This window comes from Vitis vinifera, chromosome 6 (genome assembly GCF_030704535.1).
Source record: "Vitis vinifera cultivar Pinot Noir 40024 chromosome 6, ASM3070453v1".
In the NCBI taxonomy this organism is placed as follows: domain Eukaryota; kingdom Viridiplantae; phylum Streptophyta; class Magnoliopsida; order Vitales; family Vitaceae; genus Vitis; species Vitis vinifera.
Window position 1 is genome coordinate 17,343,519 of NC_081810.1, and position 72,089 is coordinate 17,415,607.

At 32.0% G+C, this 72,089-nt stretch overlaps 3 protein-coding genes across 5 annotated transcripts; 2 read left to right on the forward strand and 1 right to left on the reverse strand.

Moving 5' to 3' along the window:
- Positions 1 to 6,521: 6,521 nt before the first annotated feature.
- On the forward strand, positions 6,522 to 28,935 carry LOC100242766 (stomatal closure-related actin-binding protein 1). Of its 3 annotated transcripts, XM_059737589.1 has the most exons (15): positions 6,539 to 6,799; positions 6,940 to 7,111; positions 7,188 to 7,257; positions 7,574 to 7,877; positions 8,448 to 8,576; positions 11,033 to 11,125; positions 15,994 to 16,134; positions 16,922 to 16,990; positions 17,636 to 17,719; positions 23,647 to 23,833; positions 24,787 to 24,903; positions 25,034 to 25,092; positions 27,461 to 27,595; positions 28,298 to 28,447; positions 28,569 to 28,935. In XM_059737589.1, exons 4-15 carry the CDS (start codon positions 7,596 to 7,598, stop codon positions 28,611 to 28,613), a joined length of 1,491 nt encoding a protein of 496 aa, XP_059593572.1. In that variant the 5' UTR covers positions 6,539 to 6,799; positions 6,940 to 7,111; positions 7,188 to 7,257; positions 7,574 to 7,595; the 3' UTR covers positions 28,614 to 28,935. The 3 variants fall into 3 exon arrangements, with proteins under 3 accessions (XP_002269709.1, XP_059593572.1, XP_010651584.1); XM_010653282.3 differs by lacking the exon at positions 6,940 to 7,111; XM_002269673.4 differs by lacking the exons at positions 6,940 to 7,111; positions 7,188 to 7,257 and having other exon boundaries at positions 6,522 to 6,799.
- An 18,719-nt stretch (positions 28,936 to 47,654) lies between these two features.
- On the forward strand, positions 47,655 to 49,656 carry LOC100266786 (molybdopterin synthase catalytic subunit). The gene is made up of 2 exons (XM_002268588.4): positions 47,655 to 47,849; positions 48,661 to 49,656. The coding sequence occupies exon 2, from the start codon at positions 48,758 to 48,760 to the stop codon at positions 49,463 to 49,465; it is 708 nt and encodes a 235-aa protein (XP_002268624.1). The 5' UTR covers positions 47,655 to 47,849; positions 48,661 to 48,757; the 3' UTR covers positions 49,466 to 49,656.
- A 16,215-nt stretch (positions 49,657 to 65,871) lies between these two features.
- On the reverse strand, positions 65,872 to 68,218 carry LOC100254743 (G2/mitotic-specific cyclin S13-7). The gene is made up of 8 exons (XM_059737257.1): positions 68,096 to 68,218; positions 67,588 to 67,720; positions 67,314 to 67,497; positions 67,074 to 67,199; positions 66,756 to 67,004; positions 66,501 to 66,662; positions 66,242 to 66,420; positions 65,872 to 66,143 (listed from the first exon to the last, which is right to left on the reverse strand). Exons 1-8 carry the CDS (start codon positions 68,133 to 68,135, stop codon positions 66,002 to 66,004), a joined length of 1,215 nt encoding a protein of 404 aa, XP_059593240.1. The 5' UTR covers positions 68,136 to 68,218; the 3' UTR covers positions 65,872 to 66,001.
- Positions 68,219 to 72,089: the final 3,871 nt, after the last annotated feature.

Below are 72,089 nucleotides of genomic sequence, written 5' to 3' on the forward strand. Positions count from 1 at the left end.
ACAATAAGTGTAAATATTTTTTTTTGAAAATTGAATACAAATAAATTGAATCAAATCACTTGAAGAAAATAAAATGACTTTTTTAAAAAAAAATAATAATAAATTGAAATCATTAATTTGAAATTGTTTTCAGTACCTTTTAAATTTCTTGAAAAAAATATGTTTTAAATCAGTTCAATAAATCAATTTGCAAAATCCTCTTGTCATTTATTTTGTATATTCTTATAATTAGATTTCATCATTATTTTTTTATATATTGATTTTCACCATAACTTGTACATACTCATTTGTGTGATTATTTTTCTTGGTATCCATAATTAATTGTCACAATTTCTTTGATTCATTTAGCAGAGACCGTATATATACGAGTTTAGAGGGGTGCTACAGCTCACCACCGTACCTTTCCAATAGGTAACCTGACCCCCGAAACCAAATTCGATTTTTGTAGACATGTTTTTTCCAAATAAGGAGTTACACATGGTTTTATTTCTTATTTTGTTTTCCTTTTAAAAATAAAACAAAAATAAGTAGAGTCTAAGTCTTTTTCTAAAAATAAAATTTTCACAAATAAATGAAAAGAGAGTCTCACCGTCGAGTGAGGATGCACGTGAAAAATACAGATCTATACTAATAGATCTGTTCACAAAGACATTGCTAACTACAATATTTGAAAAAAATTAATACACAATATTAAAATGTGTCAACTCAAAGATCTTTCATAATAAATTAGTGTAAAATTCATGTTCATAATAAGATATTATTGTACCATATGATTTGTTTTATTTGTCCATGTTTTGTCTTATTGAGCTTTAGTGACAAGGTTTTCAACAAAATAATATTAATAAAATTAATATTACAGTAAAGAATTATAAAAATATTATACTTTTTTTCTTTTAGTAAGTTTTTTCCCATAGAGATTTATAGGCTTAGTCGACCATTATTATCCTAAAAAAATTATAGAATATTATATTTCTTTTCACTATAATTTTCTTTTCCATAGTCTTTTTCCTAACAAGGTTTCAACAAAACATACATATGATATAGTGGGGACTATTGTAAAATGCATATGGTAACCGTCTTCCATTACTCATCTTAATATGGGCATTAATTGAAGACTTGAAGTTAGCCTATAAAAGACTCTTCTCCATTTATTTTATTCTCTCCAACATAATTTTAGTTTATAACTTTTCCACTAGAGTTGTTTTTTTTAAACTTATTTTCTTTAGCTTTTAAAAAATAGTTTTTTAAAAGAAAAAACAAAAAACTTATTTGAATAAAAGAATTTGTATTGCTTTTAAAAACAATGTCTTATTTTTATTTTATAAAAAATTTATAATAATATGAAATCAAATTCAAGTTAAATCTTATTAAAAAATAAAAATTAAATCAACAATTATGTTTGAGTTAAAGATAAATATTTTTTTAATTATGAAACAATTTTTTTATTCTAGTGAAACAAAAATTGCTATAAGATAAAAATAATTTTAATATTCATTTTTAATATAAATCAAATAAGGACTTTAATTTTTTTTTTTAATCTCTTGTTTGACCATGATTGCTTATGTTTGTTTTTAAGTTAAAGAAGAAACAAATGTTTTTTAATATTTAATAAAAATAAGGATATTTGACAAACTGTTTTTACTTTTTATAAAAGGATTTTTAACATAAAAAAATAGGAAGACTTGTTTGGATAATTTAAAAAAAAAAATTATTTTGATTTTGTAAAATATTTTAAATTATAATTTATATAATATTAATTAATTAAATTTAATTGAAATCTTATTGAAAAATGAAAATAATTTTTAATTATAAATAAATTAAAAAATGAATAGTTTTTAGTAAAATATTATAATAAAATCATAATTATATTTTTAGTAGAAAATATACTGTTTTATTATATGTTAGAAATATAAGGATTACTTTTTTAACATATAAATAAGCCAAGTTTTTTTTATTACATATGCACACATTTAATACTCAATTTTGAACATAATATTCTAGAATGTTTTGATTTGTTTACGATGAATTGGTTTGGTTTTCTCTTTATTTTATTTTTTTCAATGATTAGATTTATTTTTGAGTTCCAAATTATTTTAAAAAATTGTTAAGAGTCATTAATAAATTCAATAAAAAGTGTCATTTCATTTGAAGTTCATTTTTTAAGTGAAAAAATTTATAAAAGTATAATTATGTATAGAAAAGAAATAATAGTCATTATAAACCAATTTGTATGCATAAATTTACGGTATTAATAAGTTTATTATTTGAGTTTTAAATTATTTTTAAAAATTATTGGACTTATTAATGAATCCAACACATTAAGTTTTATTTAATTTGGAGTTCATTTGTCTAGTAAAAAAAATCGGGAAATAATAATTTTATGTAAAATAGAAACAATAGGGTTATTTTAAACCAATTTTTGTTCATAAATTTCTAATATTAATGAGTTTATTATTTAAGTTTTAAATTATTTTTAAAAATTAATAGACTTGTTACTGAATTCAACACATTAAGTCTTATTTAACTTGGAGTTAATTTGTCTAGCAAAAATAAAAAATAAATAATGACTCTATGTAGAAAAGAAATAATTGTGTATATTTTTCTTTTCTTTTTTTTTTAAAAAAGGGTGAAAATAACTTTTACTTGTTTTCTAAATGTTGCTTTCTATTTCACTTTGTTTTTAAGAATTGAAAATAGAAAATAATAACTAAACAATGTTATGAATTTTTAAAAGTCGTTTTCTATTTTTAAAAATTCTGTCAACCAAGCTCTTAATTTTAGTGAAAAAAATAGAATTTGACTAGGTACTAGGGGTGGAATTGTATAAAGAGGCTTCAAAAGTTAACAACATTTTTGGATTGATTTTAACATTTAAGAGTAATGAAAAAAATAGTTTCGAGTTACCTTATGAAATGCTCAAAATCACAATTGATTGTCTTTCAGACAAATTCTTTACCCCAAATTGTGAATGAAACTACAAAAATATGCATTGTTCTATTTTCATAGCACAAGTGTCTTGACCTTTATTTTTATGTAGAAAATAGGAAAAAATTCAAGAGAGAGGACTCTTTTCACAACCGTGTTCTTTCTAATTTTTTTCATATATAAAAACTAAGAGAAAATTTATTTTTATTAATAGTAGCACTTCTAAAATTTCTAGGAATTGTTCCCTTTTTCTCATTTATTGGGCAAGGTTGGGTTAGCCTACTTGGGCACCTAAGCCCAACTCCAACATAAGAGCTTACATTTTTTTAAGAACACAAATATAAAAATAACTTATTATAAAATATTTTTTTATCACTTTCAATGAGAAAAATCCACCTACAAACATTAAAGTTATGTTTGGTTATTGAAAAGTGTTAAGAAAAGAAAAAATTATTAAGAAAAATAGTTTTCTCATGTTTGGTTTTATTATGAAAAATATAAAAGAAAATAAAATATAATTAAAATTTGTTAAAAATTTATAAATTTTAAAAATATTTAAACTTTATATGATGGAGAAAAATAAATGAAACAAGTTTGAAGAAGCATCTACATATAATTTATTAACTTTAAATTTATTTATTTTTTATTCTCCTTCACTTTTCCTCTTTATTTTCTTTCCCTCACATTTTCCTTCAAATTTTCCAAAAACCGAATATATATATATATATATAGTAACGTGAGTCAAGCAACACCAATTACATAAAAATCAAACTTCAATATCAGACTTATAAGAGTGAGTGTATTTTTTGATATGTTTTTTATTTTTTGTTTTTAAAAATAGAAAATTTTTATATCAAAATAATTTTTTTTATAAAATATAAATAAATACTCAATGTACTTAAAAACACTTTTTAAAAATTTCAAAATTCAAGTCCTCGAATTTTATAAATCTTGAAAAGAGTTTTAGGTTATGTTTTGTTCTTAGAAAGTTTGAAGGAAAATGCAAGGAAAAGAAAATAAAATGAAAAAAAAAAGTGAAGAAAAATAAAATATAGATTTAAAGTCAATAAACCATTTTTATATTCTATTTGAAACCTTTTTCACTTATTTAATCTTTTATATAAAAATTAAATAATGTAAAAATATACAAATCTCTCATTAATTTTAATTATATTTGATTTTCTTTTGCATTTTTTATAATAAAACCAAACATGAGTAGATCGTTTTTGTTAATATATATATATTAATACCTTTTGGCAACCAAATGTAGTCTTAAGAATACAAGTAAAATTTTATTTTTAAAATAAGAGTTATTATATTTGTATATGAGTTTTAATTTTTAAAAATAAGAAACAGTGTCATAAGTTATTCAACGTAATTTCTAAATCTTCCTATATAAAAAAAATAGAAAAGAATTGAAGTTATATACTTCTCAAACATGGTTGCCATTGAGGTGTGAATAAAATATCCATTTTCTATTTAAAATTTACCTTAAAAGATATGTTTGGTTCTTGAAAAGTATTAAAAAAAGAAAAAAATAGTTAAAGAAAATAATTTTCTCATATTTGGTTTCACAATAAAAAAAAATATAAAAGAAAATAAAATATAATTAAAAAATTTTCAAAAATTTATATTTTTTAAAATTATTTAATTAATAAAGGAAAATAAGTTAAATGAGTTTGAAGAAATACATAAAAATAATTTATTGAGGTTAAACTTATTTTTTATTTTCCTTCACTTTTTATTTTCTTCTACTTTTTCTTTGTATTTTCTTTCCCTCACATTTTCCTTTAAAATTTTCAATAACCAAACATAGAGTAAGACTACATTTGATTTTCGAAAAGTTTGAAGGAAAATCAAATAAAGAAAAAAAGTAGCATGAAAAAAATGAATAAAATAAAATATAGATTTGAAGTTGATAAATATATATATACCATATATATATATATATATATATATTAATTCAAACTGTTTTCACTTATTTAATTCTTTTATATAAAGATGAAATAATTTTAAAATATATAAATTTTTTAATAATTATAATTATATTTTACTTTCTTCCATATTTTCATAATAAAACCAAATATAAGAGAACGTTCTTTTAACATTTTTTTTTCACTAATGGCTCATGGAACCAAATATGGCCTGAAATTTAAGCACTTTTTACAATAAAATTGAGAGCTAGATGCTTAAGAGGTTTTCCAAAATATTCAACTGCCAAAAATGGGTAATTTTTTTTTTTTTAAATTCAAATTGCAGTATTTTCTCATAAAAAAAAAAAAAATCATTAAAAAGGTATCTTAACCAATTCGAGGATAATGAAGTTGAGATTTTTAGGGATCTAGACATTATCCATCTTAATGTCTTAATCCCACTATGTCACTAAATGATGATTCAATATTGCTTCTATATATAGGGAACAAAACAATTTTGTAGTAACTTTTAAGAAGGGTGAGCCAAAATCATGAACCCACAAAATAACATTGTAATTCATGGGCATTAATATATATATATATTTTGGAAATAAACACTCTCATATATATATATATATATATATAAACTTTTATACATAAGTCAAAATTTACTTACAATTAAAAAACTCATTTGAATTCATTTTTATTTTATTTTGTTTTTTTATTCATTCCACTTTTCTTATCCATTTTCTTTATCTCATGTTTTCCTTCAATTTTTTTTAGAAAGCAAACATGACTTAAGACCACGTTTGATTTCCGAAGGAAATTACAAAATAAAGAAAATGGAAAGGAAATGTAGAAGGAAAGAAGAAGTGAAGGAAAATAAAAAATAAGTTTAAATTTAATAAAATTATTTTAGTATGTTTTTTTAAATTCATTTGCTTATTTCTCTATATTATAATAAGATTAAATAATTTAAATATATATAAATTTTAAATTAAATTATATTTTATTATATATATATATATATATATATATATATTTTTAAATAAAACAATATTTTCTTTAACATTTTTTTTCTTTTTCTAATATTTTCCGATAACTAAACACCGGTTAAATGTATTGAATCAATAGTTATTAAATTTTAAATTTGGGTAGTTAATATTGTATGGTAAGATTTAAACTATTAAATAAATGTATAAATATATTTGGGTAGTTAATATTGTATGGTAAGATTTAAACTATTAAATAAATGTATAAATATCTGAAGTCAAGATATAAATAAATGGGATTAATATATAAAGAAATAAAATCAAAATATAAATAAGTAGGATTAAAGCGCAAAATACTAAAACCAAATATGAGAGTCAGGTATGTAATAATGAGATGTGAATTACACCCGTGACATGATTTGGCTTTTTGTATAAGATTTTTTAATTTTTTTTTTTAAAAATAAAATATATATATCCAATCATTCAATAAACATCATTTATAGGAAAATTATATCATACAACCAAACTTTATGTTATACACAAGGAGTGACAAATGGTTTCACCCGAAATGGTCCCTCATGGGTGGGTAAGAAAAAATATGACGTGAATCGGAAGGAGAGGAAAGGAAGAAGGCGTGGGACCCGCGGATGAGTTTTAAGATGGAAGCATTGAGATTGAAGGCTCACACGCTTGAATTCGTTCTAACATTTCAAGTTCGCACAGCCGGCTTTTCCTTTCCCTTTCTTTTCTTTTTCTTCCTTTTGTTTCTCCTTCTCCTCCCTTTTTAAAAAGCAAACACAACCCACACCATCTTCCTTTCTCATTCTCTTTCCTTTCTCTCTCTCTGTCTCGCACTATATAATTTCAATCTCTCTCTTCTCTTTGATCGTTAAGCTGTACTCCATCTGATCCAAAACATTCTCATTTTTCTTTATTATTTGTATATTCTCTTTCCGTATTTCATGATCTGTAAGTCCTCTTTTGTTTTTTTTTTTTTTTTGTTTTTTTTTTTGTGATAATAATTTAGAATTAGGGTTTGTGTTTTGACTTCATTCCAGCTGAGGTGCTCATTCTTTGACCTTAATTTTATTTTTGTTGCTTTGGGGAAGCTGTTTTTGAGGTCTTTGTTCCCACACTCAACTACCAATGCTGGAAAGTTTTGGATGCAAGAGTTTTAATTTATCTTGCCCGGTTTTCAGAGACCACACTGGGGAGTCTTCCCCCTAATTATTGCGTTTGATCTAGGAAATTTTGTTTTTGTTTGTTTTTTGCTTTGAAATGGTATATCTATTTTTGAAGATTGGATCTTTTATGTTTTTAATTGGGTTCAATTGACTTAGAAGATTTGTTCTGTTAGTTCTCAGATGGTGAAAAGTTCAAGATTCGGAATTTGTAATTTGTTTTCCTGCATCTTATCAGCAAGCAAAGTGGGTTTTTCTTCTTTATCTTTTGGTTTTTACATTAAAATTCTAAAAAATGAGCCGAATTATGAGTTTAGGTTGAGAAATGTGTTGAAAATAGTGATTCTGGTACTTGATTTTTTGTTTGCTCGAAAAAGTTTTCATATTTATTTTCCTGCATTTTCTAAGCAACCAAATTGGTTGTGCTTCTTTGTCATCACATTTAATTTATTGGGTTGGTGCAAAATGAGCCAATTTGTGATTTTAGGCTGAGAAGTTTCTTTACAGTAGTAGCTTTCTTATGATAAGGTTCATTCTGAGTATGGTCCTGTTTTGATGATAGGAAGAGTAGTTCAGTTGGAACAATGACGAGGGTAAGCCGTGATTTCAGCAACACAATGCAAAAAGAGGCAGTGCCGGCAGTGTCGGCCGATGTGACATTTACCTCAAGTAGATTTCCCAACTACAAATTAGGACCTTATAATCAGATTATGGAGGCAAAGGAGGACCCTAAAGTGCTATCCATGAAGGAGGTTGTTGCACGAGAAACTGCACAGCTTTTGGAACAGCAGAAGCGTCTTTCGGTTCGTGATCTCGCAAACAAATTTGAGAAAGGGTTGGCTGCTGCCGCCAAGTTGTCTGACGAGGTTCGGTTCTTTTGTGTTCCACCCTTGGTTTTAGTTTGTTTTTATTTTCATTGACTGTTAAAGAAATTTGGTTTTGTTTATCCAACTCTCTGTTTGGTTGCCAAGAAACACAATAGAAAGAAAGGATGTGAAATTCAAAATTTTTCAGCTCGGTCCTTAGGACAAAGAAAACTCCACTTCACTAAGCCAAACAATTACACAAACTTAATGTAGTTGATTATTTCTTTTATTGATGAACATGCATAACGGGTAATATAAGGTGTTACATATTTCTTGTTTCCCTCTCCTTCCCAGTTTCTCAGTAATCAATAAAATGTGGAAAAAGGATGCACAACTATTTGGTGGTTTTCATATGAGCAAATTTTCCTTTTCTATTGATGCTAATCAAAAAAGATTTTTTTTCCCTTTTCTTTTGATGAATTACAAAGTTACTGTAAGGCAAAAAAAAAGTGGTGCAACTTAAGTATGCACAGCACCTATGGGACTGACCGAATGAGAAAGTTTCTTCCGTTTTACTATTTTTCTACCATTGGAGGAGAACTGGTGATGTTAGCCATTCATGCAATTCAGGCTAGACTTCGAGAGGCAGCCTCATTGGAGAAACATGTTCTTCTGAAGAAACTTAGAGATGCACTGGAATCTTTGAAAGGGCGTGTGGCTGGTAGAAACAAAGATGATGTAGAGGACGCCATTGCTATGGTTAGTATTCTATATCCTATTCCTTTTTATCTGATAGTGCTTCTTGTTTAGAACCTCTTATGCTGCATGTAGAATGACATGTTGGTTTATCTTTCTGCTGTATTATTTGAAACATTCATGAAAAAATGTCAATGCAAATACATTACCATGGCATACTCATTTTTGTTAAAAATTTATAATCAAAGTAAGGTTATAATGGGTGTAACAAAATCTACAGAATGATCCACGAGCTTCTTTATATCTCTCTCTTCCTTTCTCCCTTGTGCCCTCTGTCTATCGTTTTTTGATAGGCAAAAGAGCAAAAGATATATTAAAGAGACAAAAAAAAAAAAAAAAAAGAAGCTACACCAAGTTCTGTCTATCGTTGCTCTCTCCCTCTCGTCTGTGTTTCTCAATCCACAAAAGGATAGAATTTCCTTGGCTGTTTATTGCATGCATATTTTGCTGCCTTTCAGGAAAGAGGTAGTTTTTGTGCTGCAGATTCCATGGCATGCAGGGAGTTTTTTGCTTCTGTTGCATTGAAGCTCAATCTCCATGAGTAACCATTTATTATTCCTTTCATGTCATGCAATCCAGTTTTTATAAGTCCTAGGCAGTTGGCAGCTTGGATAAGCATATCTCTCTCTCTTGGTTTGGGGTTGTGGTTGAATTTTTATTTACTTATTTGCAAATATATTCTTAAAAAAATATAAATCCTGTTGGCATATCCCACTCAAAGAGAAATAACCTATACTATTGACAGGTCTACATAGACATCTCTGATCAGGAACAAAACCCATGAAAAGTATAAAGGGAATTTTGACAACATGAGGATTTTTCTGTTTTTTGTTAGTTATGGATGAGATTATTATGCATTTGCAGGTTGAGTTCTCAAATCTTGATATTGGTGGAAAGTCATTAAAGATGTTGACAATCTCTCAACATTAATTTTGATGTCGAAAATGGTAAATGAAGCTTCATGCATGTCAATAGAAATCAATAGTAATTTTGTGATTTAAAGTCAACATGTGATAAATAAAAATGCATGACAAGTATGTGATACTTACAGTTAAAAATTATGTGCCTAATAGCCTATGCAAAACCCCAATCAATTAAAACCAATTTAATACCAAAATATAGTAAAATGTTCACTTCTTCAAACAGATGGAAAGAAACTGAAGAGTTGCGTAAAAGGGCTATAAAAGATGCTCATCATGTGCGGTTACTGGTGAATCGATGATATTGTTATGTCACTTATAATGTTATTAAACTAGTAAGATGCATAGGGAGATTTTGAGATATCTCCCTATCTCTTTGATATCTCGGCATCTCTCTAGAACTTGCATGTTTTTTAAAAATCTGTTTGTCCAGTATGGTAGCATGCAGAGTTTTATTTTCTTCTTGAGATCGCTCAAGAGAATTCATCTCATCTTGATGAGATTTAAGACCTTCACTTGGATGAAGCCATAATGGTGTATGCTGTCTGCTGATGTTATGACTTGAGTTGATGATGCTAGAGCATGCATTAATTCTAAACTAGAACTCAGGGAGAACATTTAGAATCAAATGGTTTTGAGATAAGTAGGACTAAAATGGAGTATAGTGAATGTGAAATCAATATAATTAGGCAAAGAAATAAGCTACCGTCCTACACTTATTATTGTTAGGCTTTATACTGACTTTTAATTATATAAGCTCCTGGAAACTAGTCTTTGAAGGATGATTGCCACACCATTGATTCTGCCAGAATCTCACCCTCTGCCCATCCCTACAGAATAGCATATGAATTTTAATGTCTTTCCATCCTGTCCTAACAGTTTGACAAAACCTTACCAACTGCATAGTCATTCAGAGCAAAGCCTTGTTAAGTATACTGTATATCCAAACTCCTAATGCCTAATTTCATTCCCTTTTGGAGAACACACAACCTCCCATCTCAAGAGTTTGTCCTGCCACCAACGATATCTTTCTGCAACCTCTCTAATTTTTCCCTCATTGATGGTGGATTGATAAATAAAGACATGAGATGCACTGATACTGGATAATGGGCTTTGATCAGTGTTAGGCTATTGGTCTGCCTCCTGTAAATAAATAGTGTTTCAATCAATTGCCACATCTTCTCAAACCTTTCCATCATTGAAGCCCAGATGGTTGGATATTACTCTATGATATTTTGCAGCAGACTAGACCACAAAGAATTTCATGAGTTCTAACAGAGAATGAATTTATTGTGAGTCTTCTTTCATATGGAGTACTCACCAAATTCTATCTCTATGTCAGTTTACATACAAACATTGTGCCACAGATGTGATATCAGTAGAAAGAGCTTGAAGTGCAAAAATTTCTTTTCTACTAGGATGGTTCTTTTGTTACCATATATCTGGATTTTGAGTTTTCCATTTGTCTTTAATGTTACTTCTGCTCCCTTTCAAGTGAAGCAAATAATGAATATGCCAAATTATGGGTACTACCTCCAGGTGGAAGCTTTAGCAGTTCAGCTGACTCAAAGGGAAGGGGAATTAATTCAAGAAAAGGCAGAAGTGAAAAAGCTAGCAAATTTTCTTAAGCAGGTAATGCAATTATTTTTCATAAGGCTGGCATTGTTGCTCTGTTTTGCGTTTTAGAATTCTTATATGCAAAATGTTCTAATGTTTTTTTATTTGTCTAAAAATGCATGTAGAAGTTAATGAATTCATTGCTTCAAAGTTTCATGACTCTAATGTAAAACCAATTTTGTGTGTATGTTGTACTTGTTGTGTTAATTAGCTTGGGAATATGTTTTAGGTAAAAGAAATTGCCTAACTTTTCCAGTGCTGTTGTTTTAATAGTCAATGTAACATATAAAATCCTTTTATGTAGCTTTATTATCACAAGCCATGTATAACAATACAAGAATTCAGTTTTCTCCTCTCTTTCAGTAGTTCATTGAATACAAGAGTATGTAAAGGTTCTTTTTAGTCAGCTAGGGATTACCTTTGACTTGAGGACCTCCTTTTTCCATCCCAGTTGAGAATTAGATTGGTGTTTTGTACCAAATTACCAATGTGGTTAAGGATGTATGGTTTTTGGTTGAGTTAGGGGTTGGAGATGAGTCATGGGGCTATAATGTAGAACTTGGTTTAAGGCTTCAAGAATATGTTCAAGATGTATTCTTCTCAGGTTTTGAACTCTTTATGTCAATTTACCAGCCTGGTTTTACCATTTATAGCTTACTAAAGAATCCATATTTTGATGCCCTCTTTTCACCAATATGAACTGATTGATATTTCTGACTACATAGTAGTAGCGCACTACGTAGGATATAGTTATTCTACCTGATCAAATGCTGTTTTCTTTTATCATTTTATTTCAAGACCCATCTTCTCTCAATTCTCATGTTTATTACTTAACAAATGATCATATGTAGAGATATTTCACAGCAACATGTAAATTCTTACATAGTGAGATTTTTTTAATAACAAATGCTATCCAAGCGTTAAATTATCCACGAAGATGACATTTAATTTATGTATGATTTATCAATTAGCTGCTACCTCTCTCTCTCAGTTCAAAATAAAATTTGTAGGAAAGTACTTGTTTTATATGTCTAGAACATACCTTGGCATGATTTGAAATTAGAATAAGTCAATATTTTTACTTTCTTTTTTAAGATTGTAAAGTATTATATGGTTCGATTGTTACAGAATCATGGCTTTACATAGAGTATGCCACCACAGAGATCTTATGACTAGGGTGTCACATAAAGATAACTGGCCCAACTTAGTATGCCTCCTTATTGAATGATCATAGTTCCAAACAACTGCTATGATCCCATGATGTTGAGAAAGTTGGTGCATTAAGTATGCATGGACTGCGTATACTCCCTTGCCCCATTGATATATTCTCTATTTTTCCTATCAAAAACAAAAGAGGAGTATATATGAACTACAATATTTGTGGCTACATTTAGTCCTCTTTCCTCTCTTTTAATAAGTGGAATGAGGAGGAAAAATGTGACCCTGTAGTTTAGACTTCTAGTGATATTACTGATAAGAAGAGATTAGTAAATTGTGAATGTGGAAAATGGATTTTAGAGATGAGGGATACATGGACATGGATATGTCCATGTGGAAAAATATGTTTGGTGGATACACTGATAGACATGTCCATTCTGAAGTAAAAAGAGGGGTCCATCAGTGTTGCTGTCCTGTCTTCTCAAGAATCTAAAGAAAATGAGGAAGCTTATTCTCTAAAGAAGTGATTTTCATTACAGTGTATCTGCTGTACACTAGATGGCTTAAATAGAGTTGATTACTAACTAATCTTCTAAAAGAGTACTAACCAACCTTCTAATGGATTTCTAACAACTCTAATATAGAAGCAACAAGTGTCCTGGTTGTTTTAACAACTTAATACAACTACTAGCCTTGACATGTCTAGAACAAATGTAGTAGATGATGAAAATGACTACTGGTTGTAGTTGGATGCACTTCAATATATATATATTTTTAATAGAAAATAATGCATATAGCACCAAAAGGATGCACTGAAGTATACAGGAGTTGAATGCACTTGAATATAATATCCATGGATGGATATTTGGGAAAAGGGAGATGTGGACACGACCATTCTGAAGTAAAAAGAGAGGGATCCATCAGTATTGCTGTTCTTTCCAGAACAAATATAGTATGATGAAGAAAATGACTACCAGTTGTAGTTATATGCACTTGAATAAAATATCCATGTGGTAAAAGATTGTTGGTGAATGCATTGATGGCTGAAGCTCCTACAACAAATTTGACGATGTTTGAGGTAGATGAGGGGGACCCTTCTGCTGGGCCTTAAAACCTTGCATACTTTTATACTCTGCAAACAACGACCATATTCAAAGGAAATAGCATATGTGGTCTTAATTAAATGTTGATACCCAGATTGAGATCTCTAATATCTATTAGCTTCATTATATGTTTGCCAAAGTTTTATTCAAAGTTTCAATGTTCTCTATTAATTTCCACTTTTCTTAAATTGATAATACATGATTCATACCTCCATTGAAATCTGTGTTTTTAGAACCTTGATTCGATGGTTAATATCAACATGTTTTTATTTTTTGTTGCTGACAACCAAAAGGTTGGAAATTAGCTATTATGCTCATCAATGCATTATGGATTGTGTAAACACCAAGATGACCATTCCAGTGAGGCCAAGATTAAAGAAACTGGGTAGGCTTACCATTCTAAAATCAATGCATCTTCCTTGTCAGCTAGAGTCCCGACAATGTTGACACTTGTCCCCACTAAAGAGGGAAGACTATTGCACTCAAGATGAAGAAGGTTCACCAAGGTCCAGATAATACAACCCATCATTCTCACTCATGTCCTGACCTAATCATCCTCTTCATCAGTTATGAAACAATTTAAGGCTTCATTAAGTACTTACAGCTAGAGAATTAAATGGAAAGTTAGGAGCTAGAAGGTAATGATAACAACTTAATAGGGTGTCAGGTACATTGCCCAAGAATAGAGACCTATAAGAGCCTTTGGCTAAAAAATGTGATGGTTAATAGGTTCTAAATCAAAGAAGAGATGATTTACTGAGCATGTGGAATTAGCTTCAAAGCTAATGGCCCATGATGGAGAAGATTAGTCCAAACATGTGGTATTATTTGAATTGGCTAACGTAGCAATGAAAGAGAATGGAAGGCTGTTTGTAATGCCTGGATGAGTTCATTAAGTTTAGTGAATGTAGCATGATGATTGAGTCAGGAACTGCATGTCCAGATGTAACAGAAAGCTGTAGTGGCATTAGTGACTTGATGCACATAATCTGGCTTATCATATTTCACCCAGCAATAAGGCTCAATAGGATTGGTACCACCATAATGATCACACTTCATTACTACATCCACTTCCACAAGAACTACCATGAAGGCCACGATGGTCACAACCACCATAAGAACCATTGCAACTTCTACTGTTAAGCCATAATGGAGCCTTATTCTAAGGGGGATCTCGATTGCCAAGAGTAAGTGTTAATAGCAGTAGATAGAGTCTTGCTAGCAAGAATATGACCTTTAAAACCTTTAGGCTTCACACCCAAGTGATCTTTGTATCACTTAAAGAAAATAGTGACAGTTGAAATTTCATCATTCATTAATTGATTCCTCTTCAAAAGACAGATCAACAATTATATAGAGCTTCTTTAGGCTTCACACCCAATTATAACTCCTTGGAACTAGTCACATAGTAGTAATGCAACTTGAAAATAACAAAAACTTAAGACGGACTACTAAACCACATTAAAGACTATTGAAAAATGACAATATTAATGATGGAAAGTAGTAACTTATGACCATTGGCGAGGCCGACAATTTGATTTCTAGAAAGCACTTAAAGGCTGAACCCATATTGAATTATATAAAATCCCAGCTAAGCCCATTATCATCTGGAGAGTGCCAACCATTCCTTTGCCCCTTTGATAAAGTTTTAAAAGTTGCATCACCTTCTAATGACATTTCTGTTGTGCTAGTTCATTAGTGAAAGACCATGAAAATTTTCAAAATTTTAAGGGTGCTATAATCTTGAAAGAGTGGTTTACAACTTAATAGCCTAAGAAATGTGACCCTATTGCAAAAATGTCTGTGCAAATGAATCCCAAATTTTCCTAGAGGTATGACATAACTCAAATATAGTTGCAATATGGGGTTCCATTCTATGGCATAACCATCTAACCACCATGGAGTTTTGACACATTCAATCTTCATTTTCCATAACCTTCGTATCTAAAGAGGGATCATATATTTGTTTTTTTTTTGACTTGTTATTTTTTTTTTTTTTAATTTTTGTTTTTGTTGTTGGGAATGATTTATGCAATCCATAATAAACTCTGGGATTGAACAATGCCAAGTTAGAAGTAGAAAGTTGTGAGATTAGGAAAAAGAAGTGAGAAAAAGAAAGCATAGAAAAGTCTAGGTTTGTTTTACTTGACTTTCCTATACCTTCTTAGCTATTTATATTATTAACCAAGATTGCCAAAATACCCCAAGAAACTAATACCTAATAACTAATAAATAATTGTTAATAGAACATGACAAAATAAAATAAACTCTTAACAATGATCTAGGGAGGAGAGGAAGAAGAAAGGGAAGGGAGAGTCAAATAATCAATAGTATTTCTCTTTCAAATCAAATCTTATGAATACGACTCTGAGAAGATATTTTTGGTAGGTATGAATCTGAAAAGATATTGTTACTCTCAGGATTTGTTCTCATAAATAATAATGTTCCTATTATGTAATACCTCTGGAAACTGCTCCCTGATGTTTAATTGTTAATTTTGTTTGGTCTTGTATTTTAGGTTGTAGTTCTTCCCTTTGCATTTTTTTGAGGGTTTTGTTTGGTTTTCAAAAGATACACTCACCCTTTTGGCCTCACTTATTGAGAAGTGATGTCCATTTTCAGGCTTCAGAAGATGCTAAGAAACTTGTTGATGAGGAAAGATCTTTTGCTCGTGCTGAAATTGAGAATGCCAGAGAAGCAGTTCGGAGAGTGGAAGAGGCCCTTGAGGAACAAGAACGAATCGCTCGGGCCTCAGGAAAGCAGGTTTGTGCAATTTGTTTGACAATTTTGTTCTGCACTTCTATTTATTTGTTCTTGTTTTCCTTGTTCTATATTCTTGAATGTTAAACCTTTTCTAACTTGCTTATTAGTGCTCCCAGACACCCCCTTCCCTCAAAAGAAGCCGCCACAACATCATATCACCCTCTTTGCAGCACAGTATTCTACTCTTTCATTTTTCTTAACTCGTATCACTAAATGTGTCAAATCTGTCTTCTTTTTATACCATCTTCTTGATAAAGCAATGGTTATATTTTAATGATTAGTTTATGACCTGTATGAAATCTGGCTACTGTGAGGAATATCAGAAACACATTGCAAGGAGAAGAACATCAAGGATAACATTTTTTTGTGATGGTAACTAGTAAGTTCTCTATGATAGAGTTATGCAAGTAACTAATAAGTGGTGAAGGGGTGTTGGGCGCTGTCAACTACTGTAGTCCTGATGCACCCTAGAGCAGATCTTTTATCCTAAACTGCAGATAGCCAAGCCTTCAAGTACATTTCCTCACAAATATATGTTATGTTTCTATTATTATTAGTTTTCCTTGCTTGTGCAGAGCATCAATCTGTTAAAAGTTTAGACATTGACTTTTTCTTTCCTTTTGTGTGTGTAGAATTCATTTTTTAAGGTTCAAGTAGTTGTTTGTTTTTTTCTTAGTGTGCCTCTTGTATTTGATTTTTGTCATTGTAGTTGTTGACATCCTTGTCATATTGCAAGCCCAAATTTTATTTTCTTTTTCAATAAATATACTCCGAATGATTATTTTAGGACATGGACGAATTGATGAAGGAGGTTCAAGAAGCTAGACGGATCAAAATGCTGCATCAGCCGAGCAAGGTACAATAAGACTTGGATAAGTGTAGTTATGAGTTACAGCATGACTTTGATGCATTCGTTGATATGCTGCAGTCATTGTTTAATTACTATTTCCATTCCATACACCAATTGACCTGTACTAAATATTGCAATAAACATAAAAAAACCTAGCTAGTGCAAAGAGTATGATGGATTAAAATGCTGCATCAGCCGAGCAAGGTATAATAAGACCTGGATAAGTGTAGTTATGAGTTACAACATGACTTTGATGCATTCGTTGATCTGCTGCAGTTATTGTTTGATTACTATTTCCATTCCATACACCAATTGACCTGTACTAAATATTGCAATAAACATAAAAAAAAAACCTAGCTAGTTCAAAGGGTATCTTCAATAGATGATGAAAGTAAAAGTTGTACAGAGGGTTGCAAGTTCAAAGATATCTTTTTTCCCTCACTTTTAGAAGTATGTGATATGATGAGACTTGTACTGTTGTAATATTCATTTTCTATAATTCATACATCAGTGTTAATATTGTGCTCTTCTGCCAGAATTTAGCTCTTTTGAGTATAATAAATGTATGATTGGATATATATCTCTTCCTATTTTAAATGTATGTTCATTTCTTGATTGAGACTTACAAGTGAATTGAACATGAATTTGAAGGTTATGGACATGGAACATGAGCTTCTAGCATTAAGGCTTCAGCTTGCAGAAAAGTCTAAGCATTCTCTTCAGCTCCAGAAAGAGGTTTGTTTCAAATTTTATATCACCATTGTCAAATTTTGTAGATTCAAAATTTTCATGATTTCCTTCTCAAGTTCTCAGGCCTTGCATTATTTTTTATGACAATTTGTTGGTAACCCTCTTCTTTTCCTTTTGGGTCAATATTAAAGGATGCATGCTAATATTTAGTTTTAATTTCATGAATTCTTCTTGCACCAACTATTATATTGTTTTATTCTTCCTTTTTTTTTAAAATATATATTTGTTTATTATGGTGCAGGTTCATTGCATTAGGTCTATTGCTTGCTTAGTTAACCTGTAGGATTGTTATGTATTTTGATTTGAAATCGTTTTTGTGATCTTGAAACAAGCTAATATAGCATCCTCTTCCCCCTTCCTTTTTTTAAAGTATGAATTAAGCAAAGTGAATACATCTTTTTTTTCTTTGATAAGAAACAACAATGTATTAAATTAAGTTAGGTATCTAGAAGTACAATAGAAGGATGAGGAATCCTCCCAAAAAACAAAGAACTAAACAGAAGGTATGTTGGACCTCCAAAGTACTAAGTAAACTTATACAACAGTAAAATACCACATGGGGGAATATACAAAAAGAGATCATAGCTCTGCAAATGAATAATATCCTCCTAAGCAATCACTCCTTGCTAGCCCACACCTTTCGAACTACACACCAAAAACCAATTAAGTTGAACCACATTAAGGGGAATGCCCTTAAAAGTTGTGGTGCAAGAGGCCCAAAAGGAGGCATAGAAATGAATATATCCCAAAGAGCCTTTGAAGTCCACGCCTTTCCTTAAAAAATCTTAGCATTTCTTTTCCACAAGACAACCCAAATCCAAGTGAGATAAGCGGTTTGCCACAAAATCTTGCCTCTAATGGAACTTCCTAATCTCGTATATGAGATGGTCATCATGTTACATATATTCCTAGAAGGAAACAAGTCTAAATTTGCCAATGTGCATAATCTGTGGCATAACCCCACAAAGTCAATGGAAAATGTAAGAAAAGATGATCTATTGTTTCTCCACTCTCCATACACAACAAACAACATGACTAAGGGCTTTGTAGGATCTTCTCAATTGCAAAGTGGATACATCTTTGGAAAAATGAGTTGCAAATATAGTGGTTTGCTAAGTTTGAGCATTAAAGTCCTCAAATAATTATGTTTTAATATAGTTTGAAACTTTGAAAAAAACCAAATATGCATACTTTTCCAATGCTAGTTATTGGAGAGCATGATATACATTTTGGATCTAAATCTTAATAGTTTAAGCATTTAGGAAAATTAGTTGTCTTACATGCTATCCTAGTCTCCTTTAGTGGGAGATCATGAGTGTGAACCTCACTACCTGTTTATTTCCTCTAGTTTATTGAGCCCAAATAAGGTTGTTTATGATTTGTTTGCATACAACTTGTCTGTCTCTCCATGTGAGGGCATGAGGTTGCATATGAGGGAGAGTGTTAGAGAGCATGATGTGCATTATGGGTTTAAATTCTAACAGTTTAAGCTTTTAAGAAAATTAGTTGTTCAACACTATGTAATATAAATTTCTTTTCTCATACATCCTTAAATAACTTGGAAGTCATGTTTGTTATGGAAAAGCAACCAAAAACTTAGAATCTTTTTTTTTTTTTTTGATAAGTAACCAAAAACTTAGAATCTTTAAAATATTAATTAAGTTTGCTTAGTTTGGGAAAATGAGTTACGAATTTAGCATGAGTTGCACATATAGTGGTTTGCTTGGTTTGGTACTATGAGCATGAAGGTCTCTAGAAAATTTTGTCTAGTTTGAATGAGTTGCAATAGTTCAGTTTGTGAAAATGAGTTGCAAATATAGTGGTTTAATTAGTTTGGTCATCTTATTATGCTAGTTCGCGAAAATGAGTTGCCAATACAATGGTTTGATGAGTTTGGGTGTAAGAATGAGTTGCAAATATTTTTTTTGATAGAAAATAAAGAAATTATTTGAACAACACCAAGCAATGTCACACCAAAGCACACAGGCCATATACAGAGGATGCCAAAAAGCAAAAAAATAAAAAAGAAAAGGCAACAAAAACAAAGGACCCTAACCAATCTATAACATCAATCATAGTTAAGGACTCCCCATCAATATGCCTTACAAAGAAAAGTAGGTTTTCACTCTTTTTTTTTTTTTTTTTTTGATAAGCAAACACATAAATTATCAAAAGGCAAAACGCCTCAAAGTATACAGGAAGTATACAAGGCGACGGGGCCTCACAAGCTTACCAAAAAAACAACAAAAAACCAACCAACCCTTAGCTGGAGGCTATCCACTCCAGGAAACCTATAAGGGAGCGAGACTCCGCACCACTATACAATTTTGCCCACCCCCACAAATTACAAACAAAAGAATGCTTAACTCTTTGTATAGCTAACTCCCCTCCCCTAAATGCTAATCTATTCCTCTCCTTCCATACCGTCCAAAAAATAAATAACGGTATGGATCTCCAAATTTTCTCCCTCTTTTTTCCCACAAAGATACCCTTCCAGCTGACAATCACCTCCTTTACAGATTCTGGGAAGACCCATTGGGCTCCAACTAAGCCAAGGACAATTCCCCATAACACTCTAGCCACTGTACAATGTATAAGGAGATGGTTGACGTTTTCCTCATCCATGCCGCATAAATAACAGCGATTAGGAAGCTGCCACCCTCTCTTTTGTAGCCTATCAAGCGTGAGAACCCTCCCCCAAGTAGCTTCCCACGCAAAGAATGCAAGCTTTGAAGGAGCGTTCTCCACCCAAATGCCCTTTTTCGGAAAAAGCAGGGTACTATGGCTGATCAGCAGCTCATACGCTTCCTTAACTTCAAACTTCCCATTCTTCCCCCCCTTCCAAAGAGCCAAGTCCTCTTCCATGGTGATTCTTTGACTCCTTAGGATTTGTAGCAATTCAACAACCATATTCAGCTCCCAATCATTAAAGCCCCTCAAAAACCTTAAGTTCCAACTTCCTAGGTCAGGATTGTGGTCCCATAACTCCCCCACAGTGGCACTCCTTTGGGCAGCCATATTGAAGAGTTGAGGGAATCTACGAGCCAACTCCACCTCCCCACACCAAGGGTCCTTCCAAAATCTGATTTTGGTGCCTTTTCCGACTTTAAAATTCATTTTGTCCCAACACCAATCAGCTTCTTTCATGACCTCCTTCCAAACCCCAACCCCAAAAACCCCATTTGCCTTCTTAGTCCTCCACCCAAATTCCTCTTGCCCATATTTTGCTACAAGAACACGTTTCCACATTTCCTCCTTAGCATTAGCAAATCTCCACACCCATTTTCCAAGAAGGGCTTTGTTCAAAGGGATTAACTTCCTCAACCCCAATCCCCCCTTCTCCTTGCCCATACACACCCTCTCCCAATTGACAAGGTGGGCTTTTCTTTCCATACTTCCCCCTCCCCACAAAAAGTCTCTTTGCAACTTTTCTAGTCTTCTTGCCACTACCCTGGGCATACGGAACAGGGACATCTGATAAAGAGGCATGCTAGCCAGGGTACTCTTTATGAGTGCAATTCTTCCGCCCTTTGATATGTATTGCCGCTTCCAAAGGGCCAACTTCCACCTCATCCTTTCCTCCACCCCATCCCACACGCTCCCAGCCTTATTGGGAGCACCCAGGGGCAGTCCCAGATAAGTTGAAGGCAACTTACCTACCTTGCATCCCAACTCCACAGCCATCTCAAGAATCTCCTCCACCTCCCCTACGGGAATGATCTCACTTTTAGCCAAATTTATCCTCATGGAAGGAGATAGATCAGAGATTTTTTGAAAGCAAAGAAACATCTCCAAATAGGGAAAATACCAAATTCCATACCACCTTTGCTCTGACACAATGCAGATGGGTGTGATCTACTGACTCTGTCTTCCTTACATAGAATATATCAATTTACCACATCCCACCTTTTCCTTTGCAACTGGTTCAGAGTTAGAACTTTGCCCCAAAAAGCTTCATAGACACAAAAAAACTTACTTTAGTTGGAATGATAGGATTCCAAATAGCTTTCATTGGGAAAACTTCCCGCTCTTTCCTGCTTAAAAAAGGGGTAGATTGATTTGACTAAAAAGTTCCTTTTCCTTACATCCATGCATTCTGTTATGTCTTCCTCATCCCCTGTAACATTCTTACCCTAAAGCCTTTTGATTTCCTAATCATTCATATTCCTTGAAAAGTGGGGATTCTAATGCCCTCTATCACCTTGTCGATTCCATAAATCCACCACCCAACATTCTTTGTCAAAGCTGTGGCATACAAAGAGGGGAAAGAATCTATTAAAGTAGAATCACAACACCATTTATCTTTCTAGAACTTCACCCTTCTAATATTTCCTATGCTGAAAGAGGTTTTGTTATTAAAATTCCCCCAACCTCTCCTAATGAGCTTCCACAACCCTACACCAAAACCATCCCTACTTTTGTGGGAGCACCAACCCTTCTCTTATTCCCCATATTTCTCAGCAATCACACGCTTCCAAAAGGACTCATTCTCATGGGTGTACCTTCAGATCTACTTGCCTAGTAGCATCTTGTTAAGGATTGATAGCTTTCTAATACCAAGGCCTCTATTATATTTCTCTTTGCAAGTGATATCCCATCTCACCAAGTGCGTTTTTTTTCCCTAAAGATCCCTTTCCCTGTAAAAAGTCTCTTTGAATCTTCTCAATCTGGAACTCACTTTTTTAGGCATGACAAATAGATACATGATAAATGGGTATGATTAACATAGTGCTCTAGATAGAGTAAGCCTTCCACCAATGGAAAGATATTGCTTTTTCCATATGGCCAACCTCTTGTCAACTTTCTCTTCCACTGAATGCCAACCAACCCTTGGTTTAAAGTGTGCTCATAGAGGAAAGCCCAAATACACAAGAAGGAGTTCACCCTTTCTACAACCCGACTCAGCTACCATTTCTTCCATGTTAGGAACATTGCCCATCGGAATTAACTTGTTTTTCTCCAAATTGATCCTCAAACCTGAGATGATTTCAAACCACATTTTATCCAACTGATCATTTTTTACCAAACCCTATTTTGTCAAGGATTTCTAGCAAATAAGCCTAACAAACATGATCATAAGCCTTTTGTGTGTCAAGGTTGCATGTCAAACCATTCCAATCATTTTTCAAACTTGATTCAATTGCTTCATTGGCATTAAGAACCACATCCAAGATTTGTCTCCCCTCCGCAAAAGCATTCTGAGAATTAGAAACAATTGACCCCACCATCTTTTTCAACTTATTTACCAAAACCTTAGCTATTAGCTTATATAAACCACTCACCAAGCTTATAGGTTTGAAATCCATCAACTCCTTTACCTCTTCGTTCTTAGGGGTCAACACCAAGAAAGTGACATTTAACCTTCTTTCAAAAGATCCAAACACATAGAACTCCTTGAAGAAGCCCATCATCTTTAGCTTCACAAAATCCTTCAATGTTGCCAAAACACTATTGTGATACCATCTGGACCTGGAGTTTTATCTTCATTCATTAAATTCAAAGTTGACACAAACTACTTCTCTGAAAAGGGAACCTTCATCACCTGAACATCATCCCTGCCCAAAGGCTCCAACAATATCCTGTTGATACTTGGTCTTCAATCACTTGCATCAGATAAAAAGCTTTAAAAGGACCAAGTTACGCAATTTGGAGGTGTATGGTGTGCATCTAAAATGGAAACTTCAAAAAAAAAAAAAAAAACTGTGATGCAGATGAAAGTTCTTCAAATATGGAATATGTTAATGTGGTTTTTATGGCAAAATGATGATAAAAGTTCCAGTAATCTTCAGCCCTAGATGTCTGTTGGTACAGTATTATGTAGAGGATATAGCTATCAAAAAAAGTATCATGTAGAGGATATGTATCATACATTGTGATTAATTGTTGCGTTTTTTTCCCATTGCTCTTTCCAGTTGTTAATCAGCAAGAGCAGGAGGGGTGAGGAAAACATGTCTGATATGTATGAATTAGATGGTCCTGAAGCTTTGGGCTCGTTTTTGCAAATTCAAGCTTGCTCTGATAAAGCTCCAGATCTTTCTCATTGTTCAATTCAGTGGTATCGTGTATCATCTGAAGGTGGTAAAAGGGAGCTTATTTCAGGTATACTTATATATCCTTTCATTCTTTCTCCTTTACATGTTCCTGACTCCTGTTGAATTCAATATTAAATTGAACAATCTACAAAAACAGCCTTTTGCTTTACCATCAAATGAAGGAAAAATGCTTCTCTTCCCACCGTTATCACCACTTTTTCCACCTTGATGAGTTGCAAGTGGTTATTGAAGGGAGAAAAAAAGTGGAGGTTGTAAGTGGTGATTGGAGGGAAAAATATTTATATTTCTTATTCATATTCTTTTATCCTCTTTTTTTTTTCTTTTTTTTCCCTCAAATCACCACTTGCCCTCTTAGTAAGGTGGTAAAAGTAGTCATAAAGATGCTGAGAAGAGGAGCAATGCTCTGGAGGAAGATATTCCAGAAGAAGATGTTTGTGGAGATAGATGATGAACCTGTTAATCTTATCATACTCTTTATGACACTGAATCAAGGGAAGAACCGACATGGGATGAGTCTAAGCTGTTATGCATTGAGCTGAGTTTATTTTATTTTATTTTATTTTTATCAGAGACAACTAATTAATTGATATGAATTAAAAAATATAATAAAGGATTAAAAAAAAAAAGAAGAAGAAGAAAGAAAGAAAGTAAAAAACATGAATAGATTGAAGTGAAAGAGGTAAAAATAAACTTATGGAAACAAAATTTTAAACAAGCTATAAGCTATAACGGCTGAAAGATATGACAAAAATATATAATCCAAAGATAGAAGAACACTACTCGGGGCTTAAAGGTCCCCTATAAAAGGTACAAGCAGCTTGGCTACTTGGTTAGCTAGCTGTTCTGCAATGTGATCAGCTAAAAGCAGACCCAAGAGAGACCATCCAAGTCACTGCCAACATATGCCTAGAGGGGCAATCAGAAAAATTACGTTAGTTTTTAATCATGTAACTTTTCGTGATCGATCTTAGCTATTGATAATCACTTTTTACTTTGTAGGAGCCATCAAATCAGTTTATGCTCCAGAGCCCTTTGATGTTGGGCGAGTCTTGCAAGCTGATATTGTTTTAGATGGCTACCAAATCACATTGGCAACTGCTGGTCCCATTGATCCAGGTGTGATATTTCTCCTGGTTCTCCAACTTAATTTCTCTGATTATGTAGTATTTGTTTCTGCATTGCTTCATCTATCTCCCTTAAAAATATTCTTGGTTTGCTATTATCTTACCATACTTTTCTTTATCAGCTGCTGGTTTGGGAAGCTATGTGGAGGCCCTTGTGCGGAAGCATGACACAGAATTCAATGTATGTTATCATTATAACTTTCACAAGTTCTGTGTTCCACAATCAGTATTTCTGTTATAACCTGCTTTTAGATTGCTATTATTGTCACAGTAGCTGGGTGATGTCATCAGGTGTAAAGGATGATACTTAATGGCACACACATTAGATTAAAATGTAATGGATTTTATTCGATCTATGAATGCTGAAAATGCATTTAAAATTGAGAATTAAATTTTATAGAAAGATATGATTACTGGAACATGTCCATGCAGTCACAGAAATACATACTTGGTTGGTGTTATTAATATTAATACATCTTTTATGATTGCACTGAATAGAGACTAATAGGGTGGGTCCCATAGCCTCTTCATTTGAGATCACTTTGAGTTTGGTTCTAGCCTCATTTCCTTGCTACTCTTGTTGATAAATGTAACGATGGCTTCTATACTTCCATTATCTCTCTATTGATACTGAAAGTATAATGGTGAAGAATACTTGGACATTTATGAGGTGGCTGATTATTGCTGTTTTGGAGCCGAGGAAGGTGGATGATATCCAGGTGAATAGGGTATGCCAGATTAGATAGTGCAGGAATAACCACATGATGGAGGTGGATAATTTGGGGGTGGTGGCAGTGGTGGTGGATCACCATATGATTTAGATGATTCACTAAGTCAAGTCTCTAAAGCTTCTCAACATACAATAAGAGGAAGAACCCTTTTGTAATCCTTGATGTGCACCTTTTTTACCTCTATCTTGTATTAACTGGCAATAAAGCAAAGACACATTAAGAACACCTGCAGGGGCACTCCTGTATCATAATTATAGAAAGAGTTCCCAATTCATGACATTCACCACAATAACCTCCAAAACTACTAAGATTGTCCTTTCCCTAATAACCATATCCTTCACTGTTACCACCTCAGGATTTGCATAATCATCAATGTTACTTAAATTAGGTCAGGGCTTACTTTTAAGATGTAATTTAAGAATGGACTTGGGTTGGCTGTGGGAGAGTACTTAGTTGAGTGGGTTAATTCATTCTTGCATGTCAATTGGGGAATCATATTGTCATTAATATCTTCCAAATTTACCCAGTTTGAATTATTTTGACCATCTAACACAAGCATTTCCCATACTTACCATAAAGACAATGAAGCATCTTTCTTTATTATGAAGTCTAGGTTTGTGGGGTTGGAAATCTTATTGTACTAACTATTGACTTCTCTATATTTAGTGCCATGACTTCAGTCTTGTAATGGACCTAGACTGGTCTATTTCTCTCAGCATAATAAAGTCCATTCCTTGAATTGGCTCCTGACTTTTACTGCTAGTTGTTGTATAATTCAGTGGTGGCAATTGGGACCGTTATGTTTGTTTTGGGTCATATGGAAGGCTAGAAATTCAATTGCTCTTGAGGATTGTGTGTTGTCCATTCAAAGGGTGAAAGTTTCTTTTGTGTATTTACTACGATCGGAAACCAATTTGTGGATAAAAGATGGTCCTTCGACCTTAATAGATTTTATAGAATGGGTGTGTTTGCGATAAGGGAGAAGATTTTTTGTTTTTTTCCCTGTTGTATGGGCCCTTTTGTAAGGGGGTGAGTTCCCTTATACTGTATTTTTGTGGGTCGCTATTTTAGCACCTCTTTGCAATACAATTTTATACTTATTGATAAAAAAAAAATAATTCAGTAGTGGATTCACCATAATGGTTCTACCATTGAGAGACGTGAAATGAGAGCATGATATACATTGTGGGGTCCAAATCATAACATCTTAAGGTTTTAGGAAAACTTGTTGTCCAACATGATATCAGAGCTTTGTTTAGTGGGAGGTTGAGTTTGAACCTCACCGTATGTTTATTTTCTTCAATTTGTTGAGCTTATGCGTAAGGCCTTAGGAGGCTGTCCATGATTCATATGTCCGAGGGTCTGTTTGTTTCTCCATGTACATGTGTGGGGCCACACGAGTAAGGGTGTTAGAGAATCAAATTGATTTAATCCTAACTGTTTAAGCTTTTTAGAAAATTGATATCTGTAAATTTGTTATCATGTTTGTCCCACAGAAAATATAACAAAACCAGGTCAACTAAAAAACCTTTAAAGTTACAAAATAGTATAGTTGATGTTTCAAGAAAATCAAATTGAAACCAAAGGAAAAAAAAAAAATTGCTCCACTGAGTCTTACAAACTCGAAACAGCCCAACTTCAGTGTCTGAGTCTGTGTAACAGAGATTGAAACAGAAGACAAGAACCGAACAAGTGTTGTTGGCTAAATCTGCTACCCTTTGCATACGTTGGTGAATTCATATTTGGCTGAATCTTTGTAATGTATCACTGGTAATGTATTACTTATCCACTTTTGATGTTTCTTCTGTTGCTTTGCAGGTTGTTATAACCCAGATGAATGGTGCAGATCATCCATCAGAGTCTATTCACGTGCTCCATGTGGGAAAAATGAGGATAAAACTTTGTAAAGGAAAGGCAACAATTGCTAAAGAATACTATTCAACTTCAATGCAGGTACTATGTATCATATTTATTTATTTATCTTTTCAATTAAGATGATTGGAGATGAATAGGGAACATACTGGTCCAAGAATGTTCTACAATTTATCTTTAGCACCTTATTTTTCTTTTTCTGCAGAATAATTTAGGTTCTTGTTTGATTGAAATATTGTATGTAAGATAATTTGAGAAAAAAACTCTTTTTTCATTCCATGGAATTAAGCAAAAAATGCAGGTTTTCTTCTTACAATTATTTCTTTTTTGCCTAAAGAGATGGATGTTCATTAATAAAGTTCTATATTGATCCCATTCTGGCTCTTGGGTGAGAGCTTATTCCTGATTGGACAATTTACTTAGGAGACTTTTATGTTGTTTCTCTTCAAAATTTTTTTATAAAATAGAATGTATTCAAGATGGTCTAAGACAATTTTTTCATACTAGCCATATAGGTTTTTTAGGGTGCCCATTTGTTGCAAGTTTCTAAGCTTTATGTGCAAGCCATGCATGAAGTAATCTTCATCACTGGATGTTCAATTGTCACTTTTCCCTGTAATTTTTTAATGATGTCTTGCTTACATACCATTTAGAGTTAAAATCCTTTGTCATCATTAAAAACTAAGAGACGTGGATTCCTCAAGAGGCTAGGCTCTTGAATTGTGGGATGGATATGAAAGTTTTAGGGGCAATCATTTCTAACATTACTTTCTGATCTGTTAGCTCTGTGGGGTTAGAGGAGGAGGTAATGCTGCAACTCAGGCATTGTATTGGCAAGCAAAGAAAGGGCTTTCCTTTGTATTAGCATTTGAGTCAGAGAGGGATAGGAATGCAGCCATTATGCTCGCCAGGAGGTTTGCATTTGATTGCAATGTAAGTGATTCTCAACTGGTTATCTATCTTATTTCAAAAACTTGAAGTTCTATTGTCACCTCTTTCCTTTTTCTTTTTTATCAATGGAAGAATTCTTAAACCCGAATACTTAAAATTCCAGATCATGCTTGCTGGGCCCGATGACAGAGCTCCTCAAGGAACCTAACAAACATGCATAGTTTTCGTCTTCACTTAATGTAATTATGTTGGTTTTCCTATAACATATACTTGAAAGTTTGCGTTAGTTGAGCATGGCATTGTTGTGATTGTAATATTGGTTTCCATGATTCTTCCTTCTTCCTCCTTTTTCTTTCCCATTCACTTCCACCGCCAAGGCATCCTTTTAGTTGCCTTTATGTCCTAATGTAACAAATTTTCAGCTTGCATTTGGAGAATTTATTTGCAGCTGTGTGTCAATCTGTAAAGCCTTATTTCAGTGTTGAGTGATATTTTGATGACTAATGCCTATATACAATTGTTGTTGGTAATCACAATGTACTGTACTTGTTTTGAGATGTATGTTTTGAAACTATACATCTTTTGAGATTTAAACTAGCAGCTTATGTACTATAGGAAGTAGAGAATGTGCTTGCACCTCCTCATTAGACTGTATATGGATGATAAACAATGGGAACCGCAATATGATTCACATGACCGGTCCATGTGGCAGCATCGACAAGGAAAGATGGAGCTAGCAATGGGCAACTCATACAGAATCTCTACTCCCTCAGCAGGAGATTGTAAAATGTAAAGCGGAATGGGAGCTATCATCCCTCACAACTAACATTTGCTTATAGATCACCTTAGCTATGTTTGGCAAACTGCCACAATCGACCCATGCAGGTTCCGTATAATCTCAAACTGGAACATGCTGAGGCAGCCCACACGATGCTGTAGTGACATCCCTCTGTAGCGAGCAGGAGGAGGAGCAGTGAGCTGCACCGATTGTACTTACGTAAATAGTAGGAAAATAGTAGGATTATGAATTGCTTCCCATTAAACCCCAAAAATGAAATTTCTCTTATGTTTAATAGTATTCATGATTAAAATAGTTAAATTTTATAAATAATTTTTTATATATTAGATTATTTAATATATAAAAATAATGTATACATCATATAATTAATATTATTTTATAATTTTTTTTCTAATTTTTCTTTTTCAAGTATAAATTTAAACACATAATTTTTTAAATAAAGAAAATAAAATAAGTTTAATCATAATAAATTAAAGGAAATTTTTATCAAGCATGAAAGATAATATAACTTCTACTATAAAAAAAGTATAATTAATTTTATATTTTTAGGATTTTTAAAATTTGCCTCAATTATTTTAAATGGTTTTCAAAATCTACTAGTTTTTAAATAAGTTCCAAAGATTTTACATTTTATGTACAGGTTATTATCATTTTTTTAAATAAAAATAAAAACAAAAAATTATCCAAACAACATCTTAGCTTTAAAACTTTTTATTTAAAATCTCGAAATTTTCTCTTGCAATAAAAATGAAGAATAAAATGTAAAACAAATTGCAAAAAGCTTTTTATTTTAAAATTTTTAATGTCATATATAATTGTAGAGTGAGGTTGAAAAAAGTATTATATAGATTTGAGTTTAGTAATAAAATTTCATTTATAGTATTTGTTTTTATTTTTGAAGAATTACTTTCCAAATTATTTTGAGCTATGATGAAGGTTTTGGGTGGAATAGTCTTTTAACTTATTTATTTTTCATTTTATTTGATGGTGTGATTAAAAAATAACTTTATTTAAAAATAGAAATTATTTTATTTAAAAAAATTATAACACTATTTGATTGTTGTTCCGGTTTTTAAAACCAAAGTGAAATAAAGAACAACTTAATACTGTGTAGACCCCTTTGGTGGTGAGGGCCCGGGGGAGTTGATTTTTCAGGACTTTCCATTATATTTTTTTTAAGGGGTAGGGGACCCCCTGAAAAAGGGCTTGATCCCTTCTCTAGGCATGGACGTGCAGCTGCAGGTGGGTGGTTGAGACTCCGTACTTGCTGACGAGAGGAGCAGGAGAGCTGGGGGTGGCCTGCTGAGGAAGGAGAGGGAGGCAGAATAACATCAACTGCTGGGGGGACTTCTCTCAGGAGGAGGAGGCTGTGACAAACAGAGTAAGGTGGGAAGCTAAGCAAGGAAAAAGAGGGATGCTTTGCTGAGTTTTGATCGATCTTGTCGGAGAAGATCATTCACAGGTATGGTTCTCTTCTCTTTCTCTGTCCATTCTTGGGTGATGTTTGTGTGTTGAGGGTAAGCATATCCATATATCCCTTTTTAATGGTTCTTGCTTAAGGTGATTTCGTCCTTGTTTTTCCCCATAATATATCTGCAACCATGCTCTGGTTTTGCTTGATAATCTTTGGATTTCACCCACCTTCATCTAAGCCCATGGATTGATGCATGACATGAGGCTGTTATGGGTTCCTTTTATTTCAATTATCCGTACTTGGTTTTTGCCTTTTTTTTCCTTTGCTCTGTTTGCCTCCATCCTGTAAGCCAGCGTCATGTTTGGAGTGATGCAGAGAACGCAATATTGAAGACATTGAAGTCTGGGCATCCCATGCTACCTATACTAACCCATGATTTCCATTACCTATCGTACCGTTCCTTCATGACCCTTTGATTCTCTGTCTTCTCATGTGCATGGAGCTCCATGCGCATGGTCATCCCTACCTTCCCATCCATAGTATACTCCATGTCCATCCATCATATTCCTCTCTAGCAGCCCATGCATATCATCTCTCTCTAAACTTATTCAAACCCATTTTCCTTGTCCATTGCACCCATTCCCCTCACTCTCCATGCATAGCCATTCATGGCCGCCACCTTTCATACCCATCTCCTTAAGCTTGCCCAGTCAGCTGAATCAATGGCGGCATTGGAGCTTCTTCTCCTCCATTGTGTTATATTTATATATATATATTGTTGGTTAAAAATAAAGTGTAAGAAGAGTTACACTTTTGAAAAATAACTTTTGAAAATAAAGTGTAAGAAGGGTTACACTTTTAATGTGTGAATTAAACACATGATTAAGTTTTGAAATGTTACAAAACTTGAAAGGTTAAGGAAGACAATAAGTCTTCTCATCTTTGTAACTTTATAAAACTTAAGAGGTTAAGTGTAAGAGAGTTACTCATTTGAGATTAAATCATGTTTAATGTGTGAATTAAACATATGATTTAATTTTTGAATGTTACAAAGATGAAGAGATTGAGGAAGACAATGAGTTTTTTCTCATCCTTGTAACCATTTTTCAACCCTAAGAGTGTTATATATGACTTTTCTTCTTTTTGAAATCTTATGTAGAAAAGTGAAAAGGCTTGATCAATCCCAAGACTATTTCCATTAGTTCCCTAAAGATTTCTAGTGGTGGGAGGAAATAGAGTCTTTGGGCAAAGTTCCAAGAACTTGTTTGAGCCTTTCTTGTGTTCTTCTTCTTCTTATTCTTATTTTGTAACTTTGAGAGTTTTATTGTATCAAGAGAGTGTTTGAGAGTGTTTCTTTTCTCCATTGTATCCAAATTTTTAACATCAGTCAAAGACTCTAGTCTTCAATGGAAGGAGAGACTATAAAGATTATGAACCAAGACCTTGTGAGGTTGGATCGTTTTGATGGTTCCAATTTCACTAGGTGGCAAGACAAGGTGAGATTCCTTCTCACAGCACTCAAGATTTTCTACATCCTTGATCCTACCTTGGCACCGTTACCGGAACCAAAGGAAAATGACACACCTCAAGTGGTGGCGGCAAGGAAGAAGAGGGAGGAGGATGAGCTCATATGTAGGGGTCATATTTTGAACACCTTATCCGATAGGCTATATGATCTCTACACCAACACCTATTCCGCGAGGGAGATTTGGGAGGCTCTTGAAAACAAGTACAAAGCCGAGGAAGAAAGTACCAAAAATTTTCTCATTTCTCAATACATAGATTTCAAATTTTTTAATGAAAAGCCTCTCTTACCACAAATTCATGAGTTGCAAGTAATTGTGAATAAGTTGAAAGTTCTCAAAATTGAACTTCCGGAGGCCTTCCAAGTTGGTGCTATTGTGGCTAAATTACTATCAAGTTGGAAAGGTTACCGGAAGAGGATTCTCCACAAGAGTGAAGATTACTCCTTGGAAGAGATTTAAAAACATCTTCGCATTGAGGAAGAATCGAGATCAAGAGACAAAATGGTGGAAGAGTCCAATGGTGGGACTAACAAAGCCAATGCGGTTTCAAAGGCCAATCATCCTAGAGGTAAAAATAACAACGATAAAAGGAATTTCGGAAATTATATGAGCCCCAAGAAAAATCAAGAGCAAATTAAGGGCAAGAAAGGTCATTGTTTTATGTGTGGAAAACCCGGGCATTATGCTAGGGAGTGTAGGTACTGAAAGGACCTAAAAGGGGCTGTGGTGAATGCAATTGATGAGGAGATCATTGCAACACTAAGCGATGTGTGCGTTGTCCAAGGAAAGGTGCAAGGATGGTGGTATGATACTTGTGCCACAGTTCATGTTACCTATGACAAATCTCTTTTCAAGACCTTTGAAAATGCAAAGGGAGATCAAAAGGTTCAAATGGGCAATGAAGGAAGATCCAAGGTGCTTGGCAAGGGCACTATTGAAGTTATTTTTACCTCCGGCAAAAAGGTTACCCTTATAAATGTATTGTATGTCCCCGATATGAATAAAAATTTGGTTAGTGGGGATTTGCTTGACAAACCGGGTATCAAAGCGGTGTTTGAATCCGGTAAGCTAATTTTATCCAAATCGGGGAACTTTGTGGGAAATGGGTATTCTTGTGATGGGATGATCAAACTTTGTACCAATGACAATATCAATAAAATGGCGTCTACTTCCGCTTATATGTGTGATTCAAATTCTTTATTTTTGTGGCATAATAGGCTTGCACATGTTGGTTTAAGCACTATTAAAAGGATTGTGAAATGTGGTTTGATTGCTTGTGATACCAAGAAATTTGAAAAGTGTGAAATATGTGTTAAATCAAAGATGATTAAAAAGCCTTTTCATAGTGTTGAGAGATCATCTAATTTGCTTGATTTAATACATAGTGATCTTTGTGAACTTAATGGCATGTTAACAAGAGGTGGAAATAGGTATTTTCTTATATTCATAGATGATTGTTCTAGATTTACCTATGTGTTTTTGTTGAAAAACAAAAGTGAAACTTTCAATGTCTTTAAAGTTTACAAAGCCGAAGTTGAAAATCAACTAGAAAAAAATATTAAGGTGCTTAGAAGTGATAGAGGTGGTGAATATTTCTCTAGTGAATTCAATTCTTTTTGTGAAGAATATGGCATAATACATGAGTGCACCGCACCCTATACACCTCAACACAATGGCATAGCGGAGAGAAAGAATAGAACATTCTTGGAAATGGTGAATGCTATGTTATTGCATGCTAAATTGAATTTCAATTTGTGGGGTGAAGCTTTGTTGACTGCTTGCCATATTTTGAATAGAATTCCTATGAAGAAAAATGAGATATCTCCATATGAGTTATGGAAAGGAAGGAAGCCTAATATAGGTTACTTCAAAGTGTGGGGGTGTCTTGCTTATTGCAAGAAAACGGATCTACATAAAACAAAATTGGGTCCAAGAGCCATTAAGTGTGCATTTGTAGGCTATGCCTCAAATAGCAAAGCTTATAGGCTATTAGACTTGGAGTCTAATGTGATAATTGAATCAAGAGAGGTAGAGTTCTTTGAGAATTTGTTGAGTGATAGCAATTCTCAAGTACCTACTAGTGTTGGAGAGTCTCTAGAGGAGACACCTTCAAAGGTTGTTGAGCAACCCATTGTGCCTCGGAAAAGCCAAAGAGCTAGAAAAGAGAAAGTGTTGGGATCGGATGAGATTGACTCTCAAAGAATTTCCTTTTAGTTAGTAGAAGGAAATAGAGAAGATATTATAAGAAAAATTCCTATAGTACTTCAAATAGAGGAGGATCCCAAAACATACAAAGAAGCTATGGCTTCTAGAGATGTTGCTTTTTGGAAAGAGGCTATCAATGATGAAATGGATTCAATTATGTCCAACCAAACATGGGAATTGGTAGACCTTCCACCAGGATCTAAACCAATAGGGTGCAAGTGGGTATTTCGAAGGAAATATCACACCGATGGCATGATTCAAACCTTTAAGGCTAGATTAGTAGCTAAGGGGTTTAAACAAAGAGAAGGTATTGATTATTTTGATACCTATGCGCCGGTGGCTAGAACAACATCGATTAGGATTTTGTTTGCTTTGGCATCAATTCATAATCTATTTGTTCATCAAATGGATGTCAAAACGACATTCTTGAATGAAGATCTCAATGAGGAGGTCTACATGGAACAACCGGAAGGTTTTGTTCTACTGGGGAATGAAAACAAAGTGTGTAAGCTTGTCAAATCATTATATGGTTTAAAACAAACTCCCAAACAATGGCACAAAAAATTTGATCATGCTATTCTTTCGGATGGATTTAGACACAACAATGTGGACAAGTGCTTATATTCTAAGACTTGTGATGACTATATGGTCATAGTGTGTCTATATGTGGATGACATGTTAATCTTGAGTGATGACATGAAAGGAATAATAGAAACGAAAATGTTTCTATCCTCAACCTTCAAGATGAAAGATCTTGGAGAAGTTGATACTATATTGGGTATCAAAGTGAAAAGAAATAGTGGGGGTTATGCTTTGAACCACACCCACTATATTGAGAAAGTAGTTAGCAAATTTAGTCATCTCAAGATTAAAGATGCTAATACTTCATTTGATTCAAGTATAAAACTTGAAAAGAATGATGGTAGATCGGTGGCTCAACTTGAGTATGCAAGTGCAATTGGAAGTCTTATGTATGCTGCTCAGTGTACTAGGGCTGACATTTCATTTGTAGTTAGTAAACTAAGTGGGTTTATTAGCAATCCAAGCGTGGAACATTGGAAAGCTATTGGTAGAGTTCTTGGTTACCTAAAGAATACCAAAGAACTAAGCCTCCAATATTCAAAGTTTCCTGCTATACTTGAAGGGTATTCAGATGCAAGCTGGATATCGAGTGTGGGAGATAATTTATCTACCACAGGTTGGGTGTTTACACTTGGTGGTGGGGCTATCTCTTGGGGATCCAAGAAATAGACTTGTATATCACACTCAACCATGGAGGCAGAGTTTATAGCTCTAGCTGCAACTGGAAAAGAAGCTGAGTGGCTTAGGGATCTCATGATGGACATCCCTTTTACTGCAAATAATGTGTCAACAGTGCCGATAAATTGTGACAGTCAAACCACTCTAGCTTGTGCGTACAGTGGAGTGTATAATGGGAAGTCTAGACATATAAGCATTAGACATGAGTATGTGAGACAATTGATTCAATATGGAATCATCTCAATCTCATTTGTGAGGTCAAGTGGAAACTTGGCGGATCCTTTTACTAAACCTCTAACAAGAGATTTAGTAAGGATAACATCTAGAGGGATGAGACTAAAACTCCTTAAATAAAATTCACCAATGATGGTAACCCAACTTAATACTACGAAATGACTAGTCTTAAGTTCAATAGGTACAAACAAGTCATTGATAAGTGGGTTGTGGCAGCATTAGAACATGTGAGTTCCATTTGTGATGATTAATGCTGGTTGTTACCGTTGGAGGGTTAAGCTTAAAGCTTTTAATGAAATTCAATCTATGTGTGACAAGCATCTTAAAGGTAACAAGGATGCTGGAAGAATTTCACCTATGTGAACTTAGGGGTGGTGCCGCCTCTCATGAGAGTTGGAGTTTCTTTCAAGAAAGTTCATGAATGGATTGAGCACATGACCATAAAAGTGCTAAGCAAGAAAATAATGGGCACTCGTGTGGTTAGTGGAAGTGTGTGTGTTGTTACCGGTTTCGTTACAAGGAATAATTGGTTCAATGCTACAAGCAACCTGGGATTTCAACGGAGCTTTGTGACAATTACACTAAGGTAAAATTCAAATCGAAAGATATTTTATTTTATACATTTTCACTGATGAGGTTATAAGGGTTGATGTTTATTTTTAACCAAGTGGGGGATTGTTATATTTATATAAATATATATATATTGTTGGCTAAAAATAAAGTGTAAGAAGAGTTACACTTTTGAAAAATAAATTTTGAAAATAAAGTGTAAGAAGGGTTACACTTTTAATGTGTGAATTAAACACATGATTAAGTTTTGAAATGTTACAAAACTTGAAAGGTTAAGGAAGACAATGAGTCTTCTCATCTTTGTAACTTTATAAAACTTAAGAGGTTAAGTGTAAGAGAGTTACACATTTGAGATTAAATCATGTTTAATGTGTGAATTAAACATATGATTTAATTTTTGAATGTTACAAAGATGAAGAGATTGAGGAAGACAATGAGTTTTTTCTCATCCTTGTAACCATTTTTCAACCCTAAGAATGCTATATATGACTTTTCTTCTTTTTGAAATCTTATGCAGAAAAGTGAAAAGGCTTGATCAATCCCAAGACTATTTCCATTAGTTCCCTAAAGATTTCTAGTGGTGGGAGGAAATAGAGTTTTTGGACAAAGTTTCAAAAACTTGTTTAAGCCTTTCTTGTGTTCTTTTTCTTCTTGTTCTTATTTTGTAACTTTGAGAGTTTTATTGTATCAAGAGAGTGTTTGAGAGTGTTTCTTTTCTCCATTGTATCCAAAATTTTAATATCACATTGTTCGTCTCAAAGACTGGGAGTAACTTCTCCACCGATCTCCATGGCCACCAGGCGTATCGCTGCGGACAGCAATGCTCTACTCCGGCGGCTGACTCTCTGCCGTATCACGAAGCTGTCCTGCACCAACGGGTAGGATCGCCTCCTCCCTTTTTCCTCTCAACCTCGATCGGAAGGCTCGTCTCCTTCGTCTAACCTGAGAACTGAGTCGATGCCCACGCACTGACGTCAACGTGGCTGTCTAAGACCGGTTCGGCCGTTGGCTTCGGCAACCAGAGCAGGCACGCGTGAGTGCGCATGGGCGGCGGACCTTGAAAGAGGATGATGAGATGTGGGGCTCCGATGAAGACGGCGATGAGGTTGACGGTGAGCTCAAAGACACAGAGGATTTTGATGGTGATGCCCAGGCGGAGGTTGGAGAGGTGAGCTGTGAGGGAATTTGGTGTTCTTAGGTTTGCTTTTAATTTGGGCTTGAGTTGGAGCCCAATCCAAGCATGTGATGGAGTTAGAGTTTGGGCATGTCTAAGATGATGAATATGGGCCTGGTTGGAAGCCCAAGCCCAGTTGCATTAATGAAGGGCCTCATGCCCCCTATGCTATTCACTCTCATGGCCCATACTCATTCCAGGATAGCCCATTTGGCCACTTCATTTCTAAATATTTTTTTTTTTAAAAAAAAACCTCTAATTTAGTAATTTATTAAGTCATTCATTCATTTTTATTTTTACCTTATTTCATTTTTACCAATTTAGTTAACTCAAACTTAAAGGCAATTAAAAGACAAATTATTATTGTTAATTAATTTTTATCTCGAAATTTATACTGTTATCTCGAAATTTATACTGTTCAAATTCGTCTGTTTAAATATTATGTTTGTCATTTATTATTATTATCATTTCGCATGTATCTATTTGCCATCTTTTGAAAATCTCATTCATAAAAGTTAAATTCTAATCCTTGAAAAATCCCATATCCTGATCTAATCTTTTAATAATCCGTTTAAATCTCATTTTCATCAATTAAGAATTATTATCATATATTATCTAGCTATTTAAAGTCTAAAGCTTTCAAAGAAATCAGGCGTCTTAATTTAATTCTTCAATAATTAGTTCAAATCTCATTATCATCCATTAGAGTTAGTATCCCATACTTATTTACTAATTTAAAATCCAACCCTTCAGAAATCCGATGTCCTAACTTAATTTTCAAACCCCTAAAAATTCCACTATTCTTTTTATTCCGTTTTAAATGGTTATTTTCGTTAATTAGTATTATCATCCTATGTTAGTTTATTTATCCAAAATCCCATCCTTTTAAAAGATCCAATGTCATAATTTAATTTTCAATCCTAAAATTCTACTATTTGTCTAAATGTTACTTTCTTTAATTTGAATTAGTATCCTATATTCATTTGCTTATTTAAAGTCTAAATCCCTCGACAATCCGACTCCCTAACTTAATTTTTCAATTCTAAAAATTCCACAATTTGTTTAAATCTTATTTTCATTAGAATTATCCTCCCCCATTTAACTATTTATTTAAAGTCTAATCCTTCGAAAATCCCACGCCTTAACTTAATTTTTCAATAATTCGTTTAAATCATATTTTCATAAATCGAATCTTTATCCCGTATTTATTAGTTATTCAAAGTCTAATCCATTAAGAAAATCCCATGCCTTAATTTAATTCTTCAAATATTCATTTAAATCTTATCATTCATCAATTGGAATTATTATCCTATCGTTTAAATCTTATGTTCATCAATTGGAATTATTGTCCTATATATTCATTTATTTATCTAGCCTAATCCTTCAAAAATCCCATTGTAGACCCCTCGGAAGCAGAGACTTTTTTTAATTTTAATTTTTATTTCCCGGGGCTCGACATGATGGGAGAGCTGTGTTTGGGGGCTCTGAAGCTGCAGGGAAGGCAGAGCTTTTGGGCGGCAGATGGGATGTGTAGCAGTGGAGCCGAGGATGGCTTGCTGAGGAAGACAAGGTGAGGAGGTTTAAAAAGCAAGGAAAGAAGTGATGAAGGGTTCGGTTTTTTTTTCTTTCTGGAGGCAGCTGTCGAGAGGGGCTTTTGGAGAGAAAGAGCGAGGAGAAGGCAAGTCGTATGATTTTCGCCTGAAGACCCAAGTATGACCCTTATGAGCACTTTCATTTGGTATTTCTTGTTATTCTTCTTTTCACATTGCTGAGTTTAAGCATATTCTGCTGGGTTTTGTTATCGTATTCGCTCTATTCTGTTCGCACTCTGGTTCCTATGTTCTCTCTCTCAAATGGCTCAGAATATGGTTTACCTTTTTCTTCTTTTTGAGGTTGATGTTTGAGTAAATATATGAAAGCTGATTGCTCATCCCACTAACCAGCAAGACCTCACCTCTGTAAGCGGCCATAACCCAGAAACAGTTGCCCAAACAGGCTCCCTGCGAACCTTGAGTTACACCTCACCAAATATCCAGGATACTCACCCGCTCACCCTCATGCACCTCCATTCTTCATACCCATTTTCTTTCAAACCTGTCATACATGCCCGGCACCACATTTTCCCTCTCTACGTTTTCCATGTCTCACCTCTTTACGCCATGCGCATGCCCATTATTTCTCATGCACACCCCCACCTCATTCATCCATTATCGTTCCCACCACCTTTTCTCTCTCTAGCCACCATACCCATTCTCTTCTCACATGTAGGAAAAAGAAAACTTGCATGACTGCCCCCCTTGCAACATCCACGTAAATACCCATATTTCTATACCCATCTCCATGCAAATCCCACCCCTCACCAAGCAAGCCTTTCGTCCCCCACGAACCTCGCCGGAGCCGCCTTTGGGGTTCGGCGCCGCTGCTTCAGTTCAGAGCGCCTCTCTCTAGGCCGTCGACGGCGGCCTGCGCGCCATCCTCTCCGACTGCTTCCGCGGCGTGGTCGACGGCGCCATCGGCGAAGACATCCATCTACCGGTGCCGTGGCTTCGAAAGCCATGTATCTCCACCGTCTCGGCGCCGCCCTCGAAGCCGCCACCCCTTCCCTCTCCTCTACGTCGCTGCTGGTGGAGGTCTCGTCTGAGAGAGCTGCCCGGATGGAGGGAGATGCCTTGGGCTGTGATGGAGCTTGCGTGGGTGACAGGCTTGGGCTTGCCCATGATGGACCTTGGGCTTGAGTTGGAGCCCAATCCAAGTTTGTTGATGGAGGGTAGCATGTTTCCTCAAATAAATGGGCTGTGATGGAATTAGAGTTTGGGCTTGTCCAAGATGATGGATATGGGCCTGGCTGAAAGGCCCAAAGAGAGAATGAGAGTGGGTTTGGGCTTTAGTGTGCTGGACTCAGATGAGAGGCCCAAGTTTGTGAAAGCATTGGGTGCCTTGGGCTTGCCCATTTGACATCTTTGGGCTTGGGCTTGATGGATGCATATTGTCATTTAGTATTATTATTAATTTCTATTATCATTGTTATTATTATTATTATTATTAATTACTATTATCATTGTTATTATTATTATTATTATTAACTATTATTATCATTGTTATTATCATTTTAATATTATTATTGTTATTATTATTGTTATCATTGCTACTATTAGTACTATTGTTATTATCATTATTCTTATTATTATTATTATTGTTATTATCACTGCTATGATTATTATTAGTTCAACTTTCAAAAATCCTATTATTATTATTATTACCTCAATTTTCGAAATTTATTATCATTATTATTACTATCATTAATCCAAACTTTTAAAATCCTATTATTATTATTAATTCAACTTTCAAAAATCTCATTATTATTATTATTATTAACTCAATTCTCAAAGTCTATTTATTATCATTATTATCAGCATTAATCCAAACTTTCAAAAATCTCATTATTATTATTATTATTAACTCAATTCTCAAAGTCCATTTATTATCATTAATCCAAACTTTCAAACATCTCATTATTATTATTATTATTAACTCAACTTTCAAAGTCTATTTATTATCATTATTATCAGCATTAATCCAAACTTTCAAAAATCTCATTATTATTATTATTATTAACTCAATTCTCAAAGTCCATTTATTATCATTAATCCAAACTTTCAAACATCTCATTATTATTATTATTATTAACTCAACTTTCAAAATCTATTTATCATTATTATCAGCATTAATCCAAACTTTCAAAAATCTCATTATTATTATTATTATTAACTCAACTTCCAAAATCTATTTATCATTATTATCAGCATTAATCCAAACTTTCAAAAATCTCATTATTATTATTATTATTAACTCAATTCTCAAAGTCTACTTATTATTTATTATTATCATTAGTCCAAACCTCCAAGATCCCATCATTATTATTATAATTAACTCAACTTTCAAAAATCTATTTATTATTATTATCATCATTAATCCAAGCTTTCAAAAATCTCATCATTATTGTTATTATTACCTCAACTCTCAAAATCTTATTATTATTATTATTATTATTATTATCATCATTGATTAAAACTTTCAAAACCTTATTATTATTATTATTATTATTAATTCAAACTTTCTAACTTCCAATTTCCAAGCCCAATTTATAAAAATTCAACCTTTAAATAATACTTCAAAATTCCGATCTTTAAAACTTAATTTCGATTTCCGAAAATTCTCATACTCACTTTAATCTATTTAATTATTATTATTCTGGTTATTTACTTCAAAACGCCATTTTAAATCAAATTCTCTAAAACTTCTGATTCCCGAATTAAATTCCTAATCCCAAAAATTCTCATGTTCCCACTAAATTATTTGATCATTGGTATTTTATTTATTTATTTATTTCAGAACTCCGTTTTAAATCAAATTCTTTAAAATCGTTGATTTCCGAATTAAACTCCTAATCCCGAAAATTCTCATGTTCTCATTAATTTATTTAATCATTAGTATTTTTATCTCCATTTTAAATCAATTCTTTAAAACTTTAGATTTACAAATTAAATTCTTAATCTTGAAAATTCTCATATTCACATTAATCTAATCACTAATAGTTTGTTTATTTATCTTAAAATTCTATTTTAAACAATTCTTTAAACTTTCTGACTTCTAAATCTAATTTCCAATTTCAAAAATTCCAGCATTCCCATTCATTTATTTAATCATTATTTTCGTCCCTATTATTATTAGTTCGTTTATTTATTTCAAAATTCCATTTTTAAACTTTTTTTTTTTTTTTTGAATCCCAACTTTCGAACTTAATTTCTGATTTCTAAAATTCTAATTTCCTTCAAGTTTGACATCCCAAAATTCCAACTCTTAAATTTAATTCTCAAGACTCCAATCTTCAAATAATTTTCGAGACTCCAATTTCCAAATAAATTTCAAAAATTCAATTTTCTCTCTAACAGTTTTAATTCTCTTCGGGTTTCAAATAATCTTCGATTTCTCTTGATTTTATATAAACATGAATGCTATTTTCATAATTCCAGAATAATGGGATTTGTGATATTAATTCCTGCAAAAATGAATGGGCTTTGGTGGGGGGCCCAACATACGTGCTTTCCTCGTGATTGATTGATTGTTTGATTGATTTAATTGCCATGCGTGCTTGATTTTATTCTGCTCTATGGCATGCCCGAAATTATCCTTTAATTGTGCACTAACCTCACTTTTTGATAAGCGCATTGTGGCTCGTCACCCAGGTACGTATCCATTCCCATTCCGATATTTCCATATACATGTTTTGATTCTCCTATGTGCATGATAGTTCCGGGTATTTATTGTTTTTCTTTATCAATTGTCATGATTGCTTCATTTTATTAGTAGAGATCCGACTTTAGGGACTTAAAGGGGTGCTACGGTCTTTACCGTACCTTCCTGATAAGTAACCTGACCCCCGAACCCGATCCGGTTTTTCACAGACCACCTTTTCCAAAACAAGGAGTCACACTTAGGGTTTTTTCTTTCTTATTTTGTTTACCCTTTAAAAATAAAACAAAAATAAGTGGCGACTCCAAGTCATTTTTCTTAATCAACAAAAATCATTTTTCAAATTAAAATCGAGCTCGCCATCGAGTGGGAAACGCAATGAGCCGAAATACGGGGTCCACACCCATGTTTTAATTTAATTCTTCAAATACTTGTTTAAATCATATTTTCATAAATCAAATCTTTATCCCGTATTTATTAGTTATTCAAAGTCTAATCCATCAAGAAAATCCCATGCCTTAATTTAATTCTTCAAATATTCGTTTAAAACTTATGTTCATCAATTGGAATCATTATCTTATATTCATCTATCCATCTAGTCTAATCTTTCAAAAATCCTATGTTTTAATTTAATTCTTCAAATATTTGTTTAAATCTTATTTTCATCAATTAGAATTATTATCCCATGTTCATTTAGTTATTCAAAGTCTAAATCTTCAAAAATCCCTTGACTTAATTTAATTTTTCAGTAATTCGTTTAAATCTTATTTTCGTCAATCAGGATTATTATCCCATATTCATCTATTTATTTAAAACCTAGTTCTTCAAAAATCTCGTCTTAATTCAATTTTTCAATCTTAAAAATTCTACAATTCGTCTAAATTTTATCCTCATCAATTAGAATCATTATTCCATATCTATTCAAAGTCCAATCTTCCAAAAACCTCATGTCTTAATTCAATTTTCAATCCCAGAAATTCCATTATTCATTTAAATGTTATTTTTGTTAATTAGGATTCTTGCTCCATATCTATTTATTTATATAAGGTCCAATTCTTCAAAAATCCAATTTCTGAATTAAAACTTCAATCCCAAAAATTCTACTATCCATCTTTATTCGCTTAAATATTATTCTCGTTAATTAGTATTATGATCCCATACCTACCTATTTATTCAAAGTCATATCCTTTAAAAACCCAACGCCCTAATTCAAATTCTCAATTAGAAAAATTCCACTAATTTTTTTTTATTCGTTTAAACATTATTTTTGTTAATTAATATCATTATTCCACATTTATTTATTTATTTATTTCAATCATTAAAATTCAATTCTTCAAAACCGGATTTCCAAATTTAACCTTTAGACTCAAAAATTCCGCCATTCACTTTTATTCATTCAAATATCATCTTTGTTATCATTGTTATAAATTCCACGTTTACTTATTTCTTTTTTCTAAAAATTCCAATAATTAGAATCCAATTTTCAAATAATCTCTAAAACTCCAATTTTCAAATAACCTCTAAGACTTCAATTTTCAAATGAATTTCAAAAATCCAGTTTTCCTTCGAACAATTTTAATTTCCGTTTGGTGATGCATATGATATGTTTCGTGCTCTATATTGTGCACTAACCCCATTTTTATGATAGTGCATTCTCTTTCGTGGCCCGAGTACGCATCTACTCCTATTCTGGTCATTCTCTATTGCATGTTTTGATTCCCATATGCGCTTAATCGATTTGAGAACCCATTGATTTCCCTATTGATTGTCACGTCAGCTTCATTTTATTAGTAGAGACCCGACTTTAGGGACTTAGAGGGGTGCTATGGTCTTTAGCATACCTTCTCGATAAGTAACTTGACGCCCGAGCCCAATCCGGTTTTTCGTAGATCACCTTTTCCAAAATAAAGAGTCGCACTTAGGGTTTTCTTTCTTATTTTGTTTACCCTTTTAAAAATAAAACAAAAATAAGTGGCGACTCCAAGTCATTTTCTCAATCAAATAAAATTATTTTTCAAATAAAAATCGAGCTCGTCATCGAGTGGGAAACGCATGAGCCGAAATGCAGGGTCCACACACTGTTTAATCGTTGTTCTCCGTTTCTAATGTATGAAAATAAAGTGAAATAGAGAATAGTTTTTGAAGAATAAGTAGATATTGTTTTTATCGGTTTTAAAAACAAAAGGAAAACATAAAGAAAATTTTAAAATCCTTTAAAAGCAACTAAAAATGATATCATTTTTCTTCTCTCTTCATAATCCAATATGAATATTGAAAATCTTTAAATTTGATCTTCTTTTAAATTACACGTGTTTTTATAATTTTTTAAATTTAATAAAAAAATTCATTTGATATAATTTAAAACTCAAAAACCGATTTAATTAGTACTAAAAAGTCATAGAATTTATTAACATTAGAAAGACATAGACCAAATTTATTTTTGAATGACTTGAAATGTTTCTTCTTTACATATAATCATACACTACAATTTATTTATTTTTACTAGGCAAATAAACTCAAAATTAAGCAAGAATTGATGGGTTGGATTCATTAACTAGTATAATAATTTTTACAAAATAAAAAATAAAAAAATTGAAACTCAAATAATGATTTAGTTAATACAAAAAATTTATAAACAAAAATTGGTCTAAAATGACTATTATTTATCTTATACATAAAATTGTATTTTTTTCACTACACAAATAAATTTCAAATTAAACAAGACTTAACGTGTTAGATTCATTAACGAGTTCAATAATTTTAAAAAATAACTTGATACTTACAAGAAATTTATAGACAAAAATTTGTCTAAAATAACTCTATTGTTTATTTTATACATAAAACTATATTTTTCTGAATTTTTTAATAGACAACTAAATTCCAAATTAAATAAGACTTAATGCATTGAATTCATTAATAAGTCTACTAATTTTTTTTAAAAAAATAACTTGATACTCAAATAGTGAATTAATTAATAAAACAATTACGAATAAAAATTAGTTCACAATGATACTATTATTTCTTTTCTATATATAATTATTATTATTATTATTATTATTATTGTGAAACCAAGGTTTGGTTAATTTGGGTTTTGATGATAACAAAATAAGGTTTAGATCTTATAATTATATTTCAAGTGTGTTTAGGTAACACGATTTCCAAAGTGACAATTATAAAGACAAATCAAACCAAAAAGAAATCATTAAGAAGAAGAAGATCTTAAAGAGAAGTGTTTTTTAAGACCTAAGCTTGATAAGATCTCTTTGTAAGGTTGTTGGTGCACTAGGATTTTCATGTATTACATTCTTTACTTATGCACCAAAATCATCTAAGAGTTATTTTGTTTTAAATATTTTAAAATTGGATGATTTCATGTTTTTAATTAAAATCTTGTGTCAAATGTTTTCCAAAGTTGTTTAAAAAGTTTTAAGTTGAAAAGAATGGTTGTTGAGCCAAAAACGGCTTAACTGATCGAGGAATAGGTCGACCTCTAGCTCAACTGGTTGAGGAGCAAGTCGACCCTCAGATCAACCAGTTTAGGAGTAGGTTGACCCACAACTCAACTGGTCTAGGAGCAGGTCGACGCCTTGTTCAACTGGTCGAGAGGTGTAAACAACTTTCTCTCTTTTCCAGGACAGTTGTTCAACTGGTCGAGGTCCAACAATCACGTGTCAAGCATTAAATGTTAATGACTAGTCAACCGGTTGACCCCCAGCTCGACCGATCGAACCCCCAACGGCTAGTTTGACTTTTTTTTTCTCTATAAAAAAGCTTCAATCTTCATTGTTTCAAGAGTTTAACATTCCTAAACATTTCTTGAATATATTTGAGTTTTGGGAAAGTGTTTTAAGTGCACTATTGTTCTAAAACTTGCATATTATTAGTGCATCATTCAATCTTAGTTTTCTTGTATCATTTGAGTCTAAAGTTTTGTACTAGGATTTTGTAAAATTATTTGTATATCTTTGAGAGGAAGAATTTAAGTGTGAAGTATCACTTAGGGATTCTCAAGTGTGGAGTATCACTTGAGAGGTTGTTTAAGAGTGAGGTATCTCTTGAGAATTGTAAAGAGTGTTTGAAGCCAAAAGTTCAAGAGGGTGAATTGGAACCATAATACAATTATATTGCTTAAAGGCTTGGTTTGAAAGCCTTAAAATAGTGGAACCTCAAACTTGGGATTGAAGCTAGAGGAGAGTGGACGTAGGTCGGGTTATGTCAAACCACTATAAAAATCTTGAGTTTGCATTCTTTCTTCTCTATTATCTTAATTTATATGCAATTGTTTTTATATTGTTTTATTATATATTTGCATATAATTATCTCTTGCATTCACATATTTTAAATTTACAAAAAAAAATACCATCACCCTATTCAATCCCCCTCTAAGGTGATTATCATAGGTTGGATTAACCTAATTTTTCTAATGATTTTTATAAATTTTCTTACTAAAGAAATGAACTTCAAATCAAGTCACACTTGATATTGAATTTATTAATAAGTTTAATAATTTCTAAAAATAATTTAAAGTTCAAAAAATAAATCTAATCACTGAAAAACATAATATACCATATATTATGAGTAATATAACTTTATTATGTCTCCTTTAAAGCCTATATTTTTTGAATTTTCTCATGCGTCTATGGATTCTAAATAAAGTATGATATAATTAATAATCTAATTTTTAAGAATAATTTGAAATTAAAAAAATTGAATCAATTAATTGCATATTAAATAAAAATATTTTAGAATATTGTGTTTGTAATTGAATATTAAATACGTGAATATAATGGCTCCTTTATATATTAAAAAAGTTAATATATTAAATATGTAAGCTTCCCTTCTCGTTCCTGCCTCTTCGTCAATTTTTTATCACTGAAACTGATAGAGCTACAGCAGCGCAGCCACGTCACCGTACCGCCTCCGCCGGCCACCTACTCCACAAACACCCATCTCCGCCGTGATACCATCACCACTAGCCGCGGGAACTTTTCAGTTTAACAACACTCCAGGTTTGATCCTCTCTTTCCCCTCCTCTCAGGCTGGTTTCAAACTGTTTTCCCTTTCTCCTCCAACAATTTAGTTCTTTTCGGCTTTTCCCTTCTTATCCGTAACCATATTTTCTTTTTGGAAATAAAGATTTGCCTGGAAAATTTCTCCATTTTTTTGGTTGAATTGGGCTCCCGGACCTGATATCTAAAGGCGGGCGTCGAAATTCCTTTGTAATTAATTTCAGCACTGAGGAAGATGGCATCTACTTCGATTGGTCGAAAATTCGTTAGAAAATCCTGAATTTGAAGCTGTGATTTGTGGAGCTGTTATCTGTATTTTCAATTCATCAATCAACTGCTAATTCCAATAACCTAATTTCTCATGTTCCCTTAGATACTTGCTTTAACATCTTTTCTGCTGATGAAATTGCAGGAAATGTAGTCTTTGAAAACTAGATCATCTGGGATATTTAAGTTGAAAAAGAAAAAAAAAAATCTGTAAAATCTGAAGTTTTCCTTAATCACCATCAGATAAGGTCTTGCAATTGATTCATGGATAGGCCACTACGAGTTAAATTTTTGACATTGGATATTTTGCTTGAAAACGCTTATTTTGGTGGTCCTCAATTCAGGTTGAGAAATTCAAATCCAGATATTTTGTTGGCAACTTTGCAGACTGTGAAAGGGTAGATTGTTTGGGAATAAGGTTGAAACTGTCTCTCCCAATTTTGAAGGGCCAAATGATCTTTGATTGTGATATGCAGACGGTTTTGTTGTTTGTCCAATAGGCCATATGATATTTGACATTTTCTGTTTCTTGTTTCATCAACAGCAACATCTAGCCATGGCTGTGCTAGCTCTGTAATTTCTGCAGAAAGCATAGGATAAGTTTGTTGTCTGAATTACCCAAAGCATTACAGTTGAGGAAGATGGCCGATGAGGAGAGAAACTTGGTTGAAATATTAGAAGAGCATAATGTGATTGACATTGCCAAGTATATAAATTATGTCAGTGCCCCACAGGCAGGCGCTGTAGCAACTTTCTCAGGCACGACTCGTGACACCTTTGATGGTAATACAGTTGTAGAGTTGAGATACGAAGCTTATGTTCCAATGGCCATCCGCTGCATCAATGACATTTGTTCATCTGCCCGAGCATCCTGGAGCCTCATCTCCATTGCAGTTGCCCACCGCTTGGGCCCAGTTCCAGTGGGGGAAACCAGTATCTTCATTGCAATCTCTTCTGTTCACCGGGCTGATGCATTGGACGCTTGTAAGTTTGTAATTGATGAAATTAAGGCATCAGTTCCGATATGGAAGAAGGAGGTGTATGCAAATGGAGAGGTTTGGAAGGAGAACTCTGAGTTTTTGGAGAGGAGGTCAGAGCTTGGTAATGCTGGGTTGCAGCAGGGAGGTACATGCTGTTCAAGAAAGGTAAAGGTGGAGGCAAAGGAGAGGAAGAGTTGCTGTGGGGCTAAGGTGAAGGTGGAAGGAGAACTCAAGTTTTTGGAGAGGAGGTCAGAGCTTGGTAATGCTGGGCTGCAGGAGGGAGGGACATGCTGTTCAAGAAAAGTAAAGGTGGAGGCACAGGAGAGGAAGGGTTGCTGTGGGGCTAAGGTGAAGGTGGATGTTGAATGACCACCTTATGCATCCATGGAGGAGAGCTTTATCAGTAAGAAGATCAAGTTCAATTGCATTTTTATTCACTCCCTTCTGTTCACTGTTAACAATCAAATGCATTTTAGGGTCTGGTGGAAAAGCTGTGCCTGTTTTGTTGCATATCATCATCCATTGTTCTTTCAAATAAAATTAACGATATTTATATATTATACTACTCTCTAATAGGAGCCACAAGTTAAATGGCAAATTGTGTCTGGCAATTCTGGCCTATAAAAGGCAGAAAAAAAAAAGAAAAAAAAAAGTGTGGAGCAATTCTGCAAACCCAAACAGATGCTGGGTGAAGTCCTTAGGTCCTCCAAACTATTGGGTTTGAGCCCAGGACTATGATAATTCCTACAGATTTCACAAAACATGCATCTGAAAATTTTCCAATAAATTTCCCTAACAAAGTTGTTGTATGCTGATTGATTGAATAAAGTTGTTTCTTTTTGTTGGGGTGTTTTTTTTGTCTTTTTAGGCATGTTATGAACTTGAAATAACCATCAACTTCAGCTCCTTGGGAACCTAGGGGTGAGCATTTGGTATTTAGAGATCAACATGGGGTTCAACCATAGTGAAGTGGAAAATTGAATCATTCATTAGAATTATGTTTGGTTCTGCAAAATTTGAGAGAAAATGTGAATGAGAAAAAATAAAGAAGAAAAATAGAAGGAAAAAAATGAGTAAAGGAAAATAAAAAACAAATTTAAAGTTAAAAAAATTATTTTTATATATATTTACTTATTTTCCTTCATTATGTAAAAATTATTCTGTTTGAAAATACAAAAATTTATAAGAAATTTTAATTATATTTGATTTTCTTTCTTATTTTTCATAAGGAAATAAACGTAAGAAAATCATTTTTCTTAATATTTTTTTTAATAATTTTCGAGAACCAAATATAACTTTAGAGGTTGGTACTTACTAATTAAAATTCAGCTAAATAAAATTTGAGAAATCCTATTTTGAGCATTTTTACGTTTCTCCTATAAATGTTTCTAAGTTTTTTTTTTATTTAGACCAAAATTATGTCATCTTGGGATTTGGTACGTGAGAATGTAAATTGAATAGGATGGAAGTGAAGGTAAATCATAACACAAATTCACTTTCTTAATGGAGGTAAATCATAATATCATAGAGAAATCAAAATCTTACCGAGTTTAAGATTTTCATAACAATGAAATTTTTATTCTTTTTCTCATTCTACATAATCATTCAAACGCATTAATGAATCAACATGAAATTTGATTTCCTCTTCCCAGTCCTTATTCCATCGTTTTAAATATCACTTGAGTTTTGTTGAAAAACTAAGAAAAAGAACAATTCCTTCTTTTTAGAATAAGCATATTTGTTTTCTTAAACTTTCATTATCATGCTTGTTTTTTTAACTTATCATGTATTTTAAGATATTTTTATGTAATGAAAAAAATCAATTTTTTTTTTTTTAAGGCTATGTTTGGTTTTTGGAAATTTTGAGAGAAAATAAAAAGGAAAAGTAGAAGAAAAGAAAAAGTGAAAAAAAAATAAAAGAAAATGTTTAAATTCAATAAAATATTTTTGTATGTTTATTCAAACTCATTTTACTTATTTCTCGCTATTATATATTGTATGTTTCATCTTTATCTTCATTAATGTTTTCTACAACTTCTTCCTTTCCTTTAGTTCTTTCATCGATTGTAAGAAACCCTTCAAATAACACAATTACTATGTTTAAATAAATGAAAAATCATATAATCATTCACCATCTTAAAAAAAAACAACATTTCAAGAAGTTTGACTTTTGACTTTAAAATATATACATTTTGAGGAAAATGATTTTCAAATCATATAACCCAATAGTGAAAATCATCAAAATTTCAAAACTACCCTCTAACATTCACTTCAATCACCAACTATTGTAATTTTGTTTTTAACTTTGATATGATAAATCATGGTTATTTTATAAAATAAAATAAAATAAAATTGATATATGGTAACCAATCATTCCACATGATTTTTTTCCCTTCATAATACCGCCATTTTTAAATAATTAATAAGAACAAATTTAACATAAATAATTAATAAGAGCAAATTTAATATAAAAATAAATATACAATGAACAAATTTAGAGATTTAGTAAATAAAATTTCTATATTTCTGCTAAATGAAACATTTATTTATTTTGTAAATCTTATTTCATTATTATGTGATTTTGTTATTTATATTTTAATTTTTTTTTTAAATTTTCATGTGAAAATAAAAGTTGGTGATCATGGTTTTAATCTTTTGTTTGTGAATCCAATTTTATCGTAGTTTTAACTTTTTTTTAAAAAAAATAAAATATTTAATATTTTTAATTATATAAAATAAAAACTTGATTGTGGTTCTAACATTTTGTTTTGATAAAATTTTTAATTTTTTTATTTATATAAACTAAAAAATAAAATATGTTTTTCATGAAAAAAAAAATAATTTATATTAATTTTATTAAAAATTAAAATTTTTGCATTCAAATTGCATACAATCAACACAACCCTTGGAAAAGTACCATGCTTTTTTTAAAAAAAATACAATTGAAGTATGTTCCACTATGGTGTGGTGTGAAGGATGTATCATTCTTCTTTGACTTACGATAAAGTATGTTATTGTTTGTTACATGCTCAACGTCTCATGTAATGATGAAATAATTTGAATTGAGTGAATGTTATTGAGTAACAATATAGATTGAAACAACCCTTAGAAAAAGGGTATTACTTTTTACAAAAAAAAAAAAAAAAGTACAACTTAAGTGTTTTAAAAGTATCACTATGCTAAAAGAGTGGTATACCTTTAGTACACTACAATATAACTTTTTTCATAAAAAAAATGGTACCAAAGAGTTGTGTTGATAGGTGTTATTACATAATAATACCTCATTAAATTCATCATTACTTCATTATTACATAAGATATTGAGCACTTAACCGGTATAATAGGTCTTACCCTAAACCAAAGAAAATGATACAACCTTCTCACGATAGTGATACTTATTTTTATAAAATAGTAGTATGCTCTTTTTATGAAAAGGTACAAGTGAAATGTATTAGAAGTGTACCACTCTTTTTGCATGGTGGTACTTTTAACACTCTTGTGTTTTGTTTTTTTTATATATATAAATAAAAGAGCATATCATATTTTATTTTTAAAAAAAGGTACAATTGAAGTACATTAAAAATGCACTTCCCTTCTAACATAGTGATACTTTTAAAATACTTAAGTGATATTTTTTCTTATAAAGGATCATGTCAATTGGTGTTATTGCGAAATAACATTCACTTAATTCATATTATTTCATCATTACACAAGAAATCAAATATGTAAGGATAGTAACATATTTTATCATAAACCAAAGAAGAGTGATATATATTCTTTTGACCATAATGGTACTTTTAACACACTTTAATGGTATTTTTTTTCATAAAAGAGTGGTACCATTTTTTTCAAGAGTTATGTTGATTGGTGCACAACTTCAATATGCAAAATTTTAATTTTTAATAAAATTAAAAGAAAATTAATATAGAATATTAAATACAATTTTTATGAAAAAATATATTTTATTTTAGTTTTATATTAAAAAATTCAATATTTTAATCAAGCAAAAGGTTAGAACCACGATCAAAATTTTATTTTATATAAATAAAAAAGTTAAACATTTTAACTAATTTTATTTTATATAAATAAAAAATTAAATATTTTAACTAAGCAAAAGGTTAGAAGTCTAGTAAAGTTAAAATGATGGTCACTGATTTTGATTTCTCACATCAAAATTTTAAAATTAAAAAATATAAACAATAAAATAATATGACGGGATATTTTTATGTAATTTATATATGATAAAATTTATTAAATAAATAAATATTTTATTTAGCATGAATATATAAAATCTTATGTTCTAAATCTCTAAATTTGTTACTTATGTATTTATTATTTTATTAATTTTTTCTCATTAATTGTTTATTAAATATTATTATTATTATTTTATGTTTAAAATGTCCATAAATAATTTAAATCAATAAATATGAAAAATGTGAAAAAGTGTAAAAATGAAATTAAAAAAATTTCATGAAATAATGGTAACTAGTAGGATTAAAATATCGACAATTTATTGTGAACCTCGTCGTTAAATATCGACCTTACAATTTTTTTACAATTTATCGTGAACCTCGTCGTGGTCAAGGGCCCGGTCAATCTTTCTTCGCTGCAGGGCTCAAACCCCCACCAAAAGGTTTGCAATGTGTTGCGCCAACCACCGGGGCAAGATTGTCCCTTAATATATAAGTTGCACCAAATATATATATACTCAAATTCAACATATAAACATAATTTTTTAAAAATGTTTTAAAGAACAAATTAATTATAATTATTTTATAATTAAATGAAAAAATTTCATCTATTTGAATACCAAAAATATAAAAATTATCATGATAATTTTCTTCATAGTGTTTTTAATATCATTAATATATTAATTAAGTATTAAAAATTATACATATATTATCATTTATTTTATATCATTTAATAGAATTGAATTAAATGAATTATAATTTTAATATCAAATATATTTTTAAATTAGACATATTATAATCAAATATCACAATATTATTATCGAATGATATTTGATATAATTTAATAATAAATGTATACTTATGAAATTCATATATATTTTTATTAATATATACAATATTATTATCAAATATAATAAATTATATTATATATATCAATTACAATTCTATTATACTTGTAATTTTATTTTTAAGAGTTTTTTCTTCCATTTTTATAATTTCTGATCAATTTTAGGTTCACCGATATTTTGTGTCAGAATATCCGTCGATATATCTCTGATATATCTGTAAAATGAAAGTACCGATATATCTGTAATTACTGATATTTTCATCCTTGGTAACTAGCATATTGTGGACCCCGCATTTCGGCTCATGCGTTTCCCACTCGATGGCGAGCTCGATTTTTGTTTGAAAATTTGATTTTTATTGATTAAGAAAAATGACTTGGAGTCGCCACTTATTTTTGTTTTATTTTTAAAGGGTAAACAAAATAAGAAAGAAAAACCCTAAGTGTAACTCCTTATTTTGGAAAAGGTGGTCTGTGAAAAACCGGATCGGGTCCGGGGGTCAGGTTACTTATCAGGAAGGTACGGTATGAACCGTAGCACCCCTCTAAGTCCCTAAATGGGTCTCTACTAATAAAATGAAGCAATCATGGCAATTAATTAAGAGATCAATGAATACCCGAAACTATCATGCACATATGAGAGTCAGTAAAATGCATATAGACTAACCAGATTGGGAATGAGTGCATACCTGGGCAACGAACCATCATGCGCTATCAAGAGAGGAGGGTTAATACACAATTAAAAAATGATCTCATGCATGGCAATTAAATCAATCAATCAGTCAATCAATCATGAAATCTTATATGTGGGGCCCCCACCAAAGCCCATTATATTTTGCATGAATTAGTCTCACAGATTCCATTATTCTGGAATTATGAAAATAGCATTCATGCTTATGTAAACATCAAAAGAAATAGAACATTATTTAAAAAAACAGAGTGGAATTAAAGCTATTCGAAAGAAAACTGGATTTTTGAGATTTATTTGGAAATTAGAGTCTCGAAAATTATTTGAAGATTGGAGTCTTGAAAAAATAAATTTAAGAATTGGAATTTTGGATATTAAATTTGAAAGAAATTAGAATTTTGGAAATCGGAAATTAAGTTCAGAAATTGGGATTAAAAAAAATGTTTAAAAAATGGGATTTTGAAATAAATAAATGGAATAATAATAATAAGGACGAAAATAATGATTAAATAAATGAATGAGAATGCTGGAATTTTTGAATTTGGAAATTAGATTTAGAAGTCAGAAATTTTAAAGAATTGTTTAAGATAGAATTTTAAGATAAATAAACAAACTATTAGTGATTAATTTAATGTGAATATGGGAATTTTCAGGATTGGGAATTTAATTCGGAAATCAGAAGTTTTAAAGAATTTTGATTTAAAATGGAGTTTTGAAACAAATAAATAAAATACTAATGATTAAATAAATTAATGGGAAGATGGGGAATTTTTGGGACTAGGAATTTAATTCGAAAATCAGAAATTTTAAATAAATAGATTAAGAATGGAGTTTTAAAATAAATGAATAAAGTATTAGTGATTAAATAAATTAAAGTGAGAATGGGAATTTTCGGAATTTAATTCGGCAAACAGAAATTTTAAATAAATAGATTAAGAATGGAGTTTTAAAATAAATGAATAAAGTATTAGTGATTAAATAAATTAAAGTGAGTATGAGAATTTTCGGAAATTGGAATTGAATTTTAAATGTCGGAATTTTGAAGTATTATTTGAAGGTTAAAATTTTATAAATTGGGCTTGGGAATTGGAAGTTAATAAAGTAGATGCAAGCAAATGGGCCAATTTTAAAATGGGTGAATAACTCAGTGAGGCCTTCTCTTCCTCATTATTTTTTTTTTTATCTTTTCGCTTGGGCCTGGGCTTCATCACAAGCTCAAAACCAACAGCAAAATCACCTAAGCCCTCAAGCCCATTAGCCATTGCGGGCATCTCCTATGCAGGCGCTGCCACCCACGGCTTCTCTGCCCAAAGGTCTCCAAGAGAAACCATGGGCTTCTCAAGTTCCACCTCCGCACCTCCAATATCACCGGCACCGGCTAGAGTTTCAGCACCTCAATCGCCGCCATCCGAATGACGCTTGGATCCGACGACGAACTGGAGGGCAGCTATGGCGGCATGCAGCAGCAGCAGCCGCCGCCTCCTGGGCGCGCCGGAGGTGACCCTCGGAATGCTGGCCGACAGAGTGGAGGATGCCGGGGTCGTGGAAGGGGGTGAGGGAGGTTTGGAGAGAGATCTAAGGGTGACGATGATCTTCTCCAAGACAATAACAACTAGGACGGCGGTAGAGGAGGATGCATGAAGATCGAAAAGATTTGAAAGCTTAGGAAATTTCGAGTGGATTTAACACATGAACAGCAGCGTATCCCTTATGTAACTCATGCAAGTGAAGCAAAAATCAAACAAACGGGACCTTTGATGGCCAAAACAAGCATCCACATACCAACAGCAAAAATAAAAAAAAAACCATAGATCAATAAGAGGCATGGTGTGACTGTAAAAATGGAGAACCTAAGTGCCGGAAAGTCAAACCTGAGAGATTCCCCCAACAGAGTCGAAGTGGTCTCGCCGCCAGCAAGCTCTCTCCTCTGATCAAAAATCCCTCCCGCTCGCTTCTCTCCTGTCCATCTCCTCTGGAACCCGCCTGAAGAAATGCCCCTCCGATAGCTCTCCCTGGTTCCGTCCCCTAAAAAATCCTTCCTCTCATTTTCTGCCCCAAAAAAAACTCTTTCCTCCAATCCCCCCTGCTTACTCTGTTTTTCCCCCTCCTTTTCTCCTGGCAGCCTCTCATTTTCTCTGCCCTAGGCCACCCACATCAGTCTCCCTTTTCAGTCCTGTCCCGTCGCCCTCCATACAGCCCATCCTCGGGTTGACAAGAAGATAAATAAAAAATAATGGCAAAATGCAAAAACTTGCCACCTGAAGGGGGGTCTACACATATTAAATAAAAAAAGGTAAAAAGTAGCATTACTTTCTAGATAAAATAAAGAAAGAGGAAAGAGAAAAAACAAAAATAATGTGATATGTTGGTTCGTCAAATATCAAGCTTTAAAAGAATTGATAAGCATGATGAAACTCTCGACTTGTCATGTGAAGGTTAAAAATAAGAAGAAAAAATTAGTTGGCTTATGGAGGAGAGAAGAGTTGAAAGATAATCTCGGAATTTTAATCATGTTACTATTGGAGTGCATGTTTGTAGAATTATTTTATAAAAGTTCTTAAAAACTACATTTTTTTAGTAGTGTACCTTTACATGATTCTCCCTTAAATAAAATATGAAACATTAATTAAAATAAACTTTATTCTTACATTATATATTTAATACCTCTCTTCCTTTTTCAACTATTTTCTTGTTCTTCGATGTTAAATCAATAACTAATATTTATCCATGTAATTTCTAGTGTTTTGAAAACTGGATCGGATCAATCATTGGACTGTCAATTGGTGACCTTATTAGTCTGGTCAGTAAAACAAACCGTTCATAGGTTGGACCATCCTCGAATCATCCAATTTCCTATGAAATTGACAACTATTGTTTGACCGAAAACATGTTGGTTTTTTCATTCAATTGACACAAAAGCTTCCCCCTCACCAACAAAATTGCATGATAGATTTGAACCATGTACCTGTGGTTGACAAAATGAACTCGTGACCACTATACAATACAATTATTTTAATAAATATTATAGAAAATATTTATATGCCTCTTTTTCAATTTCTATACTACTTAAATATTATACATTTTTATATAATAAGATTTAATATATTAATACATTTATATTTATCTCTTATCATTTAATTTGACATATCAAATATAAAAATAAAATATCATTATAAATTATAATTAAATTAATTTCTTAAAATTATTTTAAATTTTAATAAAATATAAATGATATATTTATGACATCACCAGTTTGATTACAGATCAACTACCGGTCTAACTATTGAACAATGAACCAATAACTTTTTTACTTCAATGCTAGTCCAATTTTTAAAACATTGGTAATTTCTAAGGGAAATACCACATCTTCTCTTTCCATAATTCGCTTATCATCAGATTTCATATTCGATGATGAAATTGGATAAGAAGTTTCATCCTTTATCATTCTTCTTTGATATCTTGCCTCTAGTCATTGATTGTACTTGATTAAAATAAGTGTATTCAATATTTCTAGTTCCAATCAATTTCTCCTCTTAGAATGCATCTATTTAAAGATCTATTAAATTTTGATAGTTCTTATCGACAATAAATATGATTTTGCATCATTTTTCATATCTTATCAAATGCACACCAATTTATTTCACAACTTATGAGACTACAAGTTCGACTAAGAATGTGAATGACAAGCTGTCGCAATTCCTTACAAAATCCTCCGAAGGATTCCCACCACAATGCTATAAATTCAAAATCATAATATTAATTACTACGATCATTTAACTAATATATTGTGTCTTATCCTTTGATCCACATAGTTTACTTATTCAATTAAATTTACCTGATTTCTTTTTATTCCTCATGTTGTTTGCCATATCTATCCTATAATGAATAAGGTTGATTGAAAAAAGAATAAGTGAGAAGCGGGTTTTGTAAGGGTGCCGCCTTAACCCAATGTCATTAATGTCCTAAACGAGTTTAGAATTTCTAACCTCTCTCCCATACCCTAACTTATACAATCAGACTAATGACTTGTTTGTCCAATTGAGGATAAAAGCAGCACCAAATAGTCAATTAAGTATCACAAATCACAGATGGATAATTTGTTTCACCTAATAGTAAACAACTCAAGCTAAAATCATATCCACATAAACCCAATTAATTCAAATGCCCATCTACTAGGAATGGTTCACAAAAATAGGAACACATCTTAATCATAGCAAAAGGAAATAACATCCATTAGGGTGCTGAGGAAACTGATAGAAAGAAAAAAGGACAAGATCAAATTCAATGAAATGACATTTATGCATGAATATGCAATTTCCCATGAATTTCTCTCATCAATAATTCATCAACTATGAATTAATATAGAAGTAGAACTTCAACTACTTACTACTACTTCTCATTCCTCCAACCTTAACCAAACCACCAACAGTAAACTAACATTCAAAATCAACTCATCCCCATCATTTATGGTCATATTCTCTTATTCTTCTTCATATCCTTCAGGTACCCTACTCAATGGTACCCTTCATTCCTCTATCGGTCTCTTCACCTCTCATTCCCCTTTACCCATTAACATCAAGCCAAAACCCATCATCACCACCAATCAAACTCATCACTGCCACCCAAATAAGACCTTAGAATTTGGTGGGTCTTGGAAATGGAGAACCTTGACCTTAGGGAATATAATAAAGTGGGCTCGACACCAAGGTGAAGCTATTTGTCTTTAAATTTTAGAATAAAAATATGATTGAAATTCATAAAAATCATAGATACATAGAAAATCCAAAAAATAATCAGATTATATTTTTAAAACAACAACAAAACGAGATGAAAATATACAAAATTATTGAAAAAACTCTAGCATGTATTCTCTTTCGCCCGCTCTAACTTTTTTCCCGACTAATTTCTCAGATGTAGCAAAATCATTCAGGTTTTACCAAATCTAGAAAACACAACTTCAAAATATATGGAAATGATGGAAATATGAGATGTGTTGGTGAAGATAGAGTTGACCTTGATCTTGTGCTAGTGGAGACACTCTTAGTTGTAGATGTGTTGGAGGAAATATTACATTTGAGAACACAGAGAACACTAGATTAAAAACACGGAGAACATTTTTGCTTTTTTTTTTTTCTTTAAACAATATAAAAGACGAGGGAAACAACTTTTTTTGTTCTCTAAAAAGAGGGACTTTGAAAACACAATGTTGAGAACAAAAGTACACCCAATTCCAAAATATGTTTTTTTTTTTTTTTTTTCTATTCTAAAATCTTTATTAACTACCATTAACAATATAAATACAAATGTCAACTAAGGTTAATAATCATAAAATGTAAAAATAAAAATAAATGAATTAGAATGATAGAATACATGAATTTAATTTCAAAATTCATCAATCTACTAATAATAAAATATAAAAATAACACAAATTTGGGAAAACAAATATAAAACTAAAAATTAAAAATAAGTTAAATGATAGGATATCGGTTTACACTAAACATTCATGATCTATCAATAATAGAATATAAAAATAATAATATTAAAGCAAAGAGGTAAGATTAAATCAAAAAGGTAAAAAATATTGATTTCTACTTACAATTCCTTATTCTTTGATTATCTATTTACATTATATACCATTTTCTTTATTTCATCTATTTATGTTTTTAGTTAAGAAAGATGACACTAAACAAAATATAGCTCGAGATTCAATAAATGAAGTTATCTCTATCATTTTTCAAAAAATAGTCTTCTCTTTTACCTTTTAAATAAAAGGATTATTTTATTTTATTTTCTTTCACTTTTTCCTTTTAGATATAATATATGAATTGAGTGTTGGTAATTTTGTCTCAAATCATTTATTTTTTATTTTTAGGGAAGTCGAGTATAGTTTAAATTTGAATAAATTACCTTGTAAATTGCCTTTTTAAGTTTGAATTGGATTAGGAAATTTATGAGTCTATTTGGTAAATGTCTTTTTTTTACAATTTTTTATCATTTAAAACAAAAAAAAATAGGACAATATGATTGAAAACTAGAAAATGGAAAATAGTTTTAAGGTCTTGTGTGGTAACTATTTTTTAAAATAAAAACCAATTCGATGAATTACGCCTAAAGGTTCACATTAGAATAGTGCTAGTTGATGAGAGTCATTTCATAAACAAAAAGAGTGAAGTAAAATTCATTTGGGTTATTCTCTCAATTACAATAAAATGCAACTGGATCTAGTATGAGTTGGCGATCAGAATGTATATGGATAGAACTTATAACGGGGTCTCGAAAAACAAGTAATTTCTGCTAGGCCTTTATCCTTTTTTTAGGTTCATTAGGGTTCTTATTGGTTGAAACTTCCAGTTATCTTGGTAGGAATTTGATATCTTTATTTCCGTCTCAACAAATAAATTTTTTTCTACAAGGGATCGTGATGTCTTTCTACGGGATTGTCGGTCTCTTTATTAGCTCCTATTTGTGGTGCACAATTCCGTGGAATGTAGGTAGTGGTTATGATCGATTCAATAGAAAAGAAGGAATAATGTGTATTTTTCATTGGGGATTTCCTAGAAAAAATCGTCAGATCTTCCTCCGATTACTTATGAAAGATATTCAGTCCATCAGAATAGCAATTAAAGAGGATATTTATGCCCGTCGTATCCTTGTCCTTTATATGGAAATCAAAGGTTAGGGGGCCATTCCTTTGACTCATACTGATGAGAATTTGACACCACGAGAAATGGAACAAAAAGCTGTTGAATTAGCCTATTTCTTGCGTGTACCAATTGATGCATTTTGAAATGAACTGATTTCTTAGTAGGAAGGAAAAATGCAAGAATCCACCATTCCTTTTCTATAACATAAACTTAACTGAAGTTTTTTCAGAACGCTCATTTGAGCCAAAGCAGACGTATACGAAACAATCATAAAAAGAAACTATTTTTTTCTGCAAAAATAGTCTTTTATGCGTATGGAAATCTACTCATAGTAACAAAGCAAGTAACAAATCGAAAAACTCCCATATATCAAAACATTTCGAAATAAAGAATTTATTTTAGGTCCAATATTTGGAATTGATACGCTAGATGCAGATAGATCATATCTTGTAAATTCTTTTTTTTTTTTTTTTTTTTGTCAATTGGCGTTTCTTTTTATCCTTTCTTTTGTGTTCCTTAATGACTAAACCTCTTATAATGATAACTATCAAATTTCTATCTTGTTTTGCCACTTCATCCCATCACAATATTCTTCAAAAATTTATCTCAATTATTTCGGTAGCCAGCAAAAGTTTTTCGAAATATTAAATATTTTGATAGAAATGGTTGAAAGGGAGTTTTTTTGTCTTGAAATCTGAATAATATTCATTAAAAAAGTGGTTCTTTCGGGCATTCTTGGGCATTCATCGAAATGAGTGCTTAGAATTTGACCAATTGCGAAGATATCTAGAAACAATATTTTTTATTATTTCTTCATTCGAAGTGGACTCTTATTCTATTTTGTATTCTTTCTAGATTCAATGACTAACTTCTGAATCGTAAATAAAAAACAGAGAATAGATTCATGGGCTCAATACCTTGTAATAGAACTCATGCTTGACAGAACTATTAGATCGAGAGTTGACAATTGAATTGGGTTCATTAACAATTCACAGCTGAAAAAAAAAAATGACAAAAAAGAAAGCATTCACTCCCCTTCTATATCTTGCATCTATAGTATTTTTGCCCTGGTGGATCTCTCTATCACTTAATAAAAGTCTAGAATCTTAAGTTACTAATTGGTGGAATACTAGGCAATCTGAAACTTTTTTGAATGATATTCAAGAATATAGTATTCTATAAAAATTCATAGAATTAGAGGAACTCTTCTTGTCGGACGAAATGATAAAGGAATGCCCGAAAACACATCTACAAAAGCTTCGTATGGGAATCCACAAAGAAACGATCCAATTGATCAAGATGTACAATGATGATCCTATCCATACGATTTTGCACTTCTCAACAAATATAATTTGTTTCGTTATTTTAAGTGGTTATTCTATTCTGGGTAATGAAGAACTTCTTATTCTTAACTCTTGGATTCAACAATTTCTATATAACTTAAGCGACATAATAAAAGCTTTTTCTATTCTTTATTAACTGATTTAAGTATCGGATTCCACTCGCCACATGGTTGGGAACTAATGATTGGCTCTGTTTACAAAGATTTTGGATTTGCTCATAATGATCAAATTATATCTGGTCTTGTTTCCACATTTTCGATCATTCTAGATACAATTTTTAAATATTGGATCTTCCGGTATTTAAATCGTGTATCTTCATCACTTGTAGTGATTTATCCTTCAATCCATAGCAAATGAGGCATTTTTTCGAGACTTTGGAAAGGACTGGCCCATGAGAGACATTTCAGACACCTTCTCACTAAGGAGAAATTTCCAATATACTGAATCAAATTCCCTAGCTAAATAACCAACGGACGGATGAAGAAGACAGAGCAGACCAATGAGTGTTGGCCCAATACAGCTCGACCGGGATATTTGATTGAACAGAAGACCGGTTGGCCGGAGATCAAGATGAAAGGAATTTCCTCTCTAAAAAGAACTCAACGGACGTACCAGTAGAAGATATCTTATTTGAAAGCGAAAAATCGAAAATCGAAAAAGAGAAAGCGCCTAACTCAACCGCCGACCTTATTCTGCCTACTACTACAGTTGGTTATTCCAAATCATCATTCACCAAAAATTCGCATCTTCTACACGTACTTACGAATCAATTTCCCTCCCCACCTACTTCATGGTGGCTACCATCTCCCACTTCTGCTATATATATATATATATATATATATATATACTATATTTGATATAGGGTTAATTTACCTATAATACCGGATGATCATAATATCGTGTAAACTCGGCTTATAAATATGAAATTTATCTTCTTCTAGGGCATGAACGGGACCGATGCCACTCCCAAAAGAAGTAAGGAATGTGCCTGGTTTGGGGTATATTACATACAAAAGAAAGCATTCTTCTTTCGTCGTAGCCGCACCTCCTTACTCTGATTTGACAACTCTATAATGGCGAATGAATTTGAGATTTATCCAGCCAAGGCAATCAAATCACTAATATGCCACCATCCTCCTATAATATGGATAGGGGGAATTCGAGTCATCAATGAAATCCACACCCACACACCAACGGAGAGATGAGAAAGGTAAAGGAGACATAAGGTGGACAAAGACGTTGTTTGCAAGAATACGGTTTAGGACTTCTGAATAAGGCTACACTCCTTCAAGCCTTTGAAACTACCCCGGTTGTATGAAAGTTCTGTGATCACTTTATAACAATCTTTCTAGAGCTAAATGCAGAGAGATAAATTAGATTGCACACGGGAATGATTAATTGTGAATCCCTATAGATATGGAGGAAATTCAAACTATGGTTAAAAGGCTTTTGCTTCGCACCTTTAAGGAAGTATTAAAGATAAGAAAACTCCTCCGATTTTGAACATTATTTATGACATACATTTGAAGATCTCGAACATGTAATAATATAATAATAAAGAAAGAAAGAGAGTTAGATCTACTAGTAAAGGGAGTTTTAACAGTGTTATGAATACATTTTTTTAAGCTTTGCAAGTCTATCTACGGTCTCAAAGAAGCACCCCGTGCTTGGTACAAAAAAACTTAGCTCTTTTATTCTCAATAATGGATTCACCAACTCCCACTCTAATACCTCCTTGATGCGAATCATAGCTATTTTTCGCACCCAAGTCAATAGACTAACCTTTCTTGCTTGAATCAACTAGAAAGTAGAGTGTAAGGAAGGCGATAGACTGATTTAACCTATTCATTCTATAACAGAGGTGATGAAGATCTTGACTTTGAATCTAGATGATCGATTAGAGCCCCTCTCCCACCCGATTTGATCTCCCATTCTCCGGCGATGTGAAATCCTTATATAGAAGAGACGTTTGTTGTGTGAAAGTGCTTCTCTCCTACATGTTCAGGAGTAGCAGTTGCGGCTAGCTTTACTCTTTCTTAATAGAATCCCCAAACCCTTATCAGACTCGAATGAAGAATCTAAGGGATTTGAAAATGCCACTTGTCCCCTCAGGTTCAAAGACAAAAGCCAAATTCCTTGACTTTTTAGGAGTAGAATTCAAGGTTATGAGCGCATTGGCTATTTCTAACTCTTCAATCGCCATTTATACACCATTTGAAGAGAGCTTCCTTATAGGAGATTGAAAAAGCCATTTTCGTTAGACCCACTTGGTTATAGTAGAATGAATTTTTCCCACTAGAGAAACTAGAAAAGGTAGTTCTACTGGCTAACTAGAGACAACGCGGATGTCCTCTTGATTCAACAACTCAACCCTTCTTCAGGTCTCTCTAGGCTGAGAGGACACTTGTCATTCTAACTACCATTAAGAATTCCTCCCATTTTATGAGCTTGTAAGACCCGTCGCCGTCCCCGAAGAAAGGGAGAAATAAGAGCTGTAAGCACTTTACCCCTAGGTGAAGGAGTTAGAGAGCAAGTAGTTTTCATCGCTTGAAGGTCGATCTGTCTATATCAAATATAAAGTTTGATCCTTTTTGTCTTGTTGTTCTTCCTTTTTCTCGACTGGAATAAAACATGCTCTCTTTGAAAGATAACTCGAAGAGGTCGTCCTCTTGACTCAGGTGCTAGAAGAGCCAACCAAGGGCTAAAGGACATTAAGGGATGGAAATTTTGTTTTACAAAACAATAAAACATAAAAAATACATATGATTTAGAAAAAAAGAGTGAAAAAGTAAATGATTAAATAGATACATAAAGGGTGTATTGGTGTTGGGGCGGAGAGAGATTGAGAGTTTTTGAGTCTATATTTATGAAGTTTACTAATAAATGTGATCTCGGTCTCCCATGATATAGGCGACTAAACTCAACCATATAAATCTTTTATTTTTTCTATTTCACTTTATTTTTCTTGTTACTTTTGAGTATTGTGATTTTTCCAACAAATGGTATCAAGATTTTCCTTTGATGGGGATTTATTGTTCGTATGAGGCAAAACTCACCTGTAGTCCCAAACAACTTACGCTGATGGGTTGGTTCCTTTTAACTAACTGCCAAATACATCCGAACATCATCATTTTTCAAGAGTGAAAAAAATGTACAACACTACCAAGATAGAGGAAAAAAATACATCTTGCAGACGCCTAGGCGCCAGCTGAAAGATTTTTGGCAGGAGAGACATGGGCAACGGCACCCCTTTCAAGTTCTGAAAATTTCTGATAGACTGCTTTGAGCTTGTTCTCTGCAGCTCCCAAGTGAAAGCTAACCAGGAGCTTCGCACAGTCCCTATTGAAGCCAACAAGAAGAGATGAAGTCATGGTACACCAGTAAATATTGTCGATTAGAATACTTTTGTAGATTGAATTGGACTAGATTAAGATTACATTAGTTGGTCTTGAGTGTAGCCCGTGTAGTGCTTTAGAGTTGCACTCCAGAGAGGGATCCTGCGGAGGGTGCAACGAGCCGCATATACTGCTGAAGCAGCAAGCATCGATGGGGAGTACAATATTGTAGAATAGTTCATCAGACCCAGTTCAGTTAGGAAAAACACCATCTCTTCCATCTACAATAGAGCGGGGGAAAAAGACCATTTATGATGATTTCCTCGCTTGAAGTTTTCCAAAATTTCAGTGAGAGTTGTACCTCTTGATCCGGTGCAACAGAAGCTTTGATGTACCGAACTAGGAAGACATATGGTGTAGGAACTGTTAAGTACCATTCCAACTTTGTCAAGATTGATTTCTCCATTTGGAGTATCTGTTCCCTGGCATAGGCATTATCTGATATGCACACAAAGTCATTCACCTGAAAATGAATTCCAAAAACCCATATTAGAGAAGCTGTAGGAGCTTTCAACAAATGATGACATGACACAACACCAGAAGGGAAGAACACCACCTCTGGTGCCCAAATTTCTTCATATTTGCAAGCAATCAGCATTGAAGTGATGCCAACTAACTGAAGCTCGCTCCTAGATACAATTTTTGTCGACAGGTATCGATCAATAATGTTTATGGTAAGATAAAGCGTTTCAGGCATAAGTTCAAGCTTTCTATGAACTTCTACCAGCCAATCTATTAGGATTGCTCTCATCTTGGAATTAATATCGGTCTGCAAATCCATATAATGTATCGTTCGATTCTCATCCTGCACAAAAAAGCTTTTCTATGAAAGATCAATATTGAAAGAGCTAGATGGAGTTTAAAAGATCAATACTTCTGTCATCTTGTAGAACTGATAGATGTCATCAACATATTCAACAGCAGCAAGTTCATTATCAACATCGTCTGCATCAATGTTTATTATTGGAACCCTCGGCCTATCAGTGAGTCGACATGCAGCCTGATCAGATGCATCAAAATTAGAACACAGCAAGAAAACAAGGCACCAAAGAAGATTTCAAGAGAGCCAGACCATCTTGCTTTGAGTAGTGAGGATTGAAGAGAGGGTCTTGACCTTCTTAGTTAAGGACCCTTGTGTTGAAGGTTTACTCTTATCATTTTCATCTGGGCTAATGGTCACCACAGTCTGAGGTTTCGGCTTCTTTCGAGCTTTTCCAGGGGCAAATCCATGAACAGAAACAACTTCTGCAATGGGTTTCTGTGCTCTCCCATTTTCCGGTAATTGTGCACAAAAGCTCCTAAAAGGCAAGAATTTAACAACTTGAGCAAATGTTTTCTGTGCATTTGTGCCTTAAAAAGTTTTGAAAGGAGAGAGTCAGATGTGTAACCTTGTAAGGGGGCGAGAAATCTGTGGATTGAATGTCCCTTCCCCTGCTGGAATAGTATCATTCATAAGATTTCCGATTTCTCTGAGAGCTTGCCGGTTTCTAGCCTTTTCTGGGGCATTCTTCTGCTTTCCTCCTGAAGACACAGCAAAATTTGATTCATATCCAGCAACAAACAAAACCCAGAAACAAAAAAGAATCCACCAATGTAGAGAAAACTTCAGAAAGTAAGAACAGACTGCATAATAAATCAAAGAAATAAAAAGCCTATGCTGTTGAACGAACCCAGATGTCAGCGGTTATTAATCCAACCAAACATATTTAAAAATGGAAGAAGAGAAATTTCCAGAAAGAAGAATTTAAAAACCCAATCCGCATAGTCAAAGGAAGAATTCAACTCTACATGCATACAACATCACAAATCAATGAACAGAACCATGAAAATCAATGACGAACGAACAAAATTTCAGAAAACAAACAAACCAAAAACCAAATTAGATTAATCTAAAACCTCTTGGTTGGTTTGGAACAGGAACAACTCTGGAAGCCATGTCAGATGATTCTTGGTGGTGGGCTATCTCCGATCCTCGCCACCAAGACCACCGATCAGAACCCAAAACCTCTCTTTTCTCTCTCTCTCTCTGGGACTGAATAGTTGGGCTCTTTTGGAACGTCATTAATAAATATATAGCTTTTGGAATAGACGCGACCCTCCAACGGTCATATTGTATTTCCAATTTTTCCATAAATAAATAAATAAATAGTTTTTAAAGGCATTTCGAAATTATAAGGTCCAATTAATGTTTTGTTATTATTTCTTAATATTTATGTTGTTAGCACTAGCAAAATTTATAATATTAAAAAGGTATAATCGATTAAACAGGACAAAAGAAACATCGAATTACAAATCTAACCTTTTGCCAAAAAAATACTTATTTTTGAAGAAGAATACCCACGTTTTTCTCTTGTAAAAATAATATTTTCTTTCAAAATAATGTAAATAATAAAAATATTGAAGGATATTTATGTATAAAATAGACTATTTTTAAGTTCAAAAATAAGAGAAAATTTTGTAAATTAGAGATTTTTTTCATTCTTTTTAATCAATTAATCTTATTAAAAACTCATCTACTTATTTAATCAATACAAAATTAAGATGTTTAGTATGAGTTGGCTTTGGTTGAATTCCTATTGTATCAACTATAAATAAGAATATTTTCCCCTTCTTGTAATAAATTTAAATAGATTTTCTTACTTTAAGTGACTCATGAATTAACATTTTAGTAAAGATGAATTAATTTTGAACTTATTTTTTCGATTAATTCACCTTTGCTTTTCTTTTTTTCTTTTTATTTTAAACCTTGTTGATAAAAATTTAAAGGCGAAAATATGACTTTTAAAACTTTTTAATGGGCCTTTCTTTTTTGAAATTATGAAGTCATGAAATTAAAGTGTTTGCTGTGATTTTTTTTAATATTTATTATTAATAAATTTATATTTTTAATATATATATATATATATATATATATGTATGTATGTATTGTGTTCAGCATGAGATGACGTTGGGAGTTGAGTTCTTTAGCGAGGTTATAAGTATATATTTGACCCTAGGGGTTCTATGATTTTTTATGATTAATTTTTTATTTATTGATTATATATTATTTGTTTAGTCTTATCATTCAATAATAAAAAGTTTCAAATTTATTCTTTTAAAATATAAAGGGATTATTGTCAATTTTTTTACTTTTTCATTTCCATTCCTATTATTACCAAACATTTCCATTCCTATTATAAGTATATATATTCAATGTTTACTAAAATGTTAATTCATCTTTACTAAAATGTTAATTCATGAGTCACTTAAAGTAAGAAAATCTATTTAAATTTATTACAAGAAGGGGAAAATATTCTGATTTATAGTTGATACAATAGGAATTCAACCAAAGCCAACTCATACTAAACATCTTAATTCTGTATTGATTAAATAAGTAGATGAGTTTTTAATAAGATTAATTGATTAAAAAGAATGAAAAAAATCTCTAATTTACAAAATTTTCTCTTATTTTTGAACTTAAAAATAGTCTATTTTATACATAAATATCCTTCAATATTTTCATTATTTACATTATTTTGAAAGAAAATATTATTTTTACAAGAGAAAAACTGGGTATTCTTCTTCAAAAATAAGTATTTTTTTGGCAAAAGGTTAGATTTGTAATTCGATGTTTCTTTTGTCCTGTTTAATCGATTATACCTTTTTAATATTATATGTCTGTCAGCAGTCTTCTCAGCCTAAAGCAGCCTATCTGCAGTCTTCTCTGCCGAAAGAAGGTTTTTCAGTGATTTTCAGTAGAAAAGTGAATTTTACTATTCACTATTCATGCACGTGACTACTATTCATTTTTTTGCCCCTTTCTTCAGCTGAAGACTTAGGTGGTGTTTGTTTTTTGGCTGAATAGAAAAAGTCAAATATTTTGGATTTTTCTATTCAGCTAAAAGTACCTTATTGATACTAACCAACATAATTAAAGTGAACTTATTATCAATAAGTTTAGTTTAATGATGTTGGTTGATGTCAATACATTACTTTTAGTTAAATAGAAAAAGCTAAAATATTTGGCTTTTTCTATTAAGCCAAAAAACAAACACAACCTTAGCCTTTTCACAAATTAGAAGACGTAGATTTGGCTTAAGAGAGTATAGATTCTCAGTCTTATGGTAATACATCCTTAGCATACGGTACCCTAACTCTTCCTCACTCAATTTTTTATCATTCACCAGTGGGGTAGAATGATTATTCTCACCATTTTCCAGTGGGGAAAATGAGGCTTAAGCTTTTAACATGAGCTTATGAAAGTCAACTAATTCAAGTTATATATATATATATTTCAACCATAGATTCCTAAATTCATTCAAACATTAAAAATGAAATCACAAATTCATTATCATTTCATAATAAATAGGAATAAAAACAAAATATTCATTTTCATTCCCCATTCCAGCGTACCAAACACTCCCTGATAGTTTATGTTAATAATAAAATAACACATTTTTAAAATTTTAAAAATATAATTTAAACTAAAAAGAATTAAAAAGTAAAAGTATAAAAACCATTCCTAGATAATTATTTTTTAATTATTGTGAATGATTATAAAATTTATATTAAAAATTCAATTTTTTTTCTCAAAATTAGAATTTTCTCACGTTGAAAAAGCGAAAAATAAAGAAATTATATATTATAAAATAATTACCCTTTTTTTCTAATAAAATAATATATTTTTGAAAAAAGAAAATCTCAATCACAATCTCTGATTATTTTTATTTTTAATTAAAATAAAAAAATTTAAAATATTCATAAGAGACAAATAATAATGATGGTTACCAAATTTAATTTTTTAATTTAAAACATACTTATTTTCTAATTATAATAGGTGTCATGAAGACCTATTTTTCTTTTCAATATTTATAAATGTCCTACTATTATACTAATATCAAACCATGAACAAAAAAGACACGAGAGAAGAGCCTTTTTTTTTTTATAAGTTTTATAAGAACTGTAGACTGTATTTGAATAAGATTATTATTTTAATTTTTAAAATTCAATAAATAATAAAATATATTTTTTATTAAATAATAAGAATAAATAAAATTAACTATATTTTATTCATTATAATTAATTAATTTAATAAAAATAACTATTTATTTTATTTAATATTAAAATTTTATATTAAAAAACAATAAAAAAATATAGAAAATAAATAAAGATCTTATTAATTTATTATAAAACATATTTCCAATTTTAATGTAGATGATACTTGAATTACAATTTGAAATATTGTTTTATTTTTAAACAATAAATAAAATTCAATCTTATTTCTCTATGAAAAAACAAATATAATTTGCCCTATTAATATAATCATTTAATAAATATAAATGTTTTAAAATAAAATATATTCAAATATAACTATAAAATAGATGAACATTATTTTTAAAAAAAAAATTAATTAAATAATTAAATATAAAAAAATGCTATTAATTAGCCATTCACATGCTTTCACAAGCAACAAGCCTTGTTCTATATAAAGGTATAATATATTTATATATATATATATATATATATTATATTTTTTAAAAATATTTTCCATATTTTTAGTTAAATATATTTACGAATAATATAAATTTCTTTTTTATATTTTCCATATTTTTAGTAATTATTGAGAATACTTGGGGAGAATAGATGTTCCAAAAAAGATTTCAAAAACCTTGGTTAAGAGTTTGCCCTAATCTAAACACATCTTTTATGATTTGAATCTGGAAATGGTAGAATGGTAATTTCATATAAATATTTTTTTCTATATTAATTGTGTTTTTCTAATGTTTATTTATTTTATTTTTAATTCATAAAACTTGATTAGCTGATTTGGTTGTTCCGATCACCCAAACAAACCCTCACCCCTTTCTTGCTCTATTTCTCTCTTGCTCTTTGTCACAAGATGCTTCAAATG

Excerpts from the sequence above, each read along its gene's own strand:
- LOC100242766 (XM_002269673.4), top strand. The coding sequence starts at position 7,596 with ATGACGAGGGTAAGCCGTGATTTCAGCAACACAATGCAAAAAGAGGCA. Across the intron at positions 24,904-25,033 it reads TGCTGGTCCCATTGATCCAG|CTGCTGGTTTGGGAAGCTAT; the intron begins GTGTGATATTTC and ends TTTCTTTATCAG. Across the intron at positions 28,448-28,568 it reads GGTTTGCATTTGATTGCAAT|ATCATGCTTGCTGGGCCCGA; the intron begins GTAAGTGATTCT and ends TTAAAATTCCAG.
- LOC100266786 (XM_002268588.4), top strand. The coding sequence starts at position 48,758 with ATGGCCGATGAGGAGAGAAACTTGGTTGAAATATTAGAAGAGCATAAT.
- LOC100254743 (XM_059737257.1), bottom strand. The coding sequence starts at position 68,135 with ATGGCTTCCAGAGTTGTTCCTGTTCCAAACCAACCAAGAG. Across the intron at positions 67,721-68,095 it reads TGTTCCAAACCAACCAAGAG|GAGGAAAGCAGAAGAATGCC; the intron begins GTTTTAGATTAA and ends CTGTGTCTTCAG. Across the intron at positions 66,421-66,500 it reads CTGTTGCACCGGATCAAGAG|ATGGAAGAGATGGTGTTTTT; the intron begins GTACAACTCTCA and ends GCTCTATTGTAG.